Source organism: Meriones unguiculatus, chromosome 5, assembly GCF_030254825.1.
Source record: "Meriones unguiculatus strain TT.TT164.6M chromosome 5, Bangor_MerUng_6.1, whole genome shotgun sequence".
NCBI classification, from domain to species: Eukaryota; Metazoa; Chordata; class Mammalia; order Rodentia; family Muridae; genus Meriones; species Meriones unguiculatus.
The window spans coordinates 113,729,456-113,799,167 of NC_083353.1; the positions used below are offsets into that span (position 1 = coordinate 113,729,456).

The following is a 69,712-nucleotide window of genomic DNA, read 5'->3' on the forward strand; positions in this document are numbered from 1 at the left end:
ATGTGCTAAGTTTAATACATGCCATATTGTAAAATAGCATTAAAAAAAAACATGTCTAATTTTCTTATTGATCACATGCTGAAACTGTAATATTTTGAATAGTTTATATTAAACAAAATGTATTCCTAAAACTAAATTTACTTGTTTCTCCTTGGCCTTCTAACAGGTCTTCTGGAATGTTCTGTATACGGGGCTTACATTTGTGACATGTTTCTATTGGATGGCACTCTGCTAAGTATTTGTCTGCTCTTCCCTCCTAAGGTCCTTGTTTCTCACCTGCCCCAAATTGGTCCCCAATCTTTTGGGGAGAGAAGGGGTTGGTTTTTGAGGGTTGCTGTTGGTTTTGGTTTTGGTTTTTTCAAGACAGGGTTTCTCTTGGCTGTCCTGGACTAGATTTGTAGACCAGGCTGGCCTTGAACTCACAGTGCTCCACCTGCCTTTGCCTCCCAAGTGCTGGGACTACAGGTGTGCGCCACTATGCCCAGCCTAGTCCCCAACTTAATCCTCTAACCAAGATGACGCAACCTGTCACCACAAGATCCATCTAAAAGGTAAAAATGACCATATCGCTCCCTTGCTTAAATCACTCAGAAATGATTCATTACACTCCAGATAAAGGCCACTTACCTAAGAGGGCATATCAGCTCCTCGCTCTATCCCTACAGCCTCCCAGGAGCATCTGCCTTCACTCTGGCTTCTGTGCCTTTTCTTTCCTTGCTTGAAAATCCCCATTATGAGTCATGCCTAGTGACATGGGCCTATAATATCGGTAGGCTGAGGCAGGAGGTTTGCAAGTTCGAGGCCCAGCTAGGCTACAGAGTCCAAGGCCAGCCTGGACAAGCTGGACATTCAGTCTGTAAAGCACTTACTTACCTGGCTAGCACAGGTCTTGAGTTTCATTCCCAGCACCAGGAAAGGAGCGACAGGAAGATCTTAAGGATCACTGGCCAAGCAGCCTGTTTGTTATATAATTGGCGGGCTCCAGGCCAACGGCAGACACTGTCTCAGAGGAGGTGAACAGCAGTCTCACACACACACACACACACACACACACACACACACACACATGCCTGCACATACGTGCGCATACTCACACTTGAAAGAAGGGAAGGGAATGTGGGTACAGCTCAGTGGAAGGGCACTTGAGTCCAAGACTGAGTAAGCCTGTCCTCTGGGAGTCATCCATTAAGGTCGACTAGACGACCCCAAAGCACCCACACCAGAAAGTCTACAGACAGCACGAATGAGAGCTGCACAGATGGAGCTTCCTCCCACGGCTCCCCAGCCACTCCCTGAGACCTGGAAGGCCATGTGCAATTGGGGCAAAATTGCATACAGCTGGTTGGGAGGAGTGGATGGGTACTCACGTGGGGTCCAGGGACCCTCCCCACCCCTCTTCCCATTCGGGAATGTCCATGGTCAACAAGCCCTGCCCTGACGATCTTGTCTGAGCAGACACAACTGATTTTATGAAGGCGGCAGCTGTTTGGCTCCGAGCAGAGCACTGTGGGACAATACCCAGAATGTCAGCTTTGGGGAGACTGAGGAAGGAGGAAGGCAAGCCTGAGGCCTAGTCGGTCTGTATAGTGAGATCCAGTCTTCGCAAGGGGGGTTTGGGGAGGCGGTGAAGAAAGTTCCTCTTGTCATCAAGGGAGCACTCCTGCGCTCTTCCTGCAATAGGTAGGTCTCTTGCCCATAAAAAACAGTAACTGGGGCTCTGCCCAAGAACTAGGCTTGACCACACATTGATCCCAGAAGGACTTTAGAAAAGAACTCAAAGCTGAACTGGATGCTTCATCTTCCTCCAGCCTTTCTAAATGTCCTTGGCACAACTTTGTGGACCGCTGGATCCTGCCACGTCCCTCCCCTGGGCACAGGAACATGCTCCCTGGATAGCCAAGGAGCTGGAAGCCTCCATGGTGAGTTTCAGGTAGGCTAAGGTGTAGAACTCAGTCCCTCGGAACTCACCATGACTCAGGGGTCTACACCACCCACAGCAAACAAGTCCCACCCTCCACTTAGCCATACCCCACCAAGATCCAGAATCCTCTAGATCACCCAGAGCAACACAGACATCCAGAGCAGGACTAAGCAGCTCCAAAAGCAACCCCAAGGAGTTAAGAGCCTCAAGCCACAGAAGACACAGTGCTGTCCCCATGGTGGGCAGCAGAAGGCGCTACTCTGCAACAGAATCAAACTCTATTCCACAGCGCCTAGCATACACCATGGCCCACCCATTCCCCCTTCCCAAGCCCACGTACTCAGCCTCACAAGACCGCGTCCCTCATTCAAATTGACCTCTATTCTTCCTTTCAAGGAGGAGATAGCTGTCAAGGGGACCAACATGTGAGTGGAGAAAAGGCAAGAGAAGGGCCAAGGGCTACAGATAGGGTGAGTCCCACCACTGATGCCTCCTGCAGCGTGTGAAATTGTGCCTTTGGCATTGGTCACTAGAGACTTAGGTCCCAGGGATGTGATCAGGAATCCTGAATGCTTGTTTCCATAGTCTATGGAATGACTGCACTGACAAGCTAGGCCCCTGCTCCCCAGACCCTGAGGACCAGACTATAAGAGCCAAAGCAAGCAGCCACTTGTCTTCCCTACCCTTGAGTCTCAGCCACCAGGGCTGGCCAAGATGAGCGATGTGGGCACCTCTGCTCCTCTGTTTCCCTCACCAGGGACTGCCTAGGTTCCACAGGGACAAAACGGGCAGGCTTTCCACACAGACCCTACAGTAAGAACAAGGAAGACTTAAGCAGATAATTGGGTGCTCCAGTCATCAGAGGAGATACCAAGAATACCTCTCCCAGAATTCTGTGAGTTTTCCGCGTACAATCATTTGGCAGTGTACCGGGAACAGAGCGTACACAGAGAAGCGTTTGCTATTACTATTTGAATTTGTAATAACTAGAGCTCTCCTAACTGGAAGCAGAGCCCGGCATTGTACAGATAAGGACGAAGCTGCCAATACCGCTGAGAGATCACTGACGTAATCGTGCCAGAGTATAAATGACTGATGGCAGAGAACTGGGGTTAATCACCAGAGCTGCCCACCTGGGCTGGCCAGACAAGGACCTTACCGAGGATGAACTGAATGAAGGTGAATTGTGGCACCCCAGCCTGAGCCCCAAGACCGTAATCCCCTCCTGCCCAAGAAAGACACTATGTCATCCTGGGGTGAGGAATGCATACTTCCAAGTGCTTTTGCCGCTCGCTCTCACCTTCCTGACAACTAAGGGGACCCTAAAAGGCAGGGAGAGGAGAGGCCCTGCCTGTGTCCTGGGTGTACAGACTTTCAGGCTTCAGGCCATCCTGTAAAACACACCTGGAACTTATTCACACCTGCAGCCAAGGCCACATCTGGGCCCTGGGCTTCTGCAGTCACCAGGTATGGACTCAGCCATTGGCCTGTGCTGTGCTTGTTTTCAAACTCCGTTTTATTTGGGGTTCCTTAAAGCCTCTACCTCCCAATCCCCCAGCCCCCCAACCCTAGGTAGGAGAAAGAAGGTTAGTGGGGAGAGGGGGCGCAGACCCCTTTCCTTCTCCCAGGGTATATGGGTTCTTTGGGGGCTCTATGAATCTCTGTCAACAGCAAATGCAGCAAGCAGTCTCCTCCAAGCTGCTGGGCCACGAAGAGTTTCTCTCCATCTGTCTGCTCCAAGCTGACACACTGTCGTCCATCTCTGGTTTCTCCAACATGCCATACTTTCTCTTTCTGGGCTCTCATATTTACATCCCTCAGAGTCGTAGGCCACACCCCTCTCTGTGCTGCATGAGGTAGCCATTAGCAGCTGGCAAAGCCCACACCCCGAAGGAGGCAATGATCAGCTGTGGACAAACTAAAGCCCAAGCTAAAATCCCACACTTGGGATTAAAAACAAAAACATATTTATGTAACATAAGTAAGTTTTTAAAGAAACCAAACCTTCCGTTACATTCCCCCCCCCCTCCCTGTTTCCTGCCTTTTGTGCTGAGTTACAGGGCCAGCACCATCCCCTTGTCCTGGAGCGCTTGTGTTTTTCTCTTTGCTGAGTGCTCCCTCCACACCCACAGAATCACCTTGGGGTCATCTTTCCACACTAATCAGCCTCCAGCCCTCCTTGTGTTCAAGCCTGAGTCAACAGCTTCTCGGTCTTCAGGCTTTTGTGCACTCCTAAAACGGCAGGCAGAGTGTCCACACAGCTGGGCACTGGACACTTTCTCCCACAAAATTTCACATAAGCTGCATGATTCATTCTGTCACGCCTGTCTCCTGTGTGTAGACAGGAGAAAGCCCTGGGTGTGTAAAAGCCTGAGTGAATGTGTGTTGTTGACAAGGACACTACCATTTTAAGGACTCCAATGCCTTGGACCCATGGGAAATGGCAAAGCCTTACTTCCTGGTCCTAGCGCAAATGTTGGCAGTGTGCGGAAAATGCCAACCAAAGCTTTCTCCTCTGAGGTGATTTTGGCCTGAAGACTGATCCACAACAGCAATGGTTCTCAACCTTCCTGCTGCAACCCTTTAATTCATTTCCTCAGGCTGTGGTGACCCACCTACCCTCAATTATTTCCATTGCCACTTCATAACTATAATTTTGTTACTGTTATGAATTGTAACATTCATAATATTAGGATATCTGATATGCAACCCCTGTGAAACGGTCACTCAACCCCAAAAGAGTAAATGCATAAGGTGTAGGTATAAGGTTATCGCGAAATTCAAATGCTGATTTCTGTATCCTCCCATATCTGGTTGCAAGCCTTGTTCTGAGAATCGCCTGTCTTGATGCTGTGTAAGCACGACTCCCCAGTTGTTCCCTGCTGATCAATGAGCAGGGAAGAGAATAGGGCTGGACTTCCTGCTAGCCAAGACAGAAAGTAGGGGCTTCAACCACAGGAGAGGTCCAGGTGACATTAAGAGAGAAACTGGACCGAAAAGCTACAATAGGTAAGTATCTCTGGGATGTATGCTGAGAGGAAACCAGATTAGTTTAGAGGGTTAAGAAGAGAGTAGTAACTGTTCAGTTATTGTGTTGTGAAGCTTATTATTAAACAAATATTAAAAAGTCCCAATTATTTCTGTGATCTCTGGGTTAGAAGAGAAACCAAGAAACAAACACAGTTTTATAAAAAAATAAAATAAATAAATAAATAACTGTAACAATAAAATTTGCTGAATAATGAAAACAAATGAGAGTCTACCTGGGCCCCAGTGAGATTGCTCAGTGGATAAACCTGATGACCAAGTTGGATTCTTCTAAGATACACATGGTGGAAAGAAAGAACTTATTTCTGTAAGTTGCCCTCTGACCTCATAGGCTGAATTGAGGTCTGGACTGAGGGGGTCCTTGGCTCCTCTTTGCCTATTGGACCTTCTTGAAAGCCTGTTTGTATACTTCATCCCTCATAGTCAGTTCCTGGGGATAGATGAGGAGGAGAAAGACAGAGAAAATGGTTCTAAGAGGGATGGAAAGATAGCTCAGTGGTTAAGAGCACTGGCTGCTTTTCCAGAGGACCTGAGTTCAATTCCCAGACACCCACATGGCAGCTCACAACTGTCTGTGATTCCAGTTCCAGGGGATTTGACACCCTCACACAGACATACATGCAGGCAAAACACCAATTGCACACAAAATTTGAAAAAATATACATTAAAGAAAGAGGAGAGCTCTAAGAGTAGGTGTTCACTCCCTTTCCAAAGTCCTTGACTTCCATTTAATCCTCCAGGAAGCCGTAGCTAGGGCATTCGAAGTGTGGAGATGGCGTCGGGGTTGCCAATCCTCGTCTTTTCCTGGAAGAGGAAGGTTGCCGGGTCAGGTAAATGGAGTCGCTGGGTCCAGCTCTCCAGTCACGATTTCCGGACATCCATCTGAAGTGTAGCCAGGGCCCGCCTTCACCACTATAGTTCTTCCTCTCTAGACTTAGTCTAAGCACTTAGCCACCTTCTTGGACAGGCTGGAGTGGGGTGGGGCAGTGAACCTCCTTGGTGTGGACCAGGAGATGAGCCCTCAACTGGCAGGATCATTCCCAGACATGCATATTTGTGTCTCCCTCTCCAGCTCCTCTCCCTTTAACCAGTGTCTCCAGCCCCCATTGGGGACCTAAAGGAGTCATGACCCACAGGCTGAGAACCGCTCCCCTGCAGAGACTGCTCCTGTGGAAATGAGCTAAACCTTCATCTTTGAACGGGCTGTATCCCATAACTCCTTTCCCTTTGGTTCAGTTGTAATGCAACAACCTCACCTCCCTGTTCAACTGTGTAAAATAAACACACTGAACGTCCCTGATGCTGAGGCTTCTCCATCAGAGAGCCCAGTTCGCCCAGTGCTGGCTTTCTGTTTGTGTGCGCGTCCAAGTCCCTGAAAACTGCGCTAGGATGTGGCACTTGTGTTTGTGGCTTGTGTAGAACTGTCTGCATATTGTAGTGTCCTAAAGGCTTGCTGACAGCCAGCCTCTTTTCTCCTCTCTTTGTGTTCATAACAGTAGCTATGGCTTCTTTATTGGCAGGGGCAATCTGTCCAAGGCAGAGCTAAATGCATCCTTGGACAAGTCACTGTTGAGACCCCCACTGGATGGTCCTAGGCAAGTTCCTTCACTTTTGGGTTTTGTCCTCTCCGTTCTGCTACCCATGACTGCTCTGCTCTGGTGCCTTCTGTTCCAGCCCCCCCCCTCCCTGCCCCCTCTCCACTTGGGTTCCTCTCTCTCTTCCTGGTTATTTTAGGAAAATGCTTGCTCCATCCCTTTGACACAGCTGCAAGGAAACGATCATCATCTTCAGTGTAACAAAAACATGTCCTCCGGGTCTCGGGTGCAAAGAGACCACACAAGGGAAGAGAGAGCTGGAAGGCAACACCCCGTCTCCATGAACTTGCTCCCCACCGTCACCCAACAGTGGAAAGGGAAGGCTCAGATTGCTGGTTAAAACTTTCACTATAGAATCACAAATGGCACATGGCCATGCCCACATCATCAGCCTCCACTGCCACCCTCAGTCCTGGACCTGTTCTACCTCCCTCAACAAGGTCAATGCTGTTACCTGCTTCCCTGCTCCTGTCCACACCCATCCAAAGACATAGGTGGTACCTGACTTGCCAGGCCCCGAGTTCAGTCCTGAGGGTACCAAAAAACACAGGAGAAAGTCCTTCCCTCAAGGAGCTTCCAGCCCTGTGGGAAGGACAGACAAGCAGACAAGTGGATATCATCCCAATAAGCAGAGGGGAAGTAATGTCACCCTGAGTCAAGAAGGCGTCCCAGAGGAGGAGACATGAGGAGAGAAGTAAAAATAATGGTGCTGGCCATGAATGTTATTTGTCAGGAGTTTACCCTTTAAGAACCCCGTCACAGGGGCCAGCACCGTGGCTCTCCAGTTAAGGGCTCTTGCTGCTCCTGGTGCTCTCTCCGTTCAGTTCCCAGCACCCATGTCCCGTGATTGACAGCTGCCTGTAACTGAAGCTCCAGGAGACCCCTGGGCTTTCCCCCACCACCGATACACACGGGAGTAAAAATAAAATAAACTCGTAAAAAGAAGAGCCCTGTCACAGCTCAGCCCAGCGGCACACACCTGAGAGACAGGGGCAGGAGTTCAAGATCGTTCTCTGATGAGTAATAAGCTCGGATCATCCAGGATACATTAGACCCAGACCCACGGGGTGGGGACAGGGAGAGACAGTGGGAGTACGCATGCTGTGTCTTTGTCTCCGTTTTGCAGTTAAGGAGACTGAGGAGCAAGTTCCAGTCATCTACTAAGATTATAGATAAAATATGAAAAGTGGGATTTGAACCTAGGCAGGTTGGAGAGGACCACCCAACCACGGGTTTGTCAGCTTTGGCGGTATTGACATTTGGGGTCAGGTAGCTGTTACCAGAGATACAAATGTAGGGCGCATCGCTGGTCTCAACCCGCTAGGTGGCGGTAGTAATCCCTCCAGTTTTTTGTTTTTTGTTTTTTGTTTTTTTTTTTTTTTTTTTTATCTCTAGAGATTGTCAAATATCCCTGGTGCTTACGGAATATACTGCTGTTGGTTGGGAACCACTGAGCTATTCATTTTTCTCTCTTACCCCCCGTAAACTCATAATGAAGTTTATTGTTCACCAAGGACCGGGCTTCCTCCACAATAAATTAGGTTATTAACTCATTTAGTCCTCACAACGGCCCTTTGGTGCGAGCTTCATTGCTCTGTGTTCTACGGAAGAGGGCATCCGTGGCCCGGAGACACGACACACGGGGGAGACAGTCCCAAAGCTTCGGGTAGGGGTGCCTTGGTCAGAACCTGTTGAATGGGGCTTTGGGGACACCACCTTTATAGCAGCGGTGGGCTGGTTTTTGATCTCCTGTGACTGAAAGATGTAGCAATGCCCGGTGGGGGGAGGGGACAAGTGTGAGAAATATTTGGGACACGGTAAGATTAATGGGGAGAGTGTAACACACGAGCACAGCCAAACAGAGCAGAGTGAGGCTGGGGGTGGGGAGGAAGGGTGCAGGTGAGGAAGAACCTGCCAGGACAGACAGACAGACAGACAGATGGCTCAGCCCTTGAAGGGGAGGGTGTGATTAGCCGTAGGTGATGGCAGTGGGGAGGGTGGGCTTGAGAGCTGAGACTCGTGGCTGGATTTTGGGGGGTTGATTTGGACCCTGCTGTGAGCGTCTATGATGTAAGCCAGTGACTGGCGGGTGGGACAGCCAGCGCAACAGAGCCAGTCGTGGGAGAGCCCCGGTCTCCCAGACCCACAGCCCGGCTGACTCAGACCAACTCGGCTCCTGATGCCATCTTGGATCACCCTTCACCCCTGGTTCCACAAATACATAAATTAATGTTTCCTAACAAACGGGGGGCAGGGATAGGGCGGGACAGCCCATCCTGTCCCAGGCCCTCAAACCCAGGCCCTCTCCCCTGGGGCCATCCCCTCACGGAACAGCAGGTGGCAGCACGAACATGAGTTTTCAAATCCTGCTCAGAGCTAAAAGTTGAAACTAAAAAAACCTGTTTTTGCCCTTCCTCCGCTCTGCTTTCTCCCTGGCCGTGCCCTTTGCCCTTCTCAGTTAATGAGAAACAGAAGCCAATGGCCCTGGAACCAAACCTAGAACGCTGGAGGTGGGGATTTGTTTTTAGACAGATCCCTGGATAAGGGGAGTCTCTGGAGTCCCCACCTCACCCCACTCCCACCCTCGGTCCCCTCACTCAGCTCCCCTCACAGCCAGAGGGACGGTTCAGCCAGTAAGAGTGCTTGCTGCTTTGCAGAGGACCCGGGTTTGATTCCCAGCACCTACGTGGTGGTCCACGAGTCCAGTTCCACGGTATCCAGCACCCTCTCTTGACCTCCCTAGGTTATCAGGCACACACATGGTGCACAGACACACAGAGAGACAAAACAGCCGTGCCTATAAAATATGTTCTAATTGTTTAAGTCCCTCGTTAATGACGAATATCAAAGACACCACAGAGCCAGTGGGTCAAGATTCCTTACTTGGGAGACCGATGTGATTCCTCCCGCTTGTGAGCGCAGCACCTGAGTGCTGAGGCAGGAGGATCACCGTGAATTTGAAGCTAGCCTGGGCTACCGAATGAGGGGGAAATGATATTCCTGGCTTCTTCCTCCTCGTCTTGCTCGGACAGGACCATTATTCAGTCACAACAATGTGTGGTTTTCTGTTTTTCTCCTATTGGGTTGTTTTTTTTTTGGAGGGGGGTGCGCATTTGCCACATTATGAGTGTGGAGGTCAGAGAACAACTTTTTGTAGTGGGTTCTCACCTTCCACCTCGTCGGAACAGGGTCTCCCTCCTTGCTTTTCCCGCTGTGTGAATGCTCCGGGCTGGCTGGCCCGTGAGCTTCCAGGAAGTTCTACCTCTTGTCTCACTGTGGAAATGCTGGGATTGCAGACGTGTGCCACATGGGTTCCGCCGGGTCTGCGTGGCTAGCTAGTGCTTTTAGTTGCTTAACCGTCAACCCATCCTCCTTTGGCTCTTTGAGCTAAAATCTCCCCGTGTAGCCCAGGCTGGGCCCCAACTCAAAATCCCGCCTCCACAGCCTCCCGTGTTCTGGGATGGCACGTGTTTGTCCCCATCCCTTGTTTACAGTCAGAACTTTAAATACACTTAGTTTACTGAAGTGAAAATGTTTAAATTTCACTCTGTTTCCTTTGTGCATAAACTCTACCACGTTGGGCCTTCTTCGGCTTGTCTTACGAGTGTTTCCTACATTTACGCACAGTGTTTATGATTTTATACTTTACAGACATGAGGACTACCCCCCACCCCCACCCCCCGTGCCTGGCTTGCTTCCTCTTTGCAAGACTCTCACACCTCGTGTGTGCGCAGGTCAGGGGCGTCTTGGGCTCTGCAGCGACATCTGGATAAGGGAAAGGACATCAGAATGACGTGTTAGAATGAGGCGATCAGCTCCCCAGTGTTCCCAAAGCTGAGCCCCACGGTTGGAAGGCCGTGTCCCGGGAGACCTTCGGGGGCCCAGCGAGTTAGGGTGGCCCGGCATAGGCCACTGTAGCACCTCATCCTCCTGAACTTGACTGGATTTAGAATCACGTGGAAGAATGCCTCCGTCTGTTTTCCTGTTGCTGTGACAAACTCTCCAACAAAAGCAACTTAAAGGAGATTTAGTCTGGCTCACAGTTCAAGGGAATAGTCCAGCATGGCGGGGGGGGGGGGGCGGTCAAGGCAGCAGGGGCCGGAAGCAGCTTTCCCATCGAATGCCCAGGCAGGAAGCAGAATGATGAGGTGTCCGTTCTCCTCACAAGCATTTCTCCCAAGCCCAGGGAACACTCCTTCCACAGTCAAGACTGGTGGCACACACCTTTAACCCCAGCACTCAGAAAGCAGAGGCAGGTGGATGCCCGTGAGTTCAAGGCCAGTCTGGTCTACACAGTGAGTTCTGGGAGAGCGAGGGATACACACCTACACACCGAGACCCTGTCTCAAAATAAATAGGTAGAGAGTCAGACAGGCAGAGAAACAGACAAAAAAAAAAAAAAAAAAAAAAAAGATGGCTATTCCCATATCAGTTAATGTAATCAAGAAAATTCCTCACAGGTGTTTCTTTCACACAAAAGAACTTAAATTTTACTTGCTACATAATCTGCAGAAACCAGAGATGGAAACAAAACAACAACAAAAAAATCCATTGACCAGGTCGAACAGCCCAAAAGAAAACAGCCTAGTAAAATAGTCCTGCTTTCACTGCATTGAACTGCTGTAACAAAGTATCGCAGATGTAGCAGAAACTAACTTTCCGTAGTTCCCCTGGGGGCTGGAGGTCCGAGGTCAAGGTGTCGGTCTAATCTCCTCTGGTTCTAGCGAGGACCTTGACTCGGGGTGAAGATGCCCCCACAATTGTTCCTGGTCACTGTATCCCGATGATCCCTTACAGATGGGCACAGAGAAGTGTCTCCTAGGCCACTCCCACAGAGATGTTGTGCCCCAGGGTGTAACGAGGAGGAAAGGCCCACCGTGCATGTGAGTGGCATGGGAGGGGGTGCCTGGACAGCGTGAAAAGCATAAAGCTGCAAACCGCTGGGTCCTCCATTTCCCCTCTGGTCTTGCTCGTTGGTGGGACAGACCAAGCTCCTCCTGCCACCAGGCCCTCTTCCTGTGAATTGAACTCTTCCCGCCTCCAGTTCATCTGGCATCAGTCACAGTGCAACAAGAGCCACAATGTGTCTATCAGAAGCGAGTCCCTCAGGCTAAACAAAGCCCGGGTCTCTCCTCCTTCCCACACCCCCATCCCCCGTTGTCAGGAAGCTCATCTCAGACTTCATACCCTAAACATTACTAGGAGCCCCAAAGAGCTTTTGCTTTTTAAATTCTGTCTACTTCAAAGCTACTGGGCTGGAAATTCCAACGGAAGATTTTAAAAATCCAGAAAATATGCCACATGCATTCCCTCGGTTATCGGGGGATGAGTCATCATCACCTGTGCGTGGCCTCCGATGGGCTCCGCATGAGAAGTGAGAGAAAAGCAAAAAACATCTTGAGGTTCTTGAGGAAGAGCTCAGAAAGACCCAGAGAAAGGTCCTGAAGGACCCCAACTACACCTGGAAAGGCGTTGCTTCGTGAAAGAACCTCTGTGCAGCGATTACGGTATCCGTCCTCCACCTGCCCAGTCTTCAAAGGCTGTGTCCACTTAGTCATAGGCCAAGCAATGCAGTGGTATGGTTTTTTTGCTCTAAATGGCTACATGCATTTTACAGACACTAAGAAGAAAAGCTTGCGGCTGGAGAGAGAGTTAAGAACGCTTGCCACTCCTCCTGTTTGTGCCCCAGCACTCATGCCAGGCACCTCACGACCACCAGAAACTCTCCCACCTCAGGTCTGCTGATGACAGCAGCGTCTTAGTTCATCTGAGTCCTGGAAGATTTTATTTTTTTAATTCTTTTTTAGATTGAGTCTCAGTATTGACCTAGGCTGGCCTCACACTCGTGATCCACCTGCCTCAGCCTCCCAAGGGCTCAGATTACAGGTACCTCTTGCATCGCTGGCTCTTTCAGTGGCATCGTCAAGACCATGTTTCTGAGAAGAGAACACTGATGACGTCGAAACGGTCCTCCGAGTGCAGTGAGTCCTTTCTCCCTGGCTGCCTTAGGGGCTTCATTTATTCATTCAGTTTCGGTCTTGGGGTTTGAAGCCAGAGCTAGCACCTGCTGACCACGCCTCTTCCCTAGTCCTCCTGCCTGCTCTCTAGACCCTTCCTTTATCTTTTCTGTTGATTCTGTTTTTAATTTTCTATTCTGCTTCGGGTTAACCAAGCTCCTTGGATCTGAAAACATGTCTCTCACTCAAGCTAGGAAAAGTCCAGCCATAGTGGGTTTTTTTTTTCTTTTTTCTTTTTTTTAATTAAATTTTTATTTTTATATTAATTACAGAATATTCACTTTGTATCCAGCTGAAGCCCCCTCCCTCCTCCGCTCCCATTTTTTTTCTAGTTAGCATGTAGAGCAATGGATTTGATCTGTATCATTGTACCTTGCTCATCTCCACCCCCACCCCCACTTTATTCTCTCTTCTCCTCATTCCCACCTCTGCAGAGTCCCTTACCCTGAGAAACAATCTGCCTTCTGCTTTCATGTCCCATCTACTTCTTCTTTAATCTAGATTCCTCTGATGAAAGAAAACATCTGATATTTGTCTCTCTGGACCTGGTTTATTTTGTTTAACATGATGATTTCTATTTCTCTTCATTTCCTAAAAATGGCATCTCATTCTTTTTTTTTTCCTAAATAAAACACCACCACGTGTTGCATTTTCTTTATTGACCTGTTAACGGACCTCTAACCTGACTCCATATCTTGCTTATCGTTAATAATGCCTCAGTAAACAGGGATTGCCTGTATCAGTGGGACATACCGTTATTTCTTCCAATGATTCTTTCTATATAACTCCATCTCTGCTTGAAGTTCAGGAACCTATGTATTCAGGCGCCTTACACTTCCAGGTTCCAGAGTTTCTGCTCATTTTTTAAAAAATGTTCCCTCTGTTCCTTGGGTAGGATTGTTGTGATCTCTGTTTTCAGGTTCACAGCTTCCCCTCTGCATTGTTCTGTTAGGCACTTACAGTTATGTGTTTGTTTCCTTTCTTTCTGCTTGTTTTGTGTAGACAGGGTCTTACTATGTAGCCCTTGATGGACTGGAACTTAATATGTACATCAGGTTAGCCTCAGACTCACAGAGACCCGCCTGCCGATGCCTCCAAGACTTGCAACTAAAGGTGTGTGACCAAAGGTCAGCTTGCTTGGTGTTTGTTTGTTTGTTTGTTTGTTTGGGGGTTTTGAAACAGGATTTTATCTAGGCCAGGCTTGTGGTCTCTGTGTCACTGAGGCTGTTCTTGAATTCCTGATCTTTCTTCCGGCATTCGTATCCCAAGTGTTGGAATTATAGTTATGCGCCACCGTGACCATTTTTGTTGCTTTGGTTTTTTGGGACAGTGTCTCACTACGTCATGATCCTCCTGCCTCCGTCCCCTAAATGCTGGGATCACAAGCCTGGACCAGCACACCTATCCGATTCTCACGTTTCACCTATTCCGTTCTTCAGTGCCAGAATTTAAAGGAGGTTATGTGGTTTTCTTTTTCAGTGTAAACAAATATTTCACAGCACAGCTTCACAAACACTACCAGGACATGTCTTCATATGTTACGGAGGGTTTGAAACATACAGGCTTTCTATTAATATCCATACCGTACTGCAGCCAACTCCCAGATAGATGCATTGCAGTTTATTTAGAATTTGAAGGTAGGAAAAAAAAATCGAGGAAAAGGAGTAAGCTTGTATTATATAACTGATGGAAAAATAAATCCAAGTGACCATTTAACATAGTCTCATGTGACCTGAAGGATATGGTTTACTTACTGTGTCCAAAGGAAAAAGAAAAAAAGAAATGGAACTGTGGCTGCCAAGTCACAGAATCATCAGTCTTTCCTGACTGAGAGCTGCCAATCTCCTCTTCTTGAGAGGCAGGTCTTTTATAAAACAGCTGTGCCTTGGCATTGTGGTCTATGCCTATAATTACAGCACTTGGTGAGTGGAGGCGGAAGGATTGTCCTCCTGGGCCACCGGGATAGTTACTCTCAACTGTCGATTTGTTGAGCTCTGAAGTCGCTTGAGAGACAAGCCTCTGAGCACATTTGTGGTGGATATTTAACCTCTGGCCATGCCATGGACAGGTTATGGTATTTATTTATTTATTTATTTTTAGGTTTATTAAGACCCTGTGTCGTTTGAGTGAGAATGACCTCTATCAACTCATATATTTGACTACATGGTCCCCAGCTGGTAGAACTATTTGGGAAGGAATAAGAGGTGTCGTCTTGTTGGAGAACATGCGTCACTAGGGGCGGACTTTGAGATGTCAAAAGCTCATGCCATTCCCAATTCTCAATCTCTCTCTCTCTCTCTCTGCCTTGAGGGTTTGTCTCAGGACGTGAGCTCTCGGCTCCTGCTCCAACCCCCTTCCTGCATGAGTGCTGTCACACCCACCACCACGACGGTCACAGGCTGAAACCCTCTGAAACTGCAAGCTCCAACTTTTTTAAAATCAGTTGCCTAGGTTATGGGGTCTTATCACAGCAGTGGAAAATTAACTAAGACAGGACCACATTAAAAATGAACTTTAGAGGGGTGGGGCTGGAGAGACGGCTCAGCAGTTAAGAGCACTGACTGTTCTTCCAGGGGACCTGGGTTCAATTTTCAGTACCCACGTGGTAGCTCAGAACTGTAACTCCAAGATCTAAAACCCACAGACATACAAGCAGGCAAAACACCAATGCACATTTTTTTTAAAAAATGGACTCTGGTCCTACACTTACAAAGAAAAAAAAAAAACGAGGAGAACGTTAGATGAACACAAGCATTTGGTGATGTGATGATGTCTGCTTCCTGATGATGCAAGCAATGTACCTGTTGCTCCATTCTTGTTGGCCAATGAGCCAACATAAGCCCTTCCTTCCTAAAGTTGCTTTTGTTGGTGTATTTTAAAACAGGAAAATTATAACCAAGACATTTATATAGCCAGTTCAAGGCCATCCTGGGTTATATGAGACCCTGTCTCAAAAACAAGCCACATAAACAGACAATTGTGAAATCGAATTTGTGTGCCATTCTTTCCAGTATCTGAGGATGACTTGATTTACCAAGTGAGTCAAGTTCAAGTCTTCTAGGATAGGTACATCCAAAAGTCATTGGTTGGAGTGTTTCCTCTGGAGAAACCATCTATTTGGTCGTTGTGATGGTTTTGGTCTTGAAGAACCACAGCAGCGGTAGACATGCCTTCTGATCTAATTTTGGCTACTGTTAAAGTTTTAACTTTCTTGAATACCGTTCCCACCCTTTCTCCCTATTGTAAACATATTTTATCCTTGCATCTTTATATGCTAAAACTCTCACTTACTGTCTCCAACACCTGTGTCGTTTTGAAAGATTATCTCTGTGTCTTAGGTTTCTATTGCTGTGATGAAATGCCACAATCATAAGCAACTTGGAGAAAAGAAAGGGTTTATTTTGCTTAGGCTTCCGTATCACAGTCCATCATCAAAGAAAGTCAGGGCAGGAACTCAGAGGCAGAACCTGACGCAGAGGCCATGGAGGACTGCTGCCTACTGGCTAGCTCAGCCTGCTTTCTTACAGCACCCAAGGCCACTAGCCCATGGGTGGACATCTTGTCTAAGGGTCTAGCCTGGATACTCAGGTTCCTGTCTTGCTAGGTGAATGACCAGAATCTCAGGAACAGAGTACAGACTGGCCCGTGCAGACTGTCAAGGACAAAAGGACAAGGCCAGCTATCGAAAGACGCCTTACGCTAGCCATGGCTGCTTCCTTCCTGACAGGTTTGTCAAAGGCCAAAATGAATGCTCACCCTGTGGATCTGAACAAACTCTGGCTTCCCAGGAACTCTGTGTGACCCTAATAGTTACAGGAGGAAACAGGTTTCAGAGCTCTGTGGGAGCCCAGCCAAAGTGGCCCACTCCTCTCAAGATGACAATAGAGCAGGTACATGCCTATCATCGCAACACTAAGAGGCTAAGAGGTTAAAGCTAGCCTGGGCTACAAATAGAGACTCTATCTCAAAACAACCAAACAGAAAAGGACTGGTGAGGTAGCTCAATGTGTAGATTTGGGCACCTGTGTAGAATTTGCAAGACCTTGGATTCTATCCTTGCTGGGGGGGGGGGGGGAGAAGGAGGGAGAATCATCCCCAGGTGTGTGTGTGGTTGTGAAATGGCACAAGGGGTGGACTGAGTCTCAATAGTCTGTCTGGGAAATTCTATGTGCCCTGGTCCTTATTTTCTGCTATTCCCTTGAAGGCATAGACTATAGCTCTCCTAACCATGTTGTTGTTGCTGCTGTCTGGTTTTGTTTTGCTTTGTGACAGGGTTTCTCTGTATAATTACCCTGGCTGTCTTGAACTCACTCCACAGACCAAGCCAGCCTGGAACTCACAGAGATCTGCCTGCCTCTGTCTCCGGAGCACTGGGATTAAAGGCTTTTGCCACCACTGCCCAGCTCTCCTAACCTTTTTAAGTCTGAAAAAAACCCAAAGACACCATGGTCAGGGAGACATTTAACTGAGGACTTGCTTGCAGGGTCAGAGGCCGAGTCCATCTTCTTCATGGAGGGGAGCATGGCATCAGGAGGGCAGGCACAGCGCTGGAGAAGCCCGGGAGATCTCCCACGTGATCCACAAGCTGCAGGCAGAAAGACGTCAAGACTGAGCCTGAGCTGGGCTTTTGAAACCTCACCCTCCCAGGGACACTAACAGGGGACGGAGAATTCAAACATGAGGAGCCCGTGGGGCCATCCCCATTCAAACCAGCGCAATACTCTGCGTTTGGGACACGTGGTCGCCTTTTGTGAGAAGCCGCGAAGCCCCATACAACAGGGAAGAAGCAAATGACGCCCTCCGTCCGGCTGGTGTGAGAGTCTAGAATGCGAGCCCTTCCCACACCTGCTTCCTCTAAGAACAGATTGAGCCGCCTCCTAACGTGCTTCCTAACCCTCCCACACTGACCAAGCCGCCTTCCCTGGGAGGGTTCAGGGAGAAATCTTCTGGCTCAAGCTGTGGCTCCTGATATCGGCCTTACAGCTTGGGTTGACAGCTGAGGTGAGTCCCGAGTGACTCAAGAGACACCTGCGCTGGACCACAGCCCCGACCCTGCTAGACAAGGGGCCTCCCGATGTGGGAATTGGGATTCAAAGGACGAAGGGCATGGACTCACCCATTCTTGACCAAGAAGGAGTGGAAAGGAAGGCTCAGGCTCATGGGTCACAAACTTCGAGTTCTCCAACAGGCAGCGTGGTGACATAAGTGATGGGGAGAGCAGATTAGCCCGCTAAAGGCTGCGATCAAGTCAAAAGAAGTGTCACGCTACCCACGGTACACAAATAGTCAAATGAGCCTGTAATCCCAGAGCCCCGGAGGCTAAGGCAGCAGGATTGCCATGAGTTCGGGGCCAGTCTGGACTGAGGAGTGAGTTCCAGGCCAGCCCGGCTACCAAATGAGACCCTCGTTTCAGAAAACACAATCAAGATCTAGGTGTTTGGCACACACCGGTAATCCTAGGGCTAAGGAGGAGGCAGAAGGATCAGGAGTTCAAGACCGCCCTCCACCACATAGCAAGTTTGAGGCCAGTCCACTTTATAGAAGGCTGTATCTCAACCCCCCTGCTCTCTCCCACCCCCACCGAGGAAGTCACAAGAGTCGAGGGCGAACTCGCTCCTGCTCTCTTAAGCCCCTAGCATGGTTTTGAAAACTTTTCCTTTCAGTTACGGTGAGAGCTATTCCTCGGCCCGCCAGCAGGTGGCACTAAACCCGGGGTACCTTAACTCATTTCCAGTAACTTCCGCCTTCTCCCCGAAAGGGCCTCCTGGAGCCCCACCTCCTATCCCCTGGCCTGGGCGGAGCACTGCAGCCCGTTCCAAACGTCAGCTCCCAGAGGGCTGGTCCCAGAGCTGGAGAACCACCTGTGGAGTTCCCCTCCACAAGCTGCAAGGGCAAGATGTGAGTTTGCCCTACCGAGGGGCCTGGAGGAGGAAAGGGGCAGGGAGAGAGGAAGGCGGGACACGGGCTTACATACGTACACACACACACACACACACATACATGCACACACACATGCACACACACATGCACACACACACAGTCAGAGAGACAGAGAGGGGGTGGTGGACGGGCAACCCAGACGGAATTAACTCAGTTTCCCTGGATGTGGTCTGTTCAATGCTCTGAGCCAGGAATGGTATTTATATACCCCCTGACCTGTAGTCTAGGATGAGGTTAGGACTGGCTGAGGCAGGAGGCAGACTGGCCTAGATGAGACTCGGGAAGGAAAGGAGCCATGGCAATGTCTTCATAGGACAGACACCCTGCCCTCTTGGAGATCAGACTGCAGAGAAACCTAGGGAGGAATCTACACTGACTCTGGTGAGGAAAGTGGCATCAGGAAGTCCCCAATGCTCTGGGGCTATGAACACAGCTGCTGGCCCCTAGGCCTGTCAATACCTTGCTATCACTTGCCACAACCCAGTATGTCCACACAGGCCTCTCTGGCAGAGCTAGATGACCTCTCCCTGTCTCCCCCGCTCACTCACAGGTGCTGGCTGCTGCTCTGGGGACTCCTCCATCCATGGCCCACACAGGCCTCTGTGCTCCTGGCTGAGCGGCTACCACAACAACTGACATCCCCTGGATACCCGGAGCCGTATCTCAGAGGCCAGGAGAGCCACACTGACATCGAGGCTCCGGACGGCTTTGCCGTGAGGCTGGTCTTCCAGGACTTTGATCTGGAGCCGTCCCCAGGCTGTGAAGGGGACTCTGTCACAGTGAGCCCGGGCGAGGGGTTGGGGATCTGTAGGTGCTCTGGGGAGGGAACCTCCCAGGGTCAGTGGGAGGTAGTTCTGCCCTGAATCACCCATCTAGAGAAGGGGTAAAGTGTCCAAATCAGAGGCCCTGGGGCCTAGCTACAGCCTGTCCACCCTGTACACAGAATCCCACCACCATCTCTGTCCGTGACAACCCACCGGGACCCACCAAACTCCAAGAGAAGCCACGGGACAGACCCTGGGTTTTGAGGACTTACAGAGAGACACTATAAATATCACTGGTCTACAATCTAGTCCAAGTATGACACTCTCTAGGTCATACTTCGTGCCTGCTCTATTGGATTAGGAAACTGGACATAATGACAAATGATTAAGGTATCAAGTGAAGACCAGGTTCACCTGGGAAGAGAGATCACAAAATTACAGCAAAGGCATTATTCAAAATGAAAGTATTTTTAAATCATAGTTTATGTTATCTTTTGGGGTCAAATTTTATTTATGTCTAAATAAAATGTGCATATAATTTTTAAAGTCAGAATCCTAGCCATATGTGGTGGTTCAAACCTATTACCCCAGTCCTTAAAAGGCTGCAGCAGGAAGTTTAGAAGATCGGGGCCTACCTAGGCTGCAGAGCAAGTTCAAGGCCAACCTGGGCTACATAGGAAGACCCTGTCCCAAAAACAAAAAACTAAGTTTTCCAGGCTAGCTTTGAACTCACAGCCCTCCTGCCTCGGCCTTCTGAGTGCTTTGGTAATAAATCTGATTGAAGGGCTAGAGATACAGTTCTTTAGTAGAATTCTTGCCAAGACCCTCAATCTGTTCCCTGTACAGAGGGAGATGGGAGGAAGAGAAAAAATAAAAACTCAGAGTCCTTCGGGTGTTATAATGAGACACAGTAGTCCCAGCCTACTCCCGGGGCCATCATTTACAACTTAGCTGCATAGGTGTATAAATGATATGCTCATCCTACTGTGCATTTTTTTAACATTTGTCTCATTTTCATTTTTCTTTAAACTCCCAACTACAGAAGGCAGGGACTGGCTCCAGCCGTAAGACCTTCATGCCCAGCCCACAGCCCCCCTCACTCATTCTCCCATTTTCCTGTACTATCCATTTAAAAAGTATTATTTATAGTGGGGACTTTAAAACACATCTGAGCACATAGCATGTGGGGATTACATTCCCCTCCTTCTCCAGCTTGTGGGTTTTCCAGGAGTCATTCTCCAATAACTTCCTTAGAAGGCACATGTTAAGCTCTAGGCAGCCTGTGTGGCTTAGCTCCACCCTCACTGTAGGTGGGCAGTTTGTCTGGGTCTAATACTCCAGGTTTGAAGTCATTTTCTTCCGGAATGTTGACGACATTGTCTTCTATCTCTAACATTGTTTAAAAGTCTGATGCCGCCATCATTCAAAATCTTCCTTTTTTTTTTTTAATCTAGAATTTTGCAACTGTTTTCCTTATTCCAGTGTTCTGAACTTTCATTTGGTGTGCCATGATACAGGTGGCTCTTCCCTCATTGTGTGTGTGTGTGGGGGGGTGTCTTTAAATCAACATACTTTTAACCTTCAATTCTGAAAGCATTCTTGATTTATCTACTTACTACTTTACAAGACAACTGATTCCTTTTTAAGTCGTGTGTGTGTGTGTGTGTGTGTGTGTTTGCTGGCAGGTACCAGTGGAGGCCAGAAGGGGGCATCAGATTTCCTGGAACTGTAGTTACAAGTGGTTGTGAGCCACCAATCTCTCCTGTGCTTTGCCAACCATTTGTAGCTTACTCTCTAGTTCTCTGTTCTATTGTCCAACTCCATGTCTTTTTGCCACCTTCTAGAAGATGTCTTTGTCTTTCTTTTTGTGATGCTAGGAATGTCCCAGGGTCCCACACACACTGACGAACACTGCCACTGAACTTTACATCTAGCCCCAATTTCCTCATGTTTCTTTTCAAACCTTTTAGTTGATGATTTCTTCATAAGGACTCGGTCTTTCTAAATATATGGTTCTTACCATAACGTGCAATGTCCACTTGTTCCCCTCTCCTGGGGATTGGCCTTAAGTGTTTCTTCTGTTTTCTGCATTATTTGCCTGTCTCCACCTCTGCTTTTTGTCTGAGAGACTTTTCTGGCAATGTCTGTTAATACAGGCCTGACCATCTGTGTATAAGATTAAAACACGAAGCTGCTGATTTTAAAGTTCTGCATGAACAGCTAAAACCTGTCAAATGATGGGTTTGAAGATGGTATTTCGATTCGTTTTCCGCTGCTGTAACAAAATGCCATAGGCTGGGTAATTTATAAGCAATGGAGGTTTGTTTTGCTCGTGGTCTGGTGGTCCAAAAGCATGGTGCTGGTGAGGAGGGGGCTGTCCTAGCATGGTGGGATGACAAGAGCAAGGAAAACTGGGCTTAAAACTGGGCTTAATTCATCCTTTTCGTTAGGAATGCACTTCTGCAATAAATAAATAACCCACTCCCACAAAAAAAGGCACAAATAGGCTAACTTCCTCTTAAGAGACCCACCTCCCAGCGCTATCAAACTGTTTCTTTGTTTCTTTGTTTTGGTTTGGTTTTTGGTTTTGTTGTTGTTTTGTTTTGTTTTTGTTTTTTGAGGCAGGGTTTCTCTGTGCAGCCCTGGCTGTCCTGAAACTCACTCTATAAACCAGGCTGGCCTCCAACCTAGAGATCCCCTGCCTCTGCCTTCCGAGTGCTGGGATTAAAGGTGTGCACCACCACAACCTGGCATGGCAACTAAATTTTACCGAGCCCCCAGTCACAATGAGTTCTGTTGGTCAATGGGCTGACAGTCTGGGTAGTTCCTGTCCCTATGGGGGTTGGGACAACACAGGGTGGATGTAGATCTAAGCGTAACCGGCAGTCCTGGCCAATTTCTGTCTGGGAATGATTAACAAGTGGTGGAACTTGTCAAGAGTGGAAGATAGACATGGGATGCCTCAGCTTCCGGGACAGGGGAGGGTGGGGCTCTGGCCCTGGGCACGCCAAACGCTTTAGAGGGCAGAGTTGGTTGAGGCCTCAGCGTATGTAAGACCCAAAGACCTGGAGACCTTCATGGGTAGTTTAAATCTTTCCCTTAGGTCCATTCCTGTGGCATAAAGTCTGATTCCCCGGGGTTCTCCCTGTTTCTCAAAGGCCAAAACATTTTTTTAATGAATTTTCCAGGAAGCCTCTGTTTCATAACCCCAATTTTTGCAATGGAAACTCCCTTAGTCTTGGCAGCCAGGGGCCCAGCCAAAGAGCATGTATGAAATTGTAAACACTGGGTTCCTATCTCAAAAGGTCCACTTCCACATCTTTTTTTAAGTACAATCAAACATTTAAAGTGGTGAGCAAATGTCAAGTTGAATATGGGTTGGTGGGCTGCAGTCACATTCAAAGGCCTTCCCTCTACCTGTCTTCCTCAGTTTCCAAGTCCAGGCCTGAGAGCAGTGGGCACTGGGCCATGACCCTGTATTCATGCCAAACATAAGACTCAGGAGCAGGCCAAAGGGCAAGGGGTGGAAGGGCCCAGGACTTGATGAAACCTTCATTTTAGTGGATCCGTAATCTGGAGACAGTCCAGCTGACGGCAGCCGTGGCTTCCGATTTTGATGTGGGCGTGGCAGAGAGTGTAATGACAGCCACCCTCGAAGCAATAGGAGCGGAGGAAAGCACTGTAGCTTCCTTTCAGGGTTGGTTCCAGCACCCATTTGGCTACCTGCTTGACCCAGACAGTGTTACGGGACTCAGACAAGGAGAAGCCAGTGGTGGGCGTGGAGGATGGCTGGGACTTTTGGTTAGTTCGATGAATAGCCAGGATGGAGGCCTGGAGGGCCTGTGGTGACTTGAGAAAGGAATGGTTAGAGAGCTTTGCCAACTTTGCCAACTGGGGTAAATCCCTCCCGATATGGGGTGCATCAGGTCCAAAGCAAGGGAACGGGGTTCTGTCCATCTCTTGCCAGACCCTAATGAGAGTTTTGTTAGAGTTTCTTTTAACATCCTGTTTTTTTAGTTTTTCAGGGGTTTTGTTGTTGTTGTTGTTTTATTTTTTTATTTTGTTTTGTTGATTTTTTTCAAGGGTTTCTCTATCTTTCTCTGTCTCTGTAGCCTTAGCTATCCTGGACTCACTCTGTAGACCAGGCTGACCTCGAACTCATGAAGATCCACCTGCCTCTGCCTCCCTGAGTGCTGGGATTACAAGGTGTGTACCACCTCACCTGGCTTTAATGTCTTGTTTATTCTTTGAATTTGATTAATTAAGATAATTTGGCTATGAAACCTGGGCCATTGTCAGACCCTATTTCTAGGGGGAGGCCAAAACAGGGGACCAGTTCTTGGACAAAAAAAAATGAAAGTTATTTATTTATCATATGTATATATGATAAATACATATATTGAGCGCTCTGTCTTCATACCATACCAGAAGAGAAAATCAGATTCCATTATAGATGGTTGTGAGCCACCATATGGTTTCTGAAACTTGAACTCAGTACATTGGAAGAGTAGTCAGTGCTCTTAACCACTGAGCCATCTCTCCAGCCCCCTGGAGTTTTTAATCTACTGTGTGAGCAGTTCCGGTCTAGATGAGGAACATTTCTACCCACCTAGAAAATGTGTATATAAAAACTAGCAAGTCCTTGCATCCCTCCCTGGCAGGCTGGATCTTGGCCAATGGCCTCTCCTGCATAGGCCTCTCTGTTTTGGGTTTTACCTGAGCACAAACTGGCATCCGGCTGAGACATCCCATGCTAGGCTCATCAGTCTAGGTACACCTTGGTCTGAGCAACTCAGAAAGTATTGTGGTGCTGGCTACATGCTAAGTTTCATGGCCTGAGCGACACTTCCATCATGGCATCAGTTGTGCTAAGGTCTGGGGCCTACCAAGATCTAGGGATCTGTTTCAAACATCAATTCTGAGCAAAGCGGATGTAGTCTTTTCTTAGAAATTACAATCCAGTGAGAAGTGCAGAGAGCCCGGGGTTTCCAAGGCAGAAGAAGGAAAGCAGAGTAAGTTTTAGAAAGTATTGTAGTTGGCATAAGAGAGTCAAATACATGCCCACTCTGGAAGAAACTTGGGGGTCAATAATGAGGCAAAATGCTAATTCAGGAAGACTTCAACAGGAGCAGCTTTTGGGCTCCAGAAGGCGCATCACAGAGCCGGAGTGATGGCAGACATGACCCTGTACGCTGTGACCAGTGGCACAGACTTGCCCCACACTTCCTGTCCTCTGTTTCCTCTTTCAGATCTCAACCAGAGGAACAGATGCGACCCGGCTGTGCGGGCAGCATGGCTCCTCCCTGGGGAACCCTCCTGGCCACAGGGAGTTTGTGTCCTCGGGGAGGAGTTTGCGGCTGACCTTCCGGGCACACTCTTCCTCCAAGAACGCGATCACACACCTCCACAAAGGCTTCTTGGCTCTCTACCAAGCCATAGGTGAGGGTCCCTCCTGGAGTGTAGGGAGAGAACCTTTGTGACCCCTTTCCTGCTCCCTCACCTTTGAGGACCAAGTGGCAGCATGAGTGACAGATGAGGCTTGGGGGTACCTGAACTGACTCTGTCCTTGTCCCATTGGCGACCCGGCTGATGAGCAGCCCAGATAGGAGGCAGCCATTGCTTGGCCCCAGCCACGAATTCCAGGAAAGTTTACAGGCCCTGTGTGCAGATCGGGAGAAGTCAGACAGCCAGGTGAGTGAGTGGAATTCTAGATTTTCAGCGACTTGCTTCCTGGAAAAGTAGTATTTACACATAATAAATATCTTTTAATTAAGGTGCGAAAAGTAAGATTTCTTTGATCTCTGGCCTCCAGAAACAGCCCTGCTTGCCAGCCACCAGATACGCTCCCAAAGACACCCCAACCCCTGAAGATACAGTGTATCTCTTTGTTGCATAATGTACAGAACATGCTGGGCTGCCATTTTTTTAAGACTTATTTTTTTCTAGATTTATTTATTTCTATTCTGTGTCTCACTTGCATGTATACCTAGTGCGTACCTGCAGAGGCCAGAAAAGGACACCAGATCACTGCTGTGGTAAATAAAAATGGTGTTGTGCTACATGATGCTTATTAGCCCTCTAAATATCGCAGCGGTATTTATCCCGCTGTCACAAATAATAAGACACAGACACCTGTTAAATTTTAAAATAGCCGAATTGCCTTGAGCCAGGCAGATCTTTCTACCTCACCATTCACCTCCCAGCCCCCATCCAATGCCACCCTCCTTAACCATCCTCACCTGAACTAGCCTCCATGCATACTCTTATAAATACTTGCTTCTATTTTCATCTTGGTGTTTTCTCCATCCTGTATCATCCTCAGGGTCCTTTTTACCAGCCCGCGTGGCTTCTTCTCCATGCTAACCCATCCATCGTGGCTTTCTCTTTCCTCCTTTCTTCCTGACCATCTGTTTCCTGTGATTCTCTCATCCTCTAAAGCCCAGGAACTTCAGCCACGCCTACCCCATTCTGCCCTGCCCAGGTATAGGCCTTTAACCAATCAATCAATCAGGTTCAATGTCTTAGGCAGGTTTACAAGGATAGGGGTATCCAGGCAGTAATCAGATCTTGAGGGCCAGTAATAGAATCATCAGACCAACCTCCACCAGATTACCTATCGCTAGAGTCCAGAGCTGCCTTGTGTGTGCTGGGAGCTGAACCTGGGTGCTCTGGAAGAGCAGCAAATGGCCTTCACTGCTGAGCCATCTCTCCAGCCCCAAATTCAGTATGTCTTAGAGGCCATTCTGTTTTTAATAGCACGCAATAGTCCCTTGAATGCTGTAATGGATATTCCATGAGTCCACCACGACTCTTTCTTGCCACCAACAATGTGGCCATGTATATTCTTACAGTAATGTCTCTGAGCCAAGGTGTGAGAATTTCTTTAGGGTAGATTTTTAGACATTTAAATGCTGGGTTACAACACATTTCTGAAGTTATTTGGCTTCTCTCCGTAGTGGTTTTGCTAGCTAATCCTCCCACCAGCTCTGTGGAAAGAAAGGCCCAGTTTCTCCACAACTCACAGTCCCTTTCAAGCTGTTGGAGTATTAAAAACCTCATCAGGGAAAGACGGTTTGGATTTTGCTACGTCTTGTACATTGACCAGCCTTGTAGACGCGGCCAGAATCGTCCCCCTAGTTGCCAGTTTGCAAATCTCTGTGAGGCCCTAAGAACTGCTGTTTCCCTACAGCTGTGAGCCACCCCAGTAAGGACACTGAGGCTGCCACACCTGCAGCTGACCCTCCCGAGATCCAGAACTACTGCCAAGAGCCCTACTACCAGGCAGGACAGACAGGTGAGTTCACACCTGCTGAGGAGGCAGTTCCTACGGAAAGGTCTGAGGCCTTCTGAGCACCTATCCTGCTAGCTGGACACCCCAATGCTCTGCTGCCCCTCCTTCTGCTCTGCAGGGACATTGAGCTGCCCATCCTCGGGGGCCTGGAAGGACAGACAGGACGGAGGGGACATTCCTCAGTGTGTACCAGGTGAGTAGCTATGTACCTAATGCCAGCAGGCCTCGGCTGTAACTGGGAGGCTGGGACATAGGGCGAAAGGAGAGCACTGGCATAGAAAATGGAGGTGAAAGCAGGAAGCTTGTAAAAAAACACACACAAATGCACATGGATTCATACACACACACACACACACACACACAGCCTCTCTTGCCCCTCCCCCCATGACCTGTACACACACACACACACATACACACACAAACACTGCCTCTGTCCACCCCTATCCTGTCAACAACTAACCTACTTTCTCCCTCTGTGAGTTTGTTAATTCTGGGAATTTCATACAAATGGAACCATATATTATAAGACCTTTTATGACTGGCTTCTCTCCTTAGCATAACGCTTTCCAGGCCCTCCATGCTATAACGGCACTTTGTGCTTGTGTGTGTGTGTGCCTGTGTGTGTGTGTGTGTGTTTTGTTTTTGTGACAATCTCATATATCCCAGAATGGTTCCAGACTCCCTCTGTAGCCAACGATGACCTTGAACTCCTGATTTTTCTGCCTGTTTCCCACATCCTGGAATTACAAGCATACGCCAACACACTTGAATACCATATTTTCCAATGAAAGCACTGTCCCCTGCCCCAGCCAAATCTATGATCCATGGAACACTTCAGGGCAGCCTGGTTGAGGGGGTGGGAAGATGGATGACATGGGAAATGTTACAGATGAGAGAGGGACCCAGGAAAGAGGCAAAACACACTGAAGACAAACTGCGGACCATCAGAGTTAAGAAATGGCTCGAAAATGTCTGCAGCAGCGGGAGGGGAGGCCCCACTGCCCTGTCCCCTGCGGGATTAGTGCCCCATGGTGTCAGGATTGATTCTCAGTCCTTGTGATGTACACGCTTGGAAGGTCCTGGCCCTCCATGGTGTCACACCTGGGCACCTCCTACCTGATCTAATCTAATCTAATCTCCTACAGCAGTTGCTTGCTCGCCTCGCCTCTCCTCTCCTCTCTTGCAGTCTGTGGAAGGCCTGTCATAGCCATTGCCCAGGACCCAAAGACTTTCCGTTCTTCCCGAGCTAAGCTGGGCAACTTCCCCTGGCAAGCCTTTACCAGCAGCTACGGCCGCGGGGGCGGAGCCCTGCTGGGGGACAGATGGATCCTGACGGCCGCGCACACCATCTACCCCAAGGACAGCATCTATCTCAGAAAGAACCAGAGTGTGGAAGTGTATCTGGGTCACACGGACATAGACGAGCTACTGAAACTGGGGAACCATCCTGTCCGCCGGGTCGTGGTTCACCCAGACTACCGCCAGCACGACCCCCATGACTTCAGCGGGGACATCGCCCTCCTGGAGCTTCAACACAGCGTCCCTCTGGGCCCCAACCTCCTCCCAGTCTGTCTGCCCGACAATGAGACCCTCTACCGCAGCGGCCTGTGGGGCTACGTCAGTGGGTTTGGGGTGGACATGGGCTGGCTGACGACAAAGTTGAAATACTCCAGGCTGCCGGTAGCCCCCCGGGCGGCCTGTGAAGCCTGGCTCCGCCAGAGGCAGCGGGCCGAGGTGTTTTCTGACAGTATGTTCTGTGTCGGGGACGAGAGGCAGGCAAACAGCGTCTGCCAGGGAGACAGCGGCAGCGTCTATGTGGTGTGGGACGATCGAGCTCTGCACTGGGTGGCCGCGGGCGTCGTGTCCTGGGGCATCGGGTGTGGCAAGGGCTATGGCTTCTACACCAAAGTCCTCAGCTACGTGGACTGGATCAAGAGGGTGATGGAAGGTAAAGACTGACACACACCCCCTCCCGACCCCCGGGGGCCTGAGGAGCGGCCAACCAGCACTGTGGGGGTCCCAGGCAAGAATGAGCAGGAAGAAGTCGGGGACCCTATTTAAGTCACTGAGTCAGCAACCCACAGCCAAAAGAAAGCCCCTCTCCGGATCAAGAGCAGTACCCACTGCCCGCTTCTCCCCTGCTGCCCTCCTGGGTTCTGTACCAGGGGAACCCTGTACACCGTAGCAACTTTTGCTTAGAACATCTCTTTTGTTTGCTCAAGGCAGGCTTTCCCACTGTATCCCAGGCTGGCCTCAGACTCATGGCAGTGCTCCCGCTTTTAATCCCCTACCTCACCTATTAACGGTTTCTTCTGTATTTACTCGTGGACTCGTGTTTCTGGAATAGTCCAGAGGCCCTTACGATGAGCGGCCTCCAGATATGCAAAGCCATTGGCTCCAGCACCTGTCCCAGCTCCCGCGGTTCTAGGAATCTGTCCTTTCTCATTTCACATCTACCGTAAGCCCGGGAGCATCGCCTGCTAGCTCACCTAATCCTCGCCCTGTGCTGTCAGAGTGTGTCACCCATCATCCATGTCTCTCACATCGAGGAGACTGAAGCTCAGAAAGCTATGGTTCTTCCCTGAGGTTTCCTTTCTCCCAGGAAGCTCTCAGCACCACCTCTCGGTCACCTCAGGACCTACCTTACTTTACCATCCACATCCCCTTCTGAGCCCCACAGCTCTACAGGGGCTCCATCCCCGGGAAGGCCTGCTGCCGTGAAGGTCACACCATCGGTACACACTTTCCTGCCGGCCCTCGTCACCAAGGACACTGCTGGCCTGAGGAGATGAAGTCTTTAATTTGTAGGATGAATTTGGGGCTATTTACTGTGAAAGACAAAAATGAAATACAACAGTTCAGTGGGACTAGAGAATAAATACCATAAAGGGAAGGGGGGGAGAGAAAGCACATTAGTGTTGAGAATAAAGGCGCACTATTTATTGTCAACAGTTAAATTTATCTTTGAAAAACAGCAGGATGCAAGCTGAGCAAATGATGCACACCTAAAATCCAAGCCACTCGGGAGGTTGAGGCTGAAGGATCCTAAGTTCAAGGCCAGCCTTGATGTCATTTCAGGGTTAACAAAAGATAAAAATTAAAAAAAAAAATAGCCAAGTGGTGGTGGCTCACGCCTTTTATCCCAGCACCCGGGGGAGAGTGCTGGGATCACAGGGGTGCGCCACAGCATGTGATAAAATCATGGACCTGCCCTGCCACTCCATTGGTGCTAAACCTTCCAATCCGTGGTAGCTTTGGCATGCTGTGTGTGCGGGCTCTCCAGCCACATTCCAAGATGGCGGGTCACTGCCCAGTGGGAGACCCCCTCCATCTTTGCGAGACCTTGAAATCCACGGTCTGACTCCTAACATGAATAATCTCGTAGGTGGACGAGTTGGGGGACAGAGGGAAGGTTCATCTAATAAGGAACACATCCGGACTGCCTCCAATGTCACAGGAACCGGGAGGCCTGCTCTGCCGCCCAAGCCTCCACAGAACAAAGTGCCATAAAGCATTTGGTGCTGTGGGCTGCAGGAGAAAAAAAGTTTAAGCAGGACGCTGTGTCCTTGTAGACAGTACAGCTGTCCACAAGGGAAACCGAAACCCGGTTTCCCTTCCAGAAAGACCGAGTCACTCGGTACCAACACCCTCTGCTTGAAGCACTAAGTAAGGACATCCCTGACCTCACACTAGAAAAGATGTTTCCGCCCCTCTGTAGCGGCCCTAGTTCAGTGACGGGGACGGGCCGCCCAAAGCATAGGATTGCTTTAGGGTCCTTCGACTTGGCAACTCCCCAACGCCCCACACCACGGCGTCTTCCTGCTCCGGGTACCCCCCCCAATCCAGTTCTGTCGTCTCACCCAATGCGTTTAAACCCTCGTCACCCCGACTGCCGGGAGAATAAGTATAGTGAGAATGGGATCGATGGGAAAGCATAGTCTTCGAGGGCCTCCGCAGCCTGTGATGGCCGTGGCAAGGAGCCTCAAACAAAGTGCAACCGGCAGTCCCCAGGAAAAGTCTCCCAGAGCCGCCAGTCTGCTTTAGAAACTCCAGTCTGGACCGCCAACCAAATGTTTTCCCATCTGACCACCAGGTGGCACCAGCAACAGGGATTTCAAAACCAAAACTAAACGGGGAGCTCAGAAATGTTTTGATTATGCAAATGGTTCATTCCCCGCACCGCGCTCCTCCGGGAATGGTCACCCCTCCGCTGCCACAGTCCTCCCCTCCTGCTTCCCTCCTCCTCTACATGTCCACTCCCTCCTTCAACTCACAGAGCCTGAAGATTCTTCTTGTCAGGAGAGCTGGGGAACCAAACAGGCCTTGAGACATGTGAGTAAGGCTGATGGGCATCAAGTGAGGAGGGAGGAGTTGGGCATAGGAGGCAAATGTGCTCCTACATTATTTAAAAAAAAAAATACCCTCCTTCCTGCAGTTCCCATCTCCTGTGCACACACATATACAGGGGCCCACTCAGCCCTTTCCCCGGGGACCAGACCCTTAGACGTGAGCTGAGGCAGCTTCTCTTTTCCGACTCTGGGATATCAGGGTAACAGTGAGGCAAGGGAACTCTCTGAGTGAGGAAGAGAACCCCCTCGGCCCGGTGTGTGTCTCTCAGACTCCGTGGAGGGTTTCTCCCAGAGGCCTTTGCTGAAGCCTTGGGAGCCTCTGCAGAGCCATGGCCGGGAAGCTTCACCCACCCTCAGTTATCTGGTCCCAAGCCCATCCTATCCCAGGAAGAAAAGAGATGGAAGGGGAGAGCAGAGGAAGCAGCGGGGGTTGGGGGTGTAGGAGCCTGGTGACCTCTGGACTGGACACTGGCCTGGGAGAGACGCCGACACAGCAGCTGCAGAGGCTGTACTGCCCCCCACACACACACACCGCACAGCACCTCCGTGAAGTCTAGAGTGGGCAGAGGGGAAGGATGGGCACTCTGGTCATCCTATTCCTGCCCTACAACCCCTCAAATGGCAAGGCTGCTGCACCCGTCTGGCCCTACAAACACTCCCTCTCTCTCTTCCACAGGCGGCTCTTGATCCTCCTTCTGGTGACCGTGGTCTGCAGGGTGGAGGGCTCCGTCTACCTCCCTCAGAAGCTCTACGGAGAGGTGACCTCCCCTCTGTATCCCAAGCCTTACCCCAACGACTTTGAGACGACCACCGTGATCACAGTCCCCGAGGGGTACAGGGTGAAACTCGTCTTCTGGCAGTTTGACGTGGAGCCTTCCGAGGGCTGTTTCTATGACTATGTCAAGGTAGGAGCCGTGTTGGGAGGGGGAGGGACAAAGCCAGGCCGCTCCAGAAGCGGGAAGTTTGTGCCTCCAAATACCCTGGACAATATGCCTGCACCCCATCATTGTGTAGCCCGTAGAAATGCTCGCTTTCAGTTCCTGGTGCCATAGAGGAGGAACTCAGGGACTTTTGAGGCCTTCAGTGATAACCATGGGGGGAAAGGTGGGAGGTTGTTGTTGTTCTTTTTCCAGGAGATCTCACTATGTATAGGAGTCAGAAGATGGCTAACTGTACGACCTTAAGAAACAGCTGTGCCTCAGTTTCCCCCCATGGCTACCTACCTCATCAGAAACATGAGAAAATGAAAGATGTGATGGGTTGGTTGCAAGTGACCTTCCGGGGAGGACAAGTATCTTGGTTACCCCTAATCTGTACCCCCTCAAAGGGTTTCTTTCTCTGCTTCACCTTTCTCTGTCCAGTAAAAACAAACGGCAGGGTCCAGGCAGAGCCTGTGCATGCCCACACACCATCCTTCTCAGGCAACAGCCTGAAGGCTGAGACGGTAATGTGCAAGCTGCATGTCTTCCCAACAAAGAGGTCTCAGCGAGTCCGCAGTGGTGTGTGTGGCGGGCGGGGGTGGGAGGGTGCATTTGGAGGCAGAGCTAGTGAGGAAGATGTTCCTCTGCTTTTGAGAGATTAAGGGATCTTCGAGAAAAGCGGTCATGATGCCGGGTGATGCTGGCCAGTGCCGAGGCGGCTGGGTACCAAGTGTACTATCTGTTCGGTTGAGTATAGCAGGCGGCAGAGCTCAGTGCAGTTTTTAAACGATGAAGGGGAAAACAGAACAAACAGGGCGTGGTAGCACACTCCCGTGTTCCCGTGTACCAGGGAGACCAGCCTGGGCTACACAGCACGTTCAAGGCAAACTCAGGCTACTCAGCAAAACACTTTGTCAAAAACCCCAAGGAGGAAAAGGAAGATGAGAAGAGGGGGAGGAAGAGGAAGAAGAGGAGGGGGACAACTACAGAGACTAAAGATGGCCAATCCGAACGAAGGAAACGATAAAAGTGGCTAGAGGCGAGGATTCCTAGGGAAGGAGGGTACAGGACGTGGTGGGAATGAAGTGAGATTGGAGCCTTGGGCTGAGGGGCAGAGAACAGGGAACAGGCGATGTACCAGGCACAGAAGGACGAGGGACGAGTTAGCTGACAGCTGGGACACAAAGGCGGGAGGTTCAGTCACGGTCCAGGGATGGAGAGATGGCTCAGGGGGTAAAGGCACTTGCCTCCCAGCCTGACAACCCTGAGGCGTTCAATCCCAAGGGCGGGTGTGATGAGGGGAAAGACCCGCCTCCTGCAGGTTGTCACCTGTGCCCCGCCCGTGCGGCCCCAGCACGTGCCGCCAGACTCCAGCCCCGCACGGCTGTTCTCGACTGTCCTCCCATCAACAGATTTCTGCTGATAAGAAAACGCTAGGAAGGTTCTGTGGGCAGCTGGAGTCTCCGGGCCTGGGCAACCCCCCGGGAGAGAAGGAGTTCGTGTCTGAGGGGAACAAGATGCTGCTGACCTTCCACACAGACTTCTCCAATGAAGAGAAGGGAAACGTCATGTTCTACAAGGGCTTCCTGGCCTACTACCAGGCTGTAGGTGAGTGGTCCCTGAGACCAGCCCTTCCTCCTGGCCTCAGCCACGGGATCGGGCAGGGGAACAAGCTGGAACCCAAAGAAGCTGGAAGCCTAGTTTTCCTCCTCAAGATGGGGTCTGGCAATCTGGCCTCTGCCGCCATTGAACAGTTCCCAGAGAACATCAGAGAGACATGGGGGCCAGAGCGGACTTTGTCTCCAGGCTTCCGGTACATGGCTCTTTGAGAAGGAACCACACTCATGTCTGTGGACAGAGGACCCGAGAGCTCTGACCCCAGAAATGTCTGGACGGGAGGTTAACCCTGCCCTCTGAAAATCCCTTCCAGACCTTGATGAGTGCGCCCCCCAGCCCAACTCAGTGGAAGAGGATCCCCAGCCCCGATGCCAGCACCTGTGTCACAACTACGTGGGGGGCTACTTCTGTTCCTGCCGCCCAGGCTACGAGCTTCAGAAAGACGGACTCTCCTGCCAGGGTGAGGCAGAGCGTGGGGGAGGGGGTGGCTGAGCGGGGCCGGCCGGCCTGAGAGCCCCGACGACCTCGTTGGTTCTCTTCCCCTAGCTGAGTGCAGCAGCGAGCTGTACACGGAGCCTTCAGGCTACGTCTCTAGCCTAGAGTATCCTCAGCCCTACCCGCCGGATCTGCGCTGCAACTACAGCATCCGGGTGGAGCGGGGCCTCACCCTGCACCTCAAGTTCCTGGATCCTTTCGAAATCGACGACCACCAGCAAGTACACTGCCCCTACGACCAGCTCCAGGTAGGGCTGTACCTCACGCTCCCTTTCACGTACTCTCACGGCTTCCCCGGGTCCCTGCCTCTCCCCGGGTCCTCTGACTGGGTGGGCCAGGATCACACACTGCTGACCAGCATCACCCAGGTCTAGAATAGCTTCCAGACAACAGCCAGTAGGTGCCCGGGGTCCTCTTTCACCTGCAGCTGACGCCACCTCTGCGGCCACCCTTGGCCATGAGGCTGATACCCAAACAGACATCTGTGTTTAAAAAAAAAAAAAAAATGTCCTCGATGGAGACATAACAGTCCCCACCCCACCCCTGTTCCCGTCAGATCTATGCTAATGGGAAGAACTTGGGTGAATTCTGTGGGACGCAAAGACCTCCAGACCTGGACACCAGCGGCAATGCAGTCGATCTGCTGTTTTTCACGGATGAATCAGGGGACAGCCGAGGCTGGAAACTACACTACACCACTGAAAGTAAGAGGGTTAGGGTGGAGTGCGGCTCTCTGCTAAAACTTGTGGCTATCATGTACGAGACCTTGGGTTCAATCTTCACCACCACCACCCCAAAAAAAACCTAAAATGTGTAAGCACCTTCCTTGCCTGCCAGTACTGAGGGAAAGTGGGGGGGAAGGAAGGGCCCATGGCTCTGATGTGCACATGCCCTCTGGCCCCACCAACAGTCATCAAGTGCCCGCAACCCAAGACCCTAGATGAGTTCACCATCATCCAGGATCTGCAGCCCCAGTACCAGTTCCGGGACTACTTCATTGTCACCTGCAAGCAAGGTTACCAGCTCATGGAGGTAAGGGGCTGATGGGAGAGGCCGTCCAGGTGTCCCAGGAGGAGGAGACGGGCAGGTCTCTGTCGAGGGTGGAGCAGGAAGAATCAGTCTGTCTGCTCTCAGATCTGACACGAAAGGAACTGAAGTCCAAGGTCCACTCAGGCTGCAGAGCAAGTTCAAGGCCAGCCTGAGTGACTTAGTGAGACCTTGTGTCAAAGTGAAAAGCGAAAAGAGGGCTGTGGCTATAGCTCAGGAGCAGAGTGCTTGCCTGGCAGGCTGGTGGCCCCAGGTTCAAAACCGGCTACTGTAAAAAAGCAAAAAGGATTAACTTTGCCTGCATATAAGCAATGCTCAGAGGGGTTTTAAGAAACTGGTGTCTTAGCCAGTCCGTGGTGGCACACATCTTTAATCCCAGCACTCAGGGAGGCAGAGGCAGGAGGATCTCTGTGAGTTTGAGGCCAGCCTGCTCTACAGAGTTTCAGGACAGCCAGGGTTACACAGAAAAACCCTATCTCAAAAAAACAGAGAGAGAGAGAGAGTGAGAGAGAGAGAGAGAGAGAGAGAGAGAGAGAGGTTGAGAGAGAGAAAACTGATGTCTGGGTTGCCTGCCTGGGAATCTAATTCCACCAGTCTGTAGTACAGGCTGGGCACTCTGACTATTTAAAACTACCCATTGGGGTTCCGAGGTGCAGCCAAGTTTAAATGCTATTGGACCCAGTACTCACTGTAGAAGTAAGAACTGCAAGGTCAGGGTGGAGCTGTCCCGACAGGCGGCATCACACAGTGGCTTCTGTACAGCAGGGACAGGTACCCAACCCTCCGGGTACTTTGGTAGCCATTGGTGGTTTCACCACAGGCCCACCACCCTGTCTTCAGCTTTGCAGGCGTGGTCAAGCAGGTGCTGGAGAAGGGGTGCTTGGTTAGTTGGTTGGTGACAGCCAGTCTTGCTGTATAGCCGAGGTTAGATTTCAACTCTGTCCTCCTGCCTCCATCTCCTGAGTGCTGAGATGACAGGTATTCGCCCTTAGACCCGTCTGATTCTTAATAACTAAATCACAGTTCTTCATAACCAGATGTGGTAGCTACACCAGTAACATGCGCTCGTGAGGCTCAAGCAGGAAAACCATGAATCTGAGGCCAGCCTGGGCTGCATAGTCAATTCCCAGCCAGCCTAGGCTATACGACAAGGCCCTGGCTCAAAAAAATAATAATAACCATTTTCCAAAATTATCAAGAGAGAACCACTCCTTGGTCTTGTGCCAGCCGTCCACTCACCATCATGTTGAACACCTATGAGAAGGGCCAGGTGGAAAAACCCTGGACTTTAAGAAAACTGCAATCTAGGAGAGACTATGAGGGAGACCTTGGCTGAAAGGGTATCTCAGGGAGAGAGAGAAGCCAGAGTCTGCTCCAGAAATTCTGCAGCCCTGGACTGGGAGCACTAGCTGGGGAGAGTAGGGAGAAGGAAGGAGGAGCCACAGCTGAGGGACGTGGGGGAGCTGAGGTCTAAGAGACTGATGGCATGACAGCACCTGTCACCACGCTCCCTACACTCAGAGCGCGGCACGGATGGGAGAGGAGCTGCGGGCTGATGGCTTGTCTAACTTCTGCTTAAACAGGGAAACCAGGCGCTGCTGTCCTTTACAGCCGTTTGCCAGGATGACGGCACGTGGCATCGCGCCATGCCCAGGTGCAAGAGTAAGTCACAAATTGGATGTCTCTGCCCTCTAGGGACCTGCCATCCCTTACTTACTTAGTCTTGAGACTTGAGCTGGGAGGGAAAAAGAATGAAGTCTCTCATCTCCAAGAGTCCTGCCTCTTGGCCTGTTCCCTGAAGGTCACAGCTCATCTCAGAAACTGTTTATCTCAGGCCTGATAGGCTCTGCCAGAACCGAATTTCACTCCCTCCATTGCAAGCATCCACCCTACTGACCATACTCCTCTAAGGCTCTCTGAGACAGCTCACTGCCCCTCTGAAATCTCCATACAGGTGTCCCCCACTCCCTTCCAACCCTGTGTTCTCTCTAAGTCAAGGACTGTGGGCAGCCCCGAAACCTGGCTAACGGGGACTTCCGCTACGTCACCGCAAAAGGCGTGAACACCTACGAAGCCAGAGTGCAGTATTACTGCCATGAGCCATACTACAAGATGAAGACCAGAGCTGTCAGTAGCGAGTCCGTGCGAGGTAGGAACTGTTGTCCATCCTAGCCCCCGGTTCTCTTCACAGCTGTGAGGGACAGCTGAAATTCCTTCAATAGAGTCCTAGATACCGGCTGAAGGATCCTAAATTACAATGCCAAAAGAAAGAAAGAAAAAATATATATATTAGGTTTCAAGAAAAAGGCACACAAGCCAATGGAGAGCAAAGACTCTTAGGGCACCAGTTCCCTCAACTACCACAACCGTGCTACCAGTAACAATGCATTAAACACCAATAGCACCAACACCAGCACAGTCACACCATAGCCACTGCTGACACACCACCAAATACCGATGTCACCACTCATCACTGCCAACACCACCAGTCACCACCATCATACTGACTCCAGCACCACCACCACCATAGGCAGCGCCAACATCACCACCACGTCGGTGTCACCACCATCACCACCACACTTACAGTGAAATGTCCCCTCTGCCTCTGTCTCTCTTTCTCTGTCTGTCTGTCTGTCTCTCTCTCTCTCTCCAAACTTTCTGTGTAGCCAAAGATTATATTAAACATCTATTCTTCCTACCTCTATACCCCAAGGACTACAGGGACATGCTGCCACATCTAACTACAATTTCTCTTTAAAAATTAAAAAAAAAAAATCAATACTGAGCCTATTGCTCAGTGTTAACACACTTGCCTACCACATAAGGGTCCTTGAGTTAGATATTCAACACTGGAAAGAAGGAGGGAAAGCCTTAATCTTAGTGTCCTCATTTTGAAAAAAAAAAAAAATGAAGATGACACATGCTTGAAGGTGTCACGTATTTAAATGGGATAATGTGATAAAATGCTCAGTAACAAACATGGAAGATGTAGCCACGGCCGGGTGTGGTGCTGCACTCCTGGCAAACCAGCAAGCCGATGGCTACGGCAAAAGCATGGAGGGTTCCGGGCCACCAAATTCAAGGCCAGCCCGTTCCTGACAATAAAACTTGTAAAGAGAGATCCGAGAAGGAAGACATGGCTTTTTTTTCCCCCAAGTGGGCCTCACCTCAAATATAGACAGTTAAGTATTCTGATTTTTTTTTTTAACTCAACAATAAGGCAACATGTGTGGTGTGTGGAGTCCCGTAACATTTTTTATATATCCACATGGATTTGAACCAGTTAACTTTGATCCCTGGCTGTGGTTCTCTTTTCTCCAACTCCCTATGTAACATCCACAGTGTCCAAAGGCCTCTGCTGCCTGCTTTTCTGGCCCATCACCTCCAGCCTGGGTTCTAACTCTTCTTGTCCCCAGGCGTGTACACCTGCACAGCCCAGGGCATTTGGAAGAATGAAGAGGAAGGAGAAAAGATACCCCGATGTCTGCCAGGTAAAGGGTGGATGCCCTCCGGGTCATCCCAGGTGTCCTCTGCAGTATTGGGAGAAGAAGCATGGTACAGAGAGAGGAGATCAAGGGGGCGATGCCTTAGCTCAAAGTGAAGACCCGGTGAGGAGTAAGGAAAAAGGAGAGAGAGTGCGTGTACCGGGAGAAAAGAGAGGCACAGGAAATCTAGACTAGTCCTGGCGGTCTACTGCTTCCACAGACGAGGGATCAGAGAGTAAAGTCAAGGGAAATTCCGGGAAGGAAAAGGTAAGAACAAGGAGAGTTAGCCAAGAACGGGCCATAGAATGATCTATGAGGACAGGAAGATAAAGAGGGTGGAAGGGAAACTGGGCAAAAGAAGGACGAATAGGGGTGGGACCTGGGGCTGACTGACCCTCACCGCTCCCCTCCCTCCCCCCGCCCCGGCCCCTTTGCAGTGTGTGGGAAGCCTGTCCACCCTGTGACACAGAGGCAGCGCATCATCGGAGGACAGAAAGCTGCTGCGGGCAACTTCCCCTGGCAGGCGTTCACCAATATCCACGGGCGAGGGGGCGGGGCCCTGCTCGGAGACCGCTGGATCCTCACCGCAGCCCACACCATCTACCCCAAGGGTCAGCAAAGAGAAAACGGCAGTAGAGATGTTTTCCTGGGCCACACAGATGTGTACGAGATCCAAAGACTGGGACATCACCCAGTCCGTAGGGTCATCATCCACCCAGACTACCGCCAAGATGAACCTCACAATTTTGAAGGCGACATTGCCCTGCTAGAGCTGGAAAACAGCGTCACGCTGGGCCCCAACCTCCTCCCCATCTGTCTCCCAGACAATGAGACCTTCTATGACCAAGGCCTCATGGGTTATGTCAGCGGCTTCGGGATAACGGAAGATAAGATAGCTTTTAACCTCAGGTTTGTCCGTCTGCCTGTGGCTAATCGGGAGGCGTGCCAGAGTTGGCTCCGAGGGAAAAAGAGTAAGGACGTATTTTCTCAAAATATGTTCTGTTCCGGGGACCCAACCATAAAGCAGGATGCGTGCCAGGGAGACAGTGGGAGTGTTTTTGCCGTGAGGGACCGCAACCGTGATATCTGGGTGGCCACGGGCATTGTGTCCTGGGGCCTTGGGTGTGGCGAGGGTTACGGCTTCTATACCAAGTTACTCAGTTACGTTGACTGGATCAAGAAAGAGATGGGAGAGGAAAACTGAACCCAGGGTTCACCAGCTCAGAACCCAGTGCGTATTGTATTAAAAAAAAAAAGAAAAGAAAAGAAAAAAAAAGAAAAAAAAAGTTACCTAACCAATTGTTGATAACCACGATGATGCCCATATTAAAATCACAGATTCAGACAGTGTGTACAATAAGCTTTTCTACAGTCCCATCAACATTCTGGTGTTCTGTTTTGTTTTTTTTGTTTTGTTTTGTTTTCAACATAGTTTGACTATGTAGCTCAGGCTGGCCTAAAATTTACAATCCTCCTGCCTGCGACTCAGGGTTAAAGCTAACGATGTTGGTCTGACGAGATGGCTCCCCAGTTAAGAGTATGGACTGTTCTTGCAGAAAACAGTTTGATTTCCGGCACCCATGTCACATGGCTCACAACTGCCTCTAACTCCAGCTTCGGCCTTTTCAGACATCTGCATATACCCACACACGTATACCTAATTATTATTACTTAATGTGCATGTATGTCTCTGTACCATGTTCATGCGGTTCATGCCCACCCACCAAGAACCAGAAGAGGGCACTAGATCCCGTGAGACTGGAGTTACCCATGATTGTGAGCTGCCGTGTAGGTGCTCAGAACCAGCCCTGGTCCTCTGCAAGAGGGGCCAGGGCTCGTAACCGCTGAGCCGCCTCTGCAGCCCAGCCTTCCCTCTTGTTAAGGTAATTGTTTCGTGTATTTTGTTACAGTAATGGAAAGCTCACTACTATTTTCTTCTGACAAAAGACAACTGATGAGTCACCAGGTGCTGTGCATGCCTGTAACGCCAGCATCCAGAAAGAGGAGGCAGGAAGAGCACAAATTCTCAGTCATTCCTGGCTAGACAGTTAGGGCAAGGCCAGCCTAAACCACATGAAACCTATTTCAAGGAGTGGGGGGAGGAGAGGAAAGTAAGTTCTAAAGGCAGGCTCTTTGAAACTCAGGAAAAAAAAAAAAAAAAACAGGTAGTGGTGGCACACACCTTTTAATCCCAGCACTCAGGAGGCAGAGGCAGGTGGATCTCTTGAGTTTGAGGCCAGCCTGGTCTACAGAGTAAGCTTCAAGATACCAAGGATACACAGAGAAACTGGCTCTCAAAAAACAAACAAACAAAAACCAAACAAGCAAACAAAAACAACAATAACAACAAAAAAGAAATCACTTAGGAAATAACTCAAAAAACCTCAGGAAGTCCCTGAAATTGACCAGATGAAGCAGGCTTCTCTCCTGAGGCCATGCAGACCAGCCAAGCTGCTTAGAAGAGGCTCAGCTGAGCAGGCCTGCCTGCACGTCCTGCAGTGAGTCCCAGGGCTCCAGCTGTCATGAGCTGTCACTCATGCTGGAGTAGACTTCCAGCAGCGCAGCTGCTTCTGAGTCACTCTTGCTCAAGTGCGCAACCCCCGACCCATACTCCTATTAGTAACCCCACTAAACGCATTAGTTCACCAAGTAAACTTTGATGATAGCCGACTTTGGTCTGCCGTTAACTCCCAACCAGGGAGAATAAATGTTGGTACCCTCCCAGCTATAATATCTATCACATGGGTGGTGTACTTCCCACTTTGAAGGGCCCCAGACCTCGTACCTAAGAACAAGCAGTACAAAGAGATCTGGAGAGATGGCTCAGCAGTTATGAGCACGTGATGCTCTTGCCTAGGACCTGGGTTCAGTTCTCGGCGCTCATAGTGTGGCTCACAACCATCTGTAACTCCAATTCCAGAGGATCCGATGCCCTCTTCCTGCCTCCGTCGGTACCAGGCATGCATGTGGTGCACAGACATACACTCAAATACACACACACATAAAACAAAAATAAATAAATTGTTATTTGAAAAAGGACAATACACAGGTGACTTTGGACAAATTTCTGTTTTACTTTACATTTAGTTATTTATTCATTCTCTCCCTCCCTCCCTGTGTATGTGTGTGTGTGTGTGTGTGTGTGTGTGTGTGTGTGTGTGTTTGTGTATGTGTGTCTGTGTATGTGTGTGTTCAGCATGGCTCATGTGTAGAAGTCAAAGGACAACTGCAGGGGTCAGCGCTCTCTTTCCATCATGTGGCTTCCAGGATTCAAACTAAGGTCTTCAGGCTTGGCAGCAGGTGCTTTTACCCACTGAGCCATCTTGCTGGCCCAAACTTGTACTTTTTTAAAATATGTTTTTTTTAATTACTTAATTTATTTCATGAGGGAGAAATTTTAAGCCATTAAAAAAAACCTTTTTAATAATTGCTTTATGTGTATGGGTGTTTTGCCTTTATGTATGTCTGTGTACCATGTGTGCCCCGTGCCCAAGGAAGCCAGAAGAAGAGGGTATTGGATTCCCTGGGTCTGGACTTAAGAGTGATTATGAGCTGCCATGTGGATGCTGGGAATCAAACCCAGGTCCTCTGTAATAGCAGCCAGTGCTCTTGACCACTGAGCCATTTCTCTAGGCCCTAAATCATCTTTTTAACAATTAAATTTTTATGTTCTTGTCTGGTTTTGTTTGTTTGTTTGTTTGTTTGTTTGGTAGGTTTGTTTTGTTTTGTTTTGAGACACTATCTTACTCTGTAGCCTTGGCTGGCCTGGAACTCACTTTGGAGATCTGCCTGCCTCTGCGTCCCATATGCTGAGATCAGAGGAGCCTAGAGCTGATGGAGGGAAAGTGCTCAGCGCTGGCAGAACTTAGAGCAGTCCCAATCTCCTTACCACGCCTCCTCGGAGCCCCTTTCTGTTGGCTAAGGACTTTCTGAGGGGGAGAGGGGCACTTCTTTTCTTTTCTTTTCTTTTCTTTCTATTACATGTATGTGTGTGTGTGTGTGTGTGCTGCGTATGTGGAGGAGGAGAGTGTGTGTGCCGTGGCACAGATGTGGCAGACAGAGAACAATTTACAGGAGTAAATGATCTTCTACATCCTGGGCATTGAGCTCAGGTCTTCAGATCATCTGGCCATGTCTGTCCTCTCCCTGGAAGCCTTTTATTTAGTTTTTATTGAGATATGGTGTTAGGCCCACCAAGGGGTCTAACTACCAAAGAGGCTTGCTGTGAAGGAAACTCGGAGGCTGCAATCAGCAAGAGGTTTTTATTTACACCAGCATGCTGGGGCTAACTCTACATTTATGCTAGAGTCAGCCCCGACTCTCAGTAGCCTCCAGTTTTTAAAGGGGCAGACGAAGGGGTTACAGGTCTGACATCATGGGAGTGGATATAGGGTTTATTGTGGGTACCAGGTCAACTAGACATCTGGGGTTTCTGATATGTGCAGATTCAGCTATTGTTAAAGGTGGGGAAAGGATTAGTACATTTTGTGGTCAGACTAGGCCATTGTTAAAGGTGGGAAAAGCAATCTGCTCATCCTGTGGTCTCTCTGAGAAGCGGGGCTATGTGCCTTTAGGCAAAAGGTAAGGGGCTATTTGGAAGGGGAATTAGGACCATCTGGATGCGCTGCTATTTCCTTCTGCAACCGGGTGGAGGTCTTCTTATCTCTATCCATGCAGGCGGCTAGGGTCAGGAGGGGCTATTACATTCTCCTGTTTTCTGGAAGGGTACTGAGAGAATTCAAAAATATCAGTTGTAAGGCTAGTCTGATTCTTTCAATGGTCTCACTAAGTTGCCTGGGCTGGCCTTGAACTTGTGCTGTAGCCCCGGCTGGCCTGGAACTTGGGATCCTTCTACCCCATCCTCCTGAGGGGCTGGAGTGATAAGCCTGTATCACCATCCCTTGCCAGAAAGGATGGTATTCTCTAACAGCCTCCTCAGCTCATGAACAAGGGCTAAAAGCCAAAGCAGACTGGAGCATCTCACTGAAAACGTGTCAATTTTTTTTCTGTTAACTTGTCATTCTTAAAGCCACACACACTTCTAAGCCCAGCACCTGGGGAAACTGAGGTAAGAGGAGCAGACACTCATGTTCTTGGCTATATATGAAGATGAAGGCTGACCTGGTCTTCATTAGACCGTCTCAAAGGAAAGTATCAGAGGTCTAGTTCATTTTCTTCATTTTTTAATAGTATCTTAAATATCAAAAGGAAGGAATTAATCCCCAGGACAGGAGTTACAGAGGGTTGTGACCTACCATATAGATAGATACTGGGAACCGAACTCTCTGCAAGAGCAGCCAGTGCTCTTTAAAAAAAAAAAAAAAAAAAAAAAACAACTTTATTAATTACACTTTATTCACTTTGTATCCCCCCTGTGGTTCCCCCCTCCTCCCGTCCCAATCCCTCCCCTCCTCCACCCTCTGCATACATTCCCCTCCCCAAGTCCACTGATAGGGGAGGACTTCTTTTCCTTCCTTCTGATCCTAGTCAATTAGGTCTCATCAGGAGTGGCTGCATTGTCTTCTTCTGTGGCCTGGTAATGCTGCTCCCCCCTCAGGGGGAGGTGATCAAAGAGCAGGCCAATCAGTTCAGGTCAGAGACAGTCCCTGTTCCTATTCCAATGGGACCCACTTGGATACTGAACTGCCACTGAGCCATCTCTCCAGCCCTCTTACTCCAGGGGAGGGGAGAAGGGTTGTTGTTGGTTGGTTGTCTTGTGTGTTTTACTTATGACACAGGGTCTAGACTCTAACTCTGCAGCCCAAACTGGCTTTGAGCTCACTCTGTAAGTCTGCCTGCCTGGACTTGCACTCAAACTCCTCCTGTTTCAGCCTCCTGAGCAGCTGGGGCTAATGGGCCCAGGGCTTGGCAGGCTGGTTTCTTGTTCTGATTACCTGGTGATGTTTACCCATCTGTCTAGGTGAACTTTTGAACTGAACTGTTTATCTCTGTGCAAGATCAGAGTCCTTTCTTGATAAACTCCAAACACACTCCTGTTCATCTGGCAAACACTGTTCTGAAAGCTCACGGCGGACGGGCCAGAGCCCCACCCCCCAACCAGATTCTTATTTTTGTTTGATTTTTGGTTTCTGGTTTTTGTGGTGCTAGGGGTTCAGCTCAGAGCCTTGTGCATGCCAGGCAAGTCCTAGATTGCTGAGCTAAACCTTCAGCCCTATTATTATTTTAAATTATTTTAAATCATGTGTGTGCATGCATGCATGCGTGTCTGCTTGCATGCATGTGCAAACCAGGGCTTATGTGTGGGGAAGGTGGAGGACAGTCTGTGGGAACTGGTCCTCCCCTTCCACTGTATGGGACTTGGGGATCAAACCCAGGTTGTCAGGGCAGCAGTGCCTTCCCCTACTGAGCCATCTCACGGACCCTCATTTGAAGAATTTGTTGTTGTTTCTATTATATTTTGAGACAGGGTCTCACTGTGTAGCTCTGGCTGGCCTGGCATTTGCTATGTGGCTCAGGCTGGCCTCGAACTCCCAGAGACCTACCTGCCTCTTGCCTCTGCCTCTGCCTCTGCCTCCCCAAGTGCTGAAATATAAGGCACACACTACCACACCCAACTCCTTTATCTCCCCATTTGTTATGTATTTATGCATATATGTGCATGTATATATGTTTCTATGTATGTGTGTATATGAAGCTGTGTGTGTCAAATTGATCACACACTTGCCAAGGCACACTGTGTGCAGGGCTCAGAGTACAACTTGGAGAAGCCAGTTCTTTCCACGGGTCTGGAACTCAGGTTTTGTCAAGCGTGCCTCTCCAGCCCTGGCCTCCTAGCCTCCATCCTTAACCCTCATGGAAACAGGACAGGTCCTCTGCTTTCGGCTTCTTAAATGCTGTGTTCCCGCCGGGGATACAGGGCGGCTGTCAGAGTGCTTGCCCAGCGGTCAGGAAGCCTTTGAGTTCAGTCCTTGGGAGTGCATAAACCTGGCACGCTAGTGCACGCCTGTGACGCCAGCACTCAGAAAGTGGAGGCAGGAAGATCAGAAGTTCAAGGCCACTCTTTGGTACATAGCTCATTTGAGGCCAGCCTGGCCTATATAAGACCCAATCACAGTGGTTCTCAACCCTTGGGAAACACGTATTTCCGATGGTCTTAGGAACTGAGACACCACTCAGTAGCAAAATGACAGCTATGTAGCAGCAACAAAAAAATAAATTTATGGTTGGGGGTTTCTAAAACCACGAAAACTTGTGTTTTCCGGTGGCTGTGACTTGCAGGTTGAGAACTGCTGCTTTATCACTAAAAACAAACAAGCAAAAAATGCTGTGTTTCAGGGCTAGAGTATGTCTCATCTCTCAGTGGGAGGGCACCTGCTGAGCATGCATGAGGCCTTTGGATCCCATGCTCAGCGCAGCTACTAAACACATGCATACATACATACAAATGGGGCATGTTGGCCCAGACCAATAATCCCAGCACTTCGGGAGACTGAGGCAAGGGAAGAATAAACTCCAGGCCACAGAGTGAGTCCTAAGCCAATGAAGGCTACACACAGAAACTCTTCATTCTATGGTCCTTTGTCATCAGGGCGTTCTCGGGGAGGAGATTTTGTTTTGTTTTGCTGTTTTGCTTTCAGCTTTCTTCGCTAGAGAGAGTCAGGGAAGCTTGTTCTCTCTCTCTCTCTCTCTCTCTCTCTGAACTTTTGCTGTCACTTCTTGTCACAGAGTTCAGTCCAGTTTGCCACCTACCTGACAAACTGACCAAACTACCAAAAAATCAGACTGACAACGTTCAGTCTCGTTTTGGGTTTTTTTTTGTTTTTTTTTTTTTTTACACTAAGTCATTACACAGTGTGATACAAAGGAGCATTATAAGAAAAGTGATTTCTAGAAGGCAGATTGAGACAACTCGCAAAGGAAAACTGAAAGAGCCTGTTCTAACCTCGTGGCATTCAGGGCGTCCCAGCTGGAAAGAAGAAAGGCTTCGGTCCCTGTTTGCACAAAGGTTACAAATAAACTGCTGATGCCCAAAATCCAGGACAAGATGCTCTCACGTCTCTCCCTCCTTCTGTGGCTCCCAGTCAGCCGGAACCGGATTAGAAGCATGCTTTGTTGTGAGTAAATGAAGGAATTTCAAGCAGGTAAAAGGAAGTGGAGAGAGAACAGTTAAGAGATCCCTGTAAAATGATGCAAGACAGAAGGGCCCCCACCACATCGGTAGCAGTAACAGACAGGTGCTTGCAACTGACTAAGCAACCCGGGTCTGCGGCCAACCCTCCCTCCGTGCAGGTATCTTGACAGTCAAGTTCAGTGTTAATCACACCTCTGCCTCCTCTGTCACTGCGAAATGATGGGACCTGTCATAAGGACCTTAGGAGGAGGAGTTCGCCGTGCCTCGGAGGGGTGTTGGTGGGCACAGCTTAGTCCTGCCTGGGGACGCTGTTCTCCTGCATGGTTTTCAGGATCCAGTCCAGGTAGTTCCTCACCTTTGTGTATATCCCATAGGTCCCGCACTTCTTCCCCCAGGACACCAGGCCACCCACATAGAATTTGGGGCCCTTTACATTGGGGACCGGCAAGGCAAAAGCCCCACCGCTGTCTCCATCGCAGCTGTCAACACCCTTCTCTCCAGCACAGATCATGTTCTCAGTGAAAACATACTCATCTGCCCTCAATTTGGGGTTCTCCACTTTCACCTGCTGGCACTTTTCTAAAGAGGTGATGGGTAACTTTGCCCCTCTCAGTTGGACCACATTGAATCTCTTCTCCGTTCGGCCCCACCCTGAAATCAGCCCCAGTTGACCCTCTGAGGGCTCGTATGCTGGCGAGGTGCCCGGCAGGCAGATGGGGGAGACAGTGGGTCCCATTTTCACGGGGTCTTTCAGCTGCACCAGTGCGATGTCATTGTCGAAATTTGTCCTCGTGCTTGAGTCATCCTCTGATTTCCAGCCTGGATGGACAATCACGCGTTCGGCGGTGAGCCTCTGGGCATTTTCCAACTGTCCCATTCTCGAAAACGTGGACCCAACATACATAGATGGTTCAGAGATTCCATCCACGACGTGAGCGGCCGTCAGCACCCAGTACTCGTCAATAAGGGCGCCACCAGCCCGTGGGTAGTGAAAAAAGACTTGCCAGGGGAAACTTTCAATCTTGGTACGGTAGCCTCCGAATATCCTCTGATGCATTTTAAAGGTCTCGGTGGGTACTCCACAGACTAGGAAAGGATAAGAACAAGACAGGGAGGTGCAAGGAATGATGCTGGCCTCCGGAAAACTCAGCCACTCAGATGCTTTACCCAGCAGGTGCTAGAGTTCCCTGGCATGCCTTAATCAATAGTATTTGGTCCACTACCTCCCTACCTGACTTTTCCTAGCCTCATCTAAGCATCTCCTTTGCCAATGCCAAGCAGACTTATGGTCGAGATTAACTAAAGAGGAGGCTTATGGGAATGACTAAATCCAGATGGGCTAGCATTTTACACAGCTTGCCTCACAGCCGCTCTGAGGCACACCTCATGCCCACACTTAGCACGTGAGGCCAGAGACCCGACTAGAAGCCGATAATGGGAAACTCTTAACCTCACTCAGATTACGGAGGCAGGCTTCCTACCTCCAACCGACACTCAGATGAAGTCCTTATCTAGTGTGTGTGTGTTTGCGGGGATGGGGGGAGTGGTTGGCTCACGATTTAGTCCAGGTCAGTCTCACAACTCACAATCCCCCTTTCTCAGCATCCAGAGTGCTGGGCTTAGAGGGTACACCACAAGGCCCGGCTCTGTTAATGCGGCTTGATCTTCATCTCCCTGATGACTAATGAGGCACTGACTGTTGGCGCTGGCACATTTCTCAATTGCCCTCCAAGTCAGCCTGAGTTGGAGAGGCTGAAGGAATCCCACAGCCCGCCGTCACTGTCACTTCACTGTGCTGAGCTCTGGGAGGCGGGACTCAGTCCTTCCCCGGGAGGACTAATTTCTTGTGATACCCACTCCCCGTGTGTACAGCTATGGTTTCTACCCACAGCCCAACCCAGCGTACCTGGCACGCATTTCGGCAGCTCGGTGCCCAGCTCCTCATTCACCCAGCTCCCATTGGCAGCACAGCGATACTCCCCTAAAGTAACACAAGGAACACGGGTCACGCTCAGCGCATCTCTCATCCACGTCCCTTTCTTTCAAAGCTCCAGCTGCCTGGATGTTCAACAGGGAACCAGATCAAATCGGCTAGAAAAGAACCTGCAGCCAGGAATGATGGCGCTAGCCTGAAATCCCAATACTTGAGAGCTGGACTCGGGAAGATCCAGGCCAGCCTCTGCTACATAGAAAAGGAAAGGCCACCTGAGCTGTGTGAAACTCCGTCTCAGGAAAAGTTGACAGGGCTGGGGAGGGGAGAAGGAGAAGGAGGGGAAGGAAGAAGAGAAGGACTGTTCAGGCTTTTCCTGAACAACCCCCACCCTGCCTTTTAAGTGCTGGGATTCCAAACCTCCATCGCCATGCCTGCCCTCCTATAGATTTTATATGAAACAACTGGTCCGAAGTCAGATAACCACAGGAAGCGGATGTTGTAAAGGAATTCCTGCTGCAGCTGTGACATTAAGCTGCTGGTCTCTATGGTCCCCATAAATGATCCCTGAGAATGTGCCCCATCCACGAGACAACTGTGTCCCTAGACTAAGCCAAAAGGACAAGAGTGTCCATTCCCTCTCTCACTTCTCTATAAACTCTCTCCAACCAGAGAGAGCAGTGAGCACCCTCTGTCTCCATCTCCTTCATGCTCCTTCCCTCCCTCTCCTCTCGCAGAAGAGACCTACCGCCTTCCTCGGGTTCCATGTAGTAATGCGGCTCTTCACACGTGTAGCGAACCACAGAACCAAACAGAGTGTTTTCTGGATCTTCCACTTTACCGTTCTCAATGGGTTCTGGAACGCCGCAGTCCACGGCTACGGGAGGAAGCAGTGAAATGGATAGTGTGGACAATCAGGAAGAGTTAGGGACCCTTTCTATCCTCACTCCTTCCTCAGCCACGTGCAGAATCACCGCCATGATGAATCCTCCAACACCAGACTCTTTGTGACACATTCTCTAACCCACTGAGAACTGCCCAGACAGATGGTCCTTGAAAGAGGCCAGGAGGAACCTAGTTCTCCGGTAGGCAGAGACTCCTGTGTGAGCCTAGAATATACCCCCTTAGAACTATTGCCTACCTATCCCATTGCCCATTTCTTTAGAAGAAACATGTTAGTCTCATTGGCCTAGGACTAGAAGAGGGCTGGACAATCCTTCATAACAGACTCTCCCTCAGAAACACAAGTCATGCTCTCACAAGCCTAAGAGGAAACCACGCATTTGAATTGTGATGTGTTGATCATTCAGTTCCCTTTGGGAGGGGAAGGAGGAGTTCCACTTTGAGGAGACACCTACGTTGACATTCTAGTCTGGAATTGCTCCACTGTCCGTTGCTTTGACAAGTAGAATAAAAATATGTTGAGCCAACATTTCCCTGGAGAAAAATAGACATCATCATTAATTTATAAAAACATACAGCAGATCAAATCCAATAATGTAATCGATCAATAAGAAGTCCTCATCAAAAGAGGCTTAGCACATCTTTAGAAGATCAATCCAAAGTACCCAGGAGCCGAGGCTGGAAGACAGCATTTCAGTTCCCCATCCCCAGGAAGACTGAGGGCAGAACAGGCAAGCTGGCTCAGGAGCTCCAAAACCCCACAGGAAGGACTGACAACCTCGAGTCCCCCACCTACAGTTGGGGAGTTGATGTCTTGATCAGGGGCGGCGACAATATGTGATCTGGAGCCTGAGGTTAAGGGGATGCCCGGGCAGTACTACTGCATTTACCTCCACAACTTCAAATCCATCCACACAGGTTATCTTCACCACATCCTTAAACACGTATTTTGCCTTTTCGGGCTCCCAAATAGAGTTGGCAGAGATTTCTTTTGGACAAGGGATGGCTTGGAGACGACAGAAATGAGATTTTTACTAAATAGTTGGTATAATAACTGTGTGCTATTTTACATAATTCCTACCCTTTTCTTTCTTCTCTCTCTCTCTCTCTCTCTCTCTCTCTCTCTCTCTGTCTCTGTCTCTCTCTCTCTCTCTCTCTCTCTCTCTGTGTGTGTGTGTGTGTGTGTGTCTTTGAGACAGGCTCTCTCTGTGTACCCTAGGCTAGACTAGAACTTGCTATATAGCCTAAGCTGGTCTCACTTGAAGTAATTCTCCTGCCTCTACTTCACCAGTGCTGGAGTTATGGCTGGATGATAGCATTCCCAGACATTCTCACACTTTCTATGCATGGGGAGAGCAGCTGGTGTACCAACACACAGGCAGGCCGGGGAAGGACACCGGGTGCCTGCTCTGTCACTCTCTGCCTTACCCTTTGAGACAGGGTATCCCACTGCAGCTGGGGCACGCCACTGTTGCCAAGGCTAGCTGACCACCAAGACCTGGCGAGTTCCTTTTCTCTGCCCACCCACTCCCAAACCCAGGAGTGACAAACATACACGGCTACGCCTAGCTTGCCCAGCACATGCTTTCCCACTCTGGCTCTGTGCCCTGTCTCATTCCCATGCTTTCTAAAATCTTCCGTTGTCCTCAGTTCTAACATTTCAACATGGCAGGTGTATAAAAGGATATGGATGATGCCACTAGTTAACTGCCCCTCCCCCTTGTCTGCAACTAGTTCAAAGATTACTAAGCAGACAACAGTCTATCTGTCTTGATTTTACATGTCCAAAGAAGTTTGTATCACCAATCAAAGAGGCACTTTTAGGTTACTCACGCTCTCCATGGTAACGAAGCTTCCAGCCTTTTTTTTGCCCTGTTAGGTCAGTTTGAAAGACAATATCAAGAGTATTACTCTGGGTGTTAATAATGAGTGACCCAGGGAATCCTTTGCCACAGTAGGGACCAAATTGTTGCTTTCTTGTAGCAAACTGAAAGGAAACAATATAATAAGATCAGAAGGGAGAAAAGCCTAAAGGAAGGAATTAAATGGGGAGTATGAGAATGAGAGAAATAAGCTGGGCTCGGTGTCCCACACCTGTGATCCCAGCACTCGGGGAGGTGGAGGCAGGAGAAACTCTGTGAGTTTGAGGCCAGCCTGGTCTACAAAGTGAGTCCAAGACAGCCAGGGCTACACAGAGAAACCCTGTCTCAGAAAAGCAAAACAAAACAACAACAAAATAATCAGTGGAATATAAAATAAGAAGCAAACAAACAAAAGGATGGGCAGGGGGAAAGATAAATTTAATTTCAAAAGCTGGCCCGGATGGTGCAGGCCTGTAATCACAGCTACTTGTAAGGCTGAAACAGGAGGATTACAAGTTAAGGCCAGTGAGGGCAATTTAATAAGAATCTGTGCCTAAATGAAAAACAGAAAAGGGCTGCAAGCGTAGCTCAGGAGTGGAGCACTTGCCTCGAATGCATGGGGCCAAAGGTTCAATTCCCAGCACAGGAAAGAAGAAAGGAAGGCATGGAGAGAGGGAGAGAGAGAGAGAGAAATGAAAAGAAGGAAGGAGCATTCTCTCACCGGGAGCCGTAGCTAACACATGGACCCCTAGCACTGAAGAGGCTGGGATGGGAGGAGGGTTGCCTTGAGGAAGGAGTAGGTTAAGAATGAAGTGAGAAGGTGAGAAAGAGGGGATGGGGGAGGGGAAACTACCCTCCCGGAAGAGGATGTGGCTATGCAGTAGGGTTTTGTCCAGAACCAGAGAAGGAGGCTGTGAGAGAAGCAATCTAATTGAGTTGGGGTGGGAGCCAAATTCATCATCCGCTACTCACAATTAAACTGTCATGGCAGTTCCCCTCTGAGTCAGCCGGCTCCACATCAAAGTCCTCTCTCCGTGCAGTTACCACCACTTGGTACCCCTCCTCCAGCAGAATCTGGTAGTCACACCTTGAGTTCTCCGGGTACGGATTGGGATAATTGGGACTTGAAATCTCCCCAACCAGGGAAGTGAAAACATTCCCACTACAATTGACTATAGGACAAAAAGAGAGAGAGAGTCAGAGAGAGGAGCAATCAGATATAGGGACAAACAAAAGCCCCTGCCCTCTTCTGCCTTTGGTCAAAAACTCAGAGTCCTCCATTCAGATTAGCCAAGATCTGTTCCTTGAATGAAGCCTCCGTGATACCATTACCCACAGTGCTTTTGGGCAGAGCTAGCCCATGCCTAGGCGGTGTCACCCTGCTTGTTATGGCCATATGTGAACTAGAGAACATTCACAACTTCACAGAGTTGTGAACAGCCTCAGGCAGTCTCTCCTCAGTCATTTGTATCTCTTCTCCAATTAACTGACTTTGCCCTGAAGCCTTGTGTTGTGATTTGGATAGTAATATCTCCCCAAGTTACATATGCTAAGGGCCTGGTCACTTGGTCATTCCATTTTTGGGAGATAACGCACAATCTTCAGAAGGCAGGGCCTAATAGATGGAATACAGGTCATTGGAGGTATGGCCTTGGAAAGGACATTGGCACCCCTGTCCCTTCCTTTTGACTTCCCAGCTGCCCTGAGGTGAGCAGCTTTGCTCTAACACCTGGCTCCCTTACACGATGGCTCTGCCCAACTGCAGACCCAAGAACAATGGATCCAACCGACCAGCGACTGAAACTGCTATAACCGTGAACCAACATTTCATCCTTTTAACTGTTTACCGCACCTGTCCTAGCAATGTAAAGCTAATACATCTTGTCTCCCTCCCCTCCTGAGGCTCCCACTCTGTTTGTGAATAGCTAATGATAGTCACCATTTGAAGGAAAAACCTAATCAAAATCGGAAAGCTGGACTGAGCCCTCGATCCATTCTGCAGCCTGGGGAACACGAAGACCTCCTGATACCAAGCTCACCTCCACAATTCCTCATGTCATCATAGAGAAAATATTCTGGAGGACAGGAGCAGAAGTATCCACCGATGAAGTTATTGCAGAAGTGGCTGCAAGGGACATCTATAAAGTCTGTGCATTCGTTTATGTCTGCAAAAAAGTAGACAAAACTCAAGGTCAAGCACAGAGACCTAGAAGGAAAAATGATGTTAAATGTTGCAGGAAATTTGATCCCATTGTGAACCCCGAGATTGTGAACTGTAAAAACTGTAGCTTGTTTGGTGTGGCTCAGCCCTAGCACACACCTTTACTCCAAGAGCTTTCTGTACACAGGATTTAATGAAGTTAACCGTCGGTCAAGAGGTGAAACAAGTAACCAGATGACAAGGAGTAAACATAGAGAAGGGGCTTTGAGTTGGAGGGTATTTAAAGGGTTTTTGGCTTTCTCCTCCTGGCTTTCAAGTGAGCTGGCAGATCTTTTCTTCCTGGGTTGTCTCAGAGCTAGAAAGCTTTTGGTTTGGGGCTTTTTCTTTCAGGAGGTGAGCTGAGTAGGAAGGTCAGCTAGGTGCTTTCTCTGCCTCTCTGTGCTAGCAACTTTTCATCCCCGCATCGGCCTCCAGAGTGTTTATTGGTAAAAATCAAAAGATTAGGATTTCTTATTCTTTGTAACAACAGTTAAGCTCAAATCTATAAGGATAAAGAAAAACAGAAAAGACTTGTTGCTTAAATGCTCTCAAAACTAGGCATGTGGCTCATGCGTGTAATCCCAGTATTCGGGTGGCAGAAGGACTGACATGTGTTCAAGGCCAGCCTGAGCTATAGTGAAAAACTCTTTCTCAAAGAGCAAAAGAGAGAGAGATAGGGGAAGGAAGGGAGGAAGGAAGGAGGGAAAAAAGGGGGGAAGGATGGAGGGAGAGAAGGAGGAAAGGAAGGAGGGAGGGAAGGAAGGCAGACATAAAGGAAGAGGGGGACCATGTAAGAAAGGATGTGAGAGCCAGAGGAAGGGATGGAGGTGTTATGGAATGCTGTTCCAGGCACGACAGGGCATTACACTCTTAGACTCACTGAAGCTGCTATAACCTGCACAGGACTGTGCCTGTCGACATCCTGTCATGATGTGGGGTGTGACTCAGGAGGCCCCACCCGTCCCCGAGGACCTGTAGGCAAGTAATTTATCGCTGGAGGAAGGACAGGCATTTTCTTCAGTGGTGTAGCCGCCGGTAAAGTGCCCAGGCTCCTTCCTATAGATAACCCCTCGACAAGTTCTTGCACAACCCTGATGAAACTCATCAGCGCATAAAAAAAAAACACAAAAACAGAAGACAGCCCGTAGGCGGGCACAAGGGGGGGGGTGATGATGGCAAGCTTGGACAAATACATTGTGTATGAGTATGAAAATGTCATAATGAAATCTATTATTATGTATAGCTAACACGTGTTAATAAAAAGAAGTTAAGAGGGGCAGATATGGCTAAGTGGTTATGAGCTCTTGCTGTTCTCCCAAAGGTCCTGGGTTCTATTTCCAGCACCCACAAGGCAACTCACAACCATCTATAATTCCAGTCCAGTTCCATGGAATCCAATACCTTCTTGTAGACTCTTAAGACACTGCATACATACAAGCAAGCAAAACACCTAGACACATGAAAAAAGGTAAATATTTTAAAATAATAAATACATTTTAAAATATTTTAATTTTTAAACATTTATTTATTGCATGGATATACTACATGCAAGTCTGGTGCCCTTTGAGGTCAAAAGAAAGTGTTAGATGCTCTGGAATTGGAATTACCAGCGGTCATGAGCTGCCATGTGGGTGCCGGGAACTGAACCCGGATCCTCTACAGGGACAGTAAATGCCCTCAGCTGCCCCATATCTTTAAATCTGTAAATACCACGAGAACAGTCTCACTGTAGATTACTCTCCTGAAGTAAGGTCCAGAGCCGTGTCCTGCCGCTGTACAGCTCTAAGGGAGCTGGCACCGTGAGACGCCCTCTGGCTTTTCTTGCATACAAAATACACAATATCCTGCCCAGCTGGCACCTGCTGTAGCTCCAGTACTCAGGAGACTGAAGCAAGAAAGCCAGGAGTTCAAGGCCAGTCTGGGACACATAGAGAAACTCTGTCTGGGGGAAAAAAACATTCGTGCCAGAGACAACACTGAAGGTTGTCATGACGGTGAGGTCCTGTGGTGGGGTGCTGTTAGTACCTCCTCTATAGGATGTTGGCCTTTCTGTAAAACCTGGATGACATTTGAACTTTAAGAACAGTTCTAACTCCATTTTAAACTAGATCCAAAGACTAGATAGATGCAGAAGGACCTAGGATCCAAAGACTCAGATGCGTTAGAGCACCATGTATTTGTTCTTATACAATTCCTGCCAAATTATTCTCCTTCTCAGTTTCCACTTTTTCTCCCGTCCCGAGGTTTCTGCAAGCCTTGTAGACACTAAGGAAGCGCTCACGCTACCACTAAGCTTATCCCCAACTCTTTTTTTTTTTTTTCTGATTTTTTTTTAAATACAGACTCTTTTCTAGCCCAGGCTACCCTTGAATTCCTGATCCTCATGTTAGTACTGAATTACAGGTGTGTGCACCATGCCAAAACTCCCAGTTTTTGTTTGTTTGTTTGTTTGTTTGTTTTGAGACAGGATCTCTATTTACGTAGCTCTAGTTGTCCCAAAACTTACCAAATAGACCAGGCTGGCCTCGAACTCACAAAGACCTGCCTGCCTCTGCCTCCTAAGTGCTGGAATTAAAGGCGTGTGCCCCCACACCTGGCCTAAATTGTATTAGTTATTTATTATCACTGTACATGTATGTGTGTGTGCACAATGGGGACATGCCATAGCACACACATGAAGGTCAGAGGTGGTTTATTCCCTCTACCTTTACATGGACCCTGGGCTCAAACAGATGGCTTGCACAGCATCCATGTCACAGACTGAACTGTCTCACCAGCCCTCTTTTTGCTTCTGATTGGGAGACAAGATCTTACTTACCAAGCTGCTCATGCTAATCTTGCGTTCACAATGCCTCTGCCTCAACCTCCAAAGTGTATGGGATCACAGGCCTGCACCAACACCAGATCCTTATCTTTACAGGGAGATAATGGTCCCTACCTTGTAGGACTGAGCTGAAGACTGTGTTAACATAAGGAAGCCTTCTGATACAGGACGCATTTCGAAGCTCAACAGATTACTGTCCATTATCTGCTATTATCACCAATCACACAAAGGCCATTCATAGACTGGTGGGGGGGGCAAGTCAATCCTTGTTAAAGATGTAAGCAGCCCTGGGGGAGGTGGGGGAGGGGAGGGGTGACACACACCTGGAGGCTGAGGTGAGGAGAATTGAGAGTTTGTGACTCAGGCAGCCTGGGCTGCTCCTTGAGACCACGACTCAGAGCAAGAGGGAATGGAGTCCTCAGCTATCGCATCCTGCAGTACTTTTCCCGCCTCTCTCCCCTGAGCTAGCTCAGTACGGCATATGCAGAGAGTGTAGTCTTACCTATGGCTGCATAATACGCAGCAAAGCCAGTAAACCGTTCCTCATTGGAGAAGTCCGACCTGAAGACCACCTGGAGTTTGTTGTACGGGAGCCGGAACTCTTTCACATTGGGGGAGTTGGGACTCTTGCCTGTCCTCTGGCCACAGAGCCTCTCCTCCTTAACGCCACCTGCGATGATCTAAGACAAGAGAAGGGTCAAAGGGAGAATGGAGAAAGAGAACCTCTATTCCCGATCGCCCTGTCTGTCTTCCCCCATCCCCACCCCCACGTGCCCAGCACTGGGGATCAGGGACTTCTGCATGCACAGCAAATGCTCTACCGCTGAGCCATGCCCCCAGCCCATAGGGTAACTTGACAGCGCACTGCTGTCAATACTCTCATTCCTCCCCCACTCCCTACCCCTCCAGCTCTCTTCCTCGAACGCTCAGAACGTACCTGCACTGAATCATATGTACAGTTCTCTGACAGCTCTATGTCCAGATGGGTGAAGTAAAGGTGAATGCCAAACCCTTCTGGAACTTCTATGTCCCAAATTTTGTTGACCTCATTGGGGTATGCCTGAGGGTAGTTAGGGGACAGGATCTCCCCATACATGGTAGGCTCAGCAGAAAGGGATGCCAAAAGGGAAAGCAAGATGATGAACCTGGAAGGGGAAGACAATGACAGAGAGGCGGTGGGGTACCCAGGTACCCATGGCTTCAGGCAGAATTCTGACCGTTGTCAGCAGGAGGCCAAAGGGGAAAGGAAAAGGCAGCCAATACGCCATGAAATAGACCAAGCCTGGAATAACTATATTAAAAAAAATTTTTTTAAAGCAGGCTTCAGATCTGAGCTCTTTCTGGAGAAAATGAGAAGCCACATGCACAGGCCTATGCGTAAGGCCAGAACTCTGGGGACAGAGGAAGGGTACATTTCATGCCAGCCTGGGCTATACCATGAGCCCCTGTCTCAAAACTATGAAAGAGAGAAAGAGAGTAGGGATGAAGTTCATGAACATTTCTGTAGATACCTGCTCACTTACCACATCTCTGGCGATCTGCCCATGGCTCTCTGGCTCTCTGGCTCTCTGGACCTTTGACTTTGGAGGTAAAGGACAGCTGGCCTGGCTGTCTTTATCCAACAAATACAGGCACCTGCTTTGGTAGTGAGAGGCCACCCAGGGATCAGTGTCACCTTCCCAAGAATACCGTATAGATAGGTTCCTATCAGTAACTGTCACCACATTATACCTGGAGTCACACATCCTCACTCGTGCGATTTCAACTAACTTCTTAGACCAGCCCTGTCTTACCCTCCTCCCCTTGCTGCCAGGAGCCATCTTCTAATTTTTCTGCAAGTGAACAAGGAGTTTCTTCCTGTCTTTTGTGTCCTCCTCCACCCACTCCTGTCTCCTCAAGCCAGTCCCTCTGTATTTCTACCCAGGTCTGTCCATCCTGAATGCCCACCTAGGACTATTTCCCATCCTCTTTCAGACAGATCCCCAACCATTCAAGCCAGCCCTCTTTGACACGCTTACTGAAGATGCTTCTGCTGGTGCCCCAATGGCCATTGATGAAGGGATGGGTTTCCTTCAAGAGGGACAGGAAGAGATCTTGGGAGAAGCTAATCAGAAGGAGAGAGCTGCTCTTGCTGGAGCAGATCAGTACGGGAGAAAGGGGCAGCTAACTGAAAAATGTTAGGACAAGAAGAAATGTCTTATTTTAATTTTCTGGATTTGGTATGTTTTTTTTTTTCCTTTGCTTAAAAGCAAGATATCTGCCTGTAGTTTCCAGAAAAGTCTTTCATGAATTGCCTTTACCCCTAACAACACTGCTGTGTGAAAAGATGGAGCTGGTGTCGGATGTCCAGCACATGAGAAAGTGGGTCTATATTCTGCCCTTGCTGAGTTCCTTCCAGCCCACCGTCTTCGCTCCAAACCTTACTCTGCAGAGTTTCCTGTCTTTCCCTGCTCCTCCATCAAACCTTTGCTCTTTAAAGTTGTTACCTTCAGGAGCGGATGGGAACAAGTGGTTTAGCCTCCTCTCCCGCCACTGGTCATGCTCTGAAGACCCTGCGGGCTCCTGAGGGGAGCCGGTCTCTGCAGGAACCTCCGGCCCGATCTCCCTGTTCTGTCTGCTCCTAAGATTCCCTACCCGAGTGTGTGTGCATGTCCGAAAGTCCCTGTTGCAAACAGAGGGGGCTGGGAGACCATGACACAGGAAAGGGTAACTCAGCCCCGATCCTAGAGCTCCCTCTGCTTTTCAAACAAGAACTGCGCTGGCCTCCCGGGGCTGAGGGATCCCGAGAAAAAGAGAGAAATGGGGAATTTTGAGATTGCCTAATCCTCACTTTCAGCCAAAGGGTGTGTTTCAGAGTTTTCGGGGAAGTCAGGTGACTTGTTTTAAAAGAGGGGAGGGGTTGGCAGGAGGGGGAAAACTAAACTCAGAAAGTCCAACCCTCTATCTGTGTGAGTCACAAATCAAAGTTGGAGAGGCATCAGAAGTAGGGGAAGTCACTGTCAAGGCGGGGGGTGGGGGCGCAAGATGGCTCATCTCAGAAAGATGCCTGCCTCCAAGCCTAAGGACTTGAATTCTACAGTCCCTGGGACTCCAGTCACAGTAGAAAAACAAGTCCTGCAACTTGTCCTCCGAGACAGTAAAAATGCAATTCTTTGTTGTTGTTGTTGTTGTTTTAGTTTTTTTAAAAATGCAATTCATCCTGCCTTTGAGACAAATTCATGGGCTCACGCCCCCCCCCTCTAAAAATTCCCATCTCAAGGCTGGGCAAAGTGGCAATGTCTGTAATGCCAGCAGAAGGATTGCTGAGAATTTGAGTCTAGCCTGGGCTACATAGAAAGCATCAGGCCGGCTAGTTCGACATAACAGATGTGTTTCTCGTTCAATCTGATACACAGCTGTTGTCGTAGGACGTGAAGCAGGGAGCTCTCAGAAGTTCAAGGCCAGTGTTTCCTCACATAGTCAGTTGGAGGCCGGCCTGGGATACCTGAGATCAAAAAAGAAAGGGAGGGAGGGAGGGAGAGAGGGAGAGAGGGAGGGAGGGAGGGAGGGAGGGAGGGAGGGGGAGGGAGGGAAAGAAAAACTTCATTGCAAGTCCAACTGCTAATGAAACACAACCCATAGTCACTAAGCCATGATCCTTGGGTCAGATGCATCATTTTACAAAGGCAACAGGGCTACTGGGACCCATAATTAGCACCTACCCCACCCCACCCCACCCCCAACTCAGAACTGAGTTAACAGCCCACTATCAAGAAATACTGTTTTTGCACACACTGAGCTCCACGTCTTTCAGGGTGGCAAGGTGTGGAAAGGATGAAGCGTGCTATCTGTGTGCAGGGTTCACCTGTGGTTACCCAGAGCTAGACCTAGAGCTAGAATGCCAGCTCAAGTTTAGCGTTACCGGTTTTCGCTCCAAAGCAGGGTCCTTCTTCCTTCTATCATAGGACAAATAACACTGAGCATCAGCTGGGCAGTGAAGGGGAAACTGACTACGGTGTAAGCCCAAGGCACAGGCGGGAGGGTCGCCGGGTCAAGCCAGTCTGGTCTGCACAGGAAGTGTCAGTCCAGCCAGGGCTACAGTCCCGTCTCACAAACAAGAACAGACAAACTCAGATCGGCTTTTCAGGAAAGAACAGGACTGCAAAGACGGCCCAGCAGCTAAGAGCGCTTGCTGCTCTTGCAGACAACTGAAAAGTTCAGTTCCCGGCACTCTGCTGTGACTCAGAACTGCCTGTAACCCCAGCTCCAGGACAGCTGATGTTTCTGTGGTACTCACACATTTGTGCACACAGAGAGAAATGAAAGTAAAATAAGCCATGGGCTGGGCACGGCTCAGTGATTAAGAGAGTGAACTGCTTCTCCAGAGGACCCATTTGGTTCCCAATCACTCAGCCAGGCAGCTTACAAGCAAATAAGAGAAAGACTGGAAGCCCATCCTCACCTGGACTTCCTGTAACAGAGCACGAATAAGGGAAGCCCACCATAGTCGGGCTTGCTGGCACACATCTGTAATGCCAGCACAGAAGACAGAGGCAGGTGGATCTCTGGTAGTTCTAGGCCAGCCTGGTCTACAAAGCAAATCCAGGACAGCCAGAGTTACACAGAGAAACCCTGTCTCAAAAGGAAGGAAGGAAGGAAGGAAGGAAGGAAGGAAGGAAGGAAGGAAGGAAGGAAGGAAGGAAAGAAGGAAGGAAGGAAGGAGAAAGAAGAAAGAAGAAAGAAAGAAAGAAAGAAAGAAAGAAAGAAAGAAAGAAGGAAGAGAGGAAAGAAAAAAGAGGAGAGGAGAGGAAAGGAAAAAGAAAAGGAAAAGAGCTGTTTCATGAAGAGTCACACACTTCATGGCTAAAAACTTTATAAAAACAAAACAACAAATAGGTTTGTCTTGTGTAGGTTTGTTTTGGGTTTGGGGTTTGGGTTTTGGGTTTTGGTTGTTGATTATTGTTTCCGGACTTTGTCCTCAGCTCACTAGCTTACACCTACCTATTTTGGGACATGCCTTTCACTTTATTCACTATCTATTTCCATGACCCTCTAGATATTTTCATTTTTTCTGAAGACTTATCTGCTTTTCCATGTTGTGATAAGACACAATGTCAAAGGCAACTTACAGAAGAAAGAGTTTATTTAGGACTTAAAGTTTTAGAGGGTTAGAATCCAGGGCCCTCATGGTGGATAGCTGACTGCTGGCAGGCAGATGTGGAGCTGGAGCAGTAGCTAAGAACTCCCATCTTGAGACACAACCAAAAGGCTGAAAGAGCTAACTGAGGACGGTGTATGAAAGCTCAAAGCCCACCCCCAGTGACAAGGCCTCCCCCAACAAGGCCACACCTCCCAATCCTTCCCAGACAGTTCCACCAGCTGACAACCAAGTATTCAAATATATGAGCCTATGGGGTCCATTCTCATTCAAACCACCATAGCCCCTCTTCCGACACGCAGCTACTAACTAACCTATGTTACTCAGCCTGCCAGCTTCCCTAGACCCTAACTCAAAAGGCCTGACTCGTTTCCACTTCAACATCTTTCTCCTCCCAGCAGCTGCCAGGATCTATGGCTTGCCTACCTTGTTCTCTCTCAAACTCTAACGGACACTTTTGAGTCCATTTCTGAACTCTTTCATTAACACGCATGCGAAGAGATGGCTCAGAGGTTAAAAGCACTGGCTGTTCTTCCAGAGGACCCAGGTTCAATTCCCAGATCCCACAGGATGGCTCTCAACCTTCAATGTAACTCTGATTCCAGCGGGCCTGATACCCTCTTCTGGCTTTCTGGCCGCTATGGGCACCAGGCAAGCATGTGGTGTGTGTGTGTGTGTGTGTGTGTGTGTGTACACATATATATGCAAAAGTACTCAGACACATAAAATAAGTAAATATAAAAAAGTTTTTGAATGACAGTGAACCATGCTCCTCCTCTTCCCCCCTCCTCTTCCTCCTCTTCCTCCTCTTCTTCCTTGCAACTGGATCGCACCGAGTAGCCCTGGATGACCTGGGACTTTCTCTGTAGTCCAGGCTGACCTTGAACTCACACAGAGTGCTACTCCCACCTCCCAAGTGCTCTGTGCCACCATGCCAGGATAGGAACCATGATTTTTACGTCTAAGCTCATATGACTTTAAACATGGCCTCATTCCTCCCCGAGGTGTGTTTCTGAGAACCTCAAAAACAACAGCAAACCTTTGTTTACAGTAAGAAAACCAAGAGATGACTCAAGAGTTAAGATCATTGGCTGCTCTTCCAGGAGACCAGGGTTCAGTTCCCAGCAACCACATAGGGGCTCACAACTGCCTGTAATTCCAGTTCAGGGGATTTAATGCCTTCCTCTGGCCACCGAGGGTCCTTTCATACACATAAGTAAATTAATTGAGTAAATTAATTAAGTGAGCAAATTAATTAGCTTTAAAAAGAATAGTTTAAGCCAGGAATGGTCCACACTTTTAACGCCACCCCTGGAGAGGCAGGCAGATCTCTGGGAGTCTGAGGCCTAAAAACGTAAGTTCCAGGCCAGCCAGAGCTTTATAGTGAGACCTTGTCTAGATAGATAGATAGATAGATAGATAGATAGATAGATAGATAGATATTTTTTAAAAGGCCAGGTGGTGGTGGTGCAGGCCTGTAATCCCAGCACTGGGGAGGGAAAGGCAGGTGGATCTCTGAATTTGAGGCCAGCCTAGTCTACAGAGTGAGTTCCAGGATAGCCAAAGCTACACAGAGAAATCCTGCCTCAAAACAAAAAGAAGGAAGGACAGGGAGAGAGAGAGGGAGGGAGAGAGAAAGAGAGAGAATAAAGAAAAATTTAACTAGTTCCATCCTGGCCCCTTATCTGAACCTGGCGGGAATCTCTGCATATGGCCTTTATGCATTTAAACAGAAAGGGTTCATCGTCTTTGTCATCCCATCGGCACACTGTCCTTTGGCTACTGGACACCATTCTTTGCAAGAAGGACATTCCTGTGGAGAAACAAGGGGGGGCTCTCTATCTCTAAGCATGCTGACGAGCCTGCAGTAGGGGTCCACTCCAGCCAAGTCCAAGGCTGAGCCGGCTGTGCCACAGAACCCTGCCCAAGCCTCTGCCTGCCTCCGAGATGGCAAGATCCTGTACAGCCAGTGCGGGATGCCGCGAGCAGTGGCCAAGAACCGAGACCAAGCCGCTTGGAGGTTCTTCACACGGGCAGAGGAGGCCCTCGGGCGGAGTTGCAGGCGCCGAGCTCCCACGGAGCCCGCCCTGGGAGAGATGACGGTGTTGCTAGTGGAGACTCTTCTGGCCGGTCAGCGGACGGCTGTGTCTGCTTCCTGTCAGGCCACGCCCCCACACCGGCTCTGCGAGCGACGACAGCAGGGCCGAGGGGATTCCCTGCCTGGTTGCTGCGGAAGTGCCAGGGTTTGTACACTTTCCTTTTCCCCTAAAAACGCGTGAAGTAGGATACTTACCCGCCTCCTTCATAGCTGTTCCTGCCCCTAGGCAGCCATCTAGTGTTGAAAATTAAAACACTGTTTAAAAAAAAAAATTAAAGATCATCTTAACTTCCCCTTGCAACCTAGGGTTTTACCGTATCAGCCTCAATCCTGTCCAACACAGAGGAGCCACCCTGTGACCTCATTTGGGGTTCTTACCCACCAAAAACAGCACATACAGCTGCTAAGTGGGTCTCTTATTTGAGAAGCCCACGCCCATGCTCCCAGTATGTTTTACTGAGTTTTTTCCCCACTGCCTTTTGTACTTAAAATGTATGTCGCTGGGGGAAAAATGTGCTGTTGTTTTTCTTTTTTCAGTTTCTCTGTGTAGCCCTTGGAACTCTCTCTGTAGACCAGGCTGGCCTCGAACTCAGAGACCTGCCTGCCTCTGCCTCTGCCTCTGCCTCTCAAGTGCTGTGATTAGCCACCAAGATCAGGAAAAAGGAGGAGGAGGGGGAGGGAGAGGAGGAGAGAACTTTCTGAAGAAACTCCAGCTCTGTTTAATGCTGTCTTGAGGGTCTTTCCTTACCAGGCTTACCTCCATCCTCACCTCCAATGGAACTTTTTAGTTTCCATTTCCCCCTAGAGCCCAAGCTCCGGAACCCCAGCGCTGTGCAGGCTGGTGCGCTCTACCGCGTAGAATATCTTCACCCTTTATTTTCATTTACGTCCGAGTGTTCTGCCCGTATCCGTGTCTGTGCGTGCAAAGCCTGAAGCTGCCAGGAGGGGGTGCCAGATGCCCTGGAACTGGAGTTACAGTTGTGGGGAATTGAACCGGCGAGCTCTGGAAGAGAGGCCAGTGCTCTTAGCAGAGCCAACTCTCTCCAGCCTCCGGGGACACGCATTTCCCCAAAGCTCTCCAGGCATTTTCAGATACTCATCTCTCCTATCACTGACTTTCATGAAATCAGTGTTTTCAAGCATTTTCCCCCTAGGGCAGGCTTTCTCCTTGACCTCATCCTGTTCTGGTACAAAAGTCACCAAACAGGTACTTTCAGTTTCCTTCCAGAGAAAGGTTCGCAGGAATTCCAGGCTAATTCAAACTCACTGTGCAGCAAAGGCTGTCCAGGAAACCCTGATTCTCCTGCCCCGACCCCTGCCCGTTGGGGTTACAGATATCACCACACTGCACCCTCTCCTACTTCTTCATTTAAACTATAATAACCTTAAGGTACTGGCGACACCAGCAAACCCACCTCTTGTAACTCTGTAACCTTGAAATTCGTTCAGGAGGCTGGAGAATTACCCCAGGCTCTAGCTCCTGAGGGAGTCACCTGAATCCAAGGTCAGACTTGCTCCCGTTTTTTCCGAGGTCCGGTGTGCAGGATAGAATTTGCCACCCCAGCTACAGGTACCTAAACCATGCCATCACAAACTAAAGCTGGGCTCCCGTCCCCCCCTACACACACACCTGCAGGAGGTAACTTCCACAATGAATCGTTGTGGGTAAGAAAAACAGTCACACCTGTTCCAGGTGTGGTCACCTGTCCCTGGCACCACTGGGAGGTACTGGAGCAGGGATCCTTGATAGTTTTCTCTGCTGATGAAATTAGCCCGGTCAAGTCAGATTAAAGCATAAAGGTTTTAATTCGATTCAGCTCTTGGGTGGGTTCACTGGTCCTGAGGAACAAGGCCAGAGAAATCACCACGGAGAGGGAGACAGAGAGGAAGAAGAAAAGAGAGAGCTCCTAGGAGGGGGTGGTGGGGAAGAGTGAGGGGAGGAGTGAGGGGAAGGGGGGGGCAGGGGTGCCAATGGTGCATTCCTGTAATCCCAGCACTCCAGGAGGCAGAGGCAGGCGGATCTCTACAAAATGAGTCCAGGACAGTCAAGGCTACACAGAGAAACCCCGTCACAAAAAACCAAGGAGAGATTGTGTGTACCAACAGAGGGAGAGAGAAAATGCTGAGAGAGCCCAAAATGCCTGGATTACACAGGGAAGCCCAGCCCCTGGGCTGGAAAACTCAGGGTAGAGGGCTGGGTAGATCAGCCGCATCCTGTAACAGGTAGGGATTGAGGGATGCCTGGGGAGCCTGGCAGGCCACATCCACTTTGGTATGTAAAATATGCACCTCAGCCACTTGCCCAGGGACTGAAACCCAGCAGTTCTCAACCCTTTAAGATGGTTCTTCAAGTTGTGGCGACTCCTACCCTAACCATAACATTGTTTTCATTGCTACTTCATAACTATACTGTTGCTGTTATGAATCACAATCACACATCTTCTGGGAGAGAGACAGGTTTGCTAAAGGCTGAGGACCCTTGTATTAGGGCTAGGAGAGAAAGTTAGTCCCCAGGGTCACGCTCTTCCTCTGCTTCCGGTGGAGTGCGAAGCCTCTACCACCACAGGCCGTAGCCACGTGTGCCAATGCGTGTTGGGTGCTGTGTTGCCAAAGATCCAAAACAACAGGAGGAGGCGACTGTGAACCGAAATCTATGAGACCATGAGCCGAAATAAACACTTCCTCATTGTAAGTTGCTTATCTTGGGTATTTGATTTTTTTTCCCCTACCCTAAAGAGTTGAAGTTTGAAAAGACACTTAGAATGGCCAGCATTTCAGTGGTGGGCCAAACCCTGTGTTCCCTTTTTCTGCTAACCCTTCCCAGATCCAAGCCCTCCCTTTGTTCCTCTCTCATCATCCCTGGGTTTTTCCCACACCAGATGACAAACGCATTGCCCTTGACGACAGCTCCACACGCTTCTGAAACCCCGAGGCTCCGAAGAATCCGAGCACGGATGGTGGCACCTGTTCTCTGGGACTGCCTGTTGTCACTTCCAGGGTGGGGGATACAGCTTGATAGGCAGAGCGCCTTCCTGGCGTGCCCGCAGAAAAAGGAAAACAGAGGCTTCTAACATGTCACCGTGATTCATTTACCTGACAAATGAGGTTCTTACTGATTCGTGGAGCTTCGGACTGAACCTAGGGTGGGCTCTGTGAGCACGCAACCACTGGGCACACTCCTCCCAGGCTGGTGAGATGGCTCAGCGGGTGAAGGTGTGTACTGCCAAGCCTGATGAACTGAGGAAAATCCCCAGCAGCTATGTGACGGGAAAGAACTGACTCCCGTGGGTTGTCCTCTAGCCTCCCCACATACACACGTCTTGTGCACCCATGCATACATACAAACATACATACATATGCACACACACATAGGAATAAATAGTAATAACAGTAATAATAAGTAGTAATAATTTAAAAGGTGTTTATTTAAACTTACGTGTTATGTTTGTGTGTGTTGGCGTGCATGCCACATGCGTTGCAGTGCCTAGGGAGGCCAGAAGAGGATGCTAAATAATTTAAAAAAAAAAAAATTGCTTTCTAGTGGAAGAAAGAACAAAAAAAAATGTAAGAAAGCTTAATGATAACACTGGGTTTTTCTGTGTATACATAATTAGCTTTTCTATTTATTAATCTTCTAGAGAAGTGACCATCTGGCTTGCTTCCAAAAATTGAACATATTAGTATGTTTTTTGTTGTTGTTGTTGTTTTTGTTTTCTGACAACTTTTATTTTGACTGCACAAAACAAGATCACATATGTACTTGATTTTTTTTTTTGACTAGGTGCAGATTCATTTTTGTTGTTTTCAGACAAGATCTCACTCTGTAGCCCAGGATGGCCTCAAATTCCATGGCGATTCTCCCATCTCATCCTCTTAAACACTGGGATATAGGTGTGTGGGTGTGTGCCACCACAGCCAGAAGTTTTTTAGTTTTGGTTTGGTTTTTTGTTTGTTTTGATTTTTTTTTTTTCCAAGACAGGGTTTCTCTTTGTAACCCTGGCTGTCCTGGGACTCACTCTGTAGACCAGGCTGGCCTTGAGCTCACAGAAATATGCCTGCTCCTGCCTCCTGAGTCTGGGATAAAAGGCATGTGTCACCATGGCTGGCTTTGCTTAGTTTTCTTTCTTTTCTTTTTAATTATTTATTTTTATTTTATGCACATTGGTGTTCTGCCTGCATGTGTCTCTGTGTGAGGGTGTTGGATCCTGGAATTACAGATAGTAGTGAGCCGCCATGTAGGTACCCAAGTCCTCTGGAAGAGCAGCCAGATGGCTCTTAACTGCTGAGCCAGCCCTCCAGCTCTTTGTTTCATTCTCTTGAGACCAGGTCCCCCTCTATGGCAGAAGATGTCCTGGAACTCACTCTGTAGCCCAGCTCACACACCCAGCTTGCTGTTGTTGAAGTAGGGGTTGAACCCACAGTGTTAAACAAGTTAGACAAGTGCTATCCCGCTGAGCTAGATAGCCCTGGCCTATGCTTTAATGTTTTATTACTACGGTGTTTGTATAATTGTCAGTGTGCAGACAACTCGGTGGAGTCAGTGTTCTCCTTCCAAGGGTTCTGGGGATTGAAAGTCTTGTACGACGAGAGCTTTACATATCTGTGGGATCCTGCTATCAAGGTCAAAGTCTGGCATTTCCAGATAGCCTCTGAGCTCGGTAAACGATGACAGACTCCCTTTCTCAGCTGGGTCCCCTCTGTGCCTGATCTGGGAACACCAGATCTCCTAAGGAGCAGTCAACCATGGAGAGTTCAGCTGCGAGATTCTGGACTGCCCAGGGCTTGGCTGCCTGTCTGTCAGCCACGTGCTGCTGGCCGCTGCCAGCTTCTGCTGTCCCCAGCCCCAGCACGTGGAACTTCTTCAGCAGCCACTGACCTTCCTCCTGTCCGAACTACTTCTCACCAGACCTGCTGTAACACTTCAGTGTCATCACAGGCTTTCGGAATGCCCAAGTTTCCACTGCTGTCTGGTACCAGCAATCTCATTTTAAAAGAGTTAACTGTAACACCCAGTGGAAAACTTATTTCCACTTCCCCCGGTGAGACCAGGAGCCTTGTCTGGCACACAGGCCTCTTCCTAAGCATTCTAGCCATTCCTGAGAGAAACAGAACCTTTGGTGGGGGGTTTGGGGAGCAGGGAGGGAAGGGGTGGGGTGGGGGTTCCTCTGTTCCTATCAGGAAGCAAACAACACCTGGACCAGCCTTCAGAGGGGAAAAATGCTCACATCCATTTCTCTCCCTGGGACAGCCCAGACTGCAAGGAGACACAGAACGACACCCACCCACTCACCGAGCTATCTCTGCTTCCCCTAGTCCTCTTTTTACTTGTATTTATTGTGAGACAGTGTCACACTAAGTTTCCTGGGTAGGCCTTGAATTTGCAATCTTTCTGCCTCAACCTTCTAAGGAACTGTGATTATACTTCTGTGCTTCCAGGCCCAGCTACAGAAAGGGGGGAGGGGAAAGGGGAAAGAGAGAGAGTCCTTGACATAGTGCCCATGTGAAGGTCTTTCAGAAATCATTTCTCTCCCTCTGCCATGAATTCCAGGGATCAAAGTCAGATCATGAACGCTCTTATCCTCTGAGCCATCTCACTGGCTTTGTAGTGGCTTTTAAATGTGTCCTGAAAATCCTCCTTTGGAGACAAGGAGACATGTCCCCTCTTTCCTTGAATATGGCTGGGGCTCTGATCTCCACAACTAGGATGGAGTGCAGCGGACTCTTTGTGTTTCCAAAGCCAGCTGGGAAAGGGCCAGCCTGCAGCCACCTGCCCTGAACTCCACAAATAACCCTCTCCAGGTGCCGTGAAGGTGAAGGGCACTCCTCTCACTGCGAGCCCAGTGCTGCTTACCTCTGGCTTCATCCTGTAATCGGCTAAGCCACAGCACACTCAACCTCAGTGTCCTAATGTCTGTTCTTAGACTGAAGTGACAGGGTTCCATCCTTGATAATGGGGGCGTGTGGGAAGGCCTCTAGAGAGTGGACATCAGGCCTCTAAATGTTCATGAAACTTCTCCCCTGTGAAAGACACACCCATCAGTGGGGAGGAGAAGCCTCCTCTGTTTTGTTTTTCAAGATGGGTTTCTCTTTATAGCCAGAGATGTTCTGGAATTTACTCTGTAGACCAGGCTGGCCTTGAACTCAGAGATTTGCTTGCCGAGGGCTGGGATTAAAAGT

General features: G+C 49.3%; 3 protein-coding genes and 1 long non-coding RNA gene across 6 annotated transcripts; 2 read left to right on the forward strand and 2 right to left on the reverse strand.

Moving 5' to 3' along the window:
- Positions 1-15,959: 15,959 nt before the first annotated feature.
- Positions 15,960-18,328, reverse strand: LOC132654289 (uncharacterized). Its single transcript, XR_009591953.1, has 2 exons — positions 17,698-18,328; positions 15,960-17,166 (listed from the first exon to the last, which is right to left on the reverse strand). It is a non-coding gene; the product is annotated as an uncharacterized LOC132654289 (long non-coding RNA).
- Positions 18,321-29,525, forward strand: C1rl (complement C1r subcomponent like). Its single transcript, XM_021637027.2, has 6 exons — positions 18,321-18,479; positions 19,072-19,300; positions 24,535-24,724; positions 26,475-26,579; positions 26,695-26,769; positions 27,763-29,525. Coding segments are annotated over exons 1-6 (1,374 nt in total). The 5' UTR covers positions 18,321-18,477; the 3' UTR covers positions 28,536-29,525.
- A 1,201-nt stretch (positions 29,526-30,726) lies between these two features.
- On the forward strand, positions 30,727-41,533 carry C1r (complement C1r). 2 transcript variants are annotated; one of them, XM_021637009.2, is made up of 11 exons: positions 30,727-30,908; positions 31,602-31,830; positions 33,258-33,453; positions 33,776-33,922; positions 34,009-34,205; positions 34,514-34,661; positions 34,868-34,989; positions 36,588-36,666; positions 36,998-37,153; positions 38,421-38,495; positions 38,927-41,533. In XM_021637009.2, coding segments are annotated over exons 1-11 (2,118 nt in total). In that variant the 5' UTR covers positions 30,727-30,906; the 3' UTR covers positions 39,694-41,533. The 2 variants fall into 2 exon arrangements, with proteins under 2 accessions (XP_021492684.1, XP_021492683.1); XM_021637008.2 differs by lacking the exon at positions 30,727-30,908 and having other exon boundaries at positions 31,394-31,830.
- Positions 41,534-46,246: 4,713 nt separating this feature from the next.
- On the reverse strand, positions 46,247-58,977 carry C1s (complement C1s). 2 transcript variants are annotated; one of them, XM_021637003.2, is made up of 12 exons: positions 58,787-58,977; positions 57,824-57,935; positions 57,238-57,445; positions 56,803-56,980; positions 53,316-53,441; positions 52,249-52,448; positions 51,248-51,401; positions 50,305-50,420; positions 49,870-49,948; positions 49,260-49,388; positions 48,488-48,562; positions 46,247-47,667 (listed from the first exon to the last, which is right to left on the reverse strand). In XM_021637003.2, the coding sequence occupies exons 2-12, from the start codon at positions 57,844-57,846 to the stop codon at positions 46,871-46,873; spliced, it is 2,085 nt and encodes a 694-aa protein (XP_021492678.1). In that variant the 5' UTR covers positions 57,847-57,935; positions 58,787-58,977; the 3' UTR covers positions 46,247-46,870. The 2 variants fall into 2 exon arrangements, with proteins under 2 accessions (XP_021492678.1, XP_021492677.1); XM_021637002.2 differs by having other exon boundaries at positions 57,824-57,938.
- Between the last annotated feature and the right edge of the window lie 10,735 nt (positions 58,978-69,712).

Bases quoted from the DNA above. Each gene is read 5' to 3' on its own strand.
- C1rl (XM_021637027.2), top strand. The intron at 19,301-24,534 runs GTGAGCCCGGGC...TTCCTCTTTCAG, and splicing joins GTGAAGGGGACTCTGTCACA to ATCTCAACCAGAGGAACAGA. The intron at 26,770-27,762 runs GTGAGTAGCTAT...CCTCTCTTGCAG, and splicing joins CATTCCTCAGTGTGTACCAG to TCTGTGGAAGGCCTGTCATA.
- C1s (XM_021637003.2), bottom strand. From the start codon at position 57,846: ATGGGCAGATCGCCAGAGATGTG. The intron at 57,446-57,823 runs GTAAGTGAGCAG...TTCCCCTTCCAG, and splicing joins GGCAGATCGCCAGAGATGTG to GTTCATCATCTTGCTTTCCC. The intron at 48,563-49,259 runs GTAGGTCTCTTC...GTGTTACTTTAG, and splicing joins CATGGAACCCGAGGAAGGCG to GGGAGTATCGCTGTGCTGCC.
- C1r (XM_021637008.2), top strand. From the start codon at position 31,501: ATGGGCACTCTGGTCATCCTATTCCTGCCCTACAACCCCTCAAATGGC. The intron at 31,831-33,257 runs GTAGGAGCCGTG...TCCCATCAACAG, and splicing joins GTTTCTATGACTATGTCAAG to ATTTCTGCTGATAAGAAAAC. The intron at 38,496-38,926 runs GTAAAGGGTGGA...GCCCCTTTGCAG, and splicing joins GATACCCCGATGTCTGCCAG to TGTGTGGGAAGCCTGTCCAC.